The sequence below is a fragment of the Ranitomeya variabilis genome, chromosome 7 (assembly GCF_051348905.1).
Source record: "Ranitomeya variabilis isolate aRanVar5 chromosome 7, aRanVar5.hap1, whole genome shotgun sequence".
Lineage (NCBI taxonomy): Eukaryota > Metazoa > Chordata > Amphibia > Anura > Dendrobatidae > Ranitomeya > Ranitomeya variabilis.
In genome coordinates, this window is record NC_135238.1 from 235,985,275 (window position 1) to 236,057,363 (window position 72,089).

A 72,089-nucleotide genomic window follows, 5' to 3' on the forward strand; every position below is an offset into this window, starting at 1 on the left:
GGCATTGTTCACTCTCACACCTTGGTCGGCCAATGTTTACTTTACACATCGGTGATTTAATTAAACTGTACTAATCCTAAACTGCAGTTCTCAGGTGAGCAGACCAAGACATTATGGTGTAAACTTGGGAAAATCACAAAAACAAATGGGCTTCACATCCTGCTGTACCTGCTTTTTTTCACTAAAAATGCAGCAAAACCAAATACCTGCATCTTTTACTTTATTTTTCCACTCACCCATTGCTTTTTCTCAGTGTAAAAATGATGCAAAATGCTGAAAGAAAAGACGTGCTGCAGTTTTAAAAAATGCAGCAGTTTTTCAGTTCATTCATGAAAAAAACCAATGTGTGTGCATGAGATCTCATAGCTTCTGATGCTACTGTAACACGCAGCATTTAATTTCCATTAAAAAAAATACAGCAAAAACGCAATGTGTGAACATAGCCTACGGCTGACATATAGATATAAATGTCTCTGGAGGTTATACCAGTTCAGGAGCGTTATAAGGGCTGATATCAGTCACATATGTCTATGGAGACTTGCAGTGACTCATTGATGAGCTTGATCTTAATCTGATTGATCATTTATTGGATGTGTCTGATTCTCAGAGGCCACAGCTCACAGGACTCAAAAAATCTGCTAAGAAACTGCAGGGCACTGACACAAGTCTTGATCATATATATTTTTATATGTACGTCATGGTCCTTCTCATCCGCACTGATATCAGCAACTCTCATAGTGCTCCTGAGGACATCACAGCCCGATCATTGTGTACGTCTCTCCTTCCTACGTATATATACACTGCTCAAAATAATAAAGGGAGCACTAAAATCCCACATCCTAGATATCACTGAATGTAATATTCCAGTTGTAAGTCTTTATTCATTACATAGTTAAATGTGTTGAGAACAATAAAACCTAAAAATGGTCAATGTAAATCATAGCTAATATCCCACGGAGGTCTGGAGTTGGAATGATGCTCAAAATCAAAGTGGAAAATTAAGTTACAGGCTGATCCAACTTCAGTGGAAATGCCTCAAGGCAAGGAAATGATGCTCAGTAGTGTGTGTGGCCTCCACGTGCCTGTGACCTCCCTACAACGCCTGGGCATGCTCCTGATGAGGCGGCGTATGACCTCCCTACAATGCCTGGGCATGCTCCTGAGGTGGCGGATGGTCTCCTGACTATCCGCCGACCTGGACTAAAGCATCCGCCAACTCCTGGACAGTTTGCAGTGCAGCATGACGTTGGTGGATGGAGCGAGACATGATGTCCCAGATGTGCTCAATCGGATTCAGGTCTGGGGAACGGGGGGCCAGTCTATAGCTTCAATGCCTTCATCTTGCAGGAACTGCTGACACACTCCAGCCACATGAGGTCTGGCATTGTCCTGCATTAGGAGGAACCCAGGGCCAACCGCACCAGCATATGGTCTCACAAGGGGTCTGAGCATCTCATCTCAGTATCTAATGGCAGTCAGGCTACCTCTGGCGAGCACATGGAGGGCTGTGCGGCCCTCCAAATAAATGCCACCCCACACCATTACTGACCCACTGCGAAACCGGTCATGCTGAAGGATGTTGCAGGAAGCAGATCGCTCTCCATGGTGTCTCCAGACTCTGTCACATCTGTCACATGTGCTCACTGTGAACCTGCTTTCATCTGTGAAGAGCACAGGGCGCCAGGGGCGAATTTGCCAATCCTGGTGATCTGTGGCAAATGCCAAGTGTCCTGCACAGTGTTGGGCTGTGAGCACAACCCCCATCTGTGGACGTCGGGCACTCAGACCATCCTCATGGAGACGGTATCTAACCGTTTGTGCAGACACATGCACATTTGTGGCCTGCTGGAGGTCATTTTGCAGGGCTCTGGCAGTGCTCCTCCTGTTGCTCCTTGCACAAAGGCTGAGGTAGCAGTCCTGCTGCTCGGTTGTTGCCCTCCTACGGCCCCCTCCACGTCTCCTGGTGTACTGCCCTGTCTCATGGTAGCTCCTCCAGCCTCTGGACACTACGCTGACAGACAGACACAGAAAACCTTCTTGCCACAGCTCGCATTGATGTGCCATCCTGGATGAGCTGCACTACCTGAGCCACTTGTGTGGGTTGTAGAGTCCGTCTCATTCTACCACGAGTGTGAAAGCACAACCAACATTCAAAAGTGACCAAAACATCAGCCAGAAAGCATTGGTACTGAGATGTGGTCTGTGGTCCCCACCTGCAGAACCACTCCTTTATTGAGGGGGTCTTGATAATTGCCAATAATTTCCATCTGTTGTCTATTCCATTTGCTCAACAGCAAGTGAAATTGATTGTCAATCAGTGTTGCTTCCTAAGTGGACAGTTTGATTTCACAGAAGTTTGACTTACTTGGAGTTAGATTCTGTTGTTTAAGTGCTCCCTTTATTTTTTTGAGCAGTCTATCTATCTATCTATCTATCTATCTATCTATCTATCTATCTATCTATCTATCTATAAACACACGTGGTCAAAATTGTTAGTCCCCCTCGTTTAATGACAGAAAACCCGCAATGGTCACAGAAATAACTTGAATCTGACAAAAGTAATAAATAAAAGATCTATGAAAATGAGCAAATGAAAGTCAGACATTGCTTTTCCACCATGCTTCCACAGAATTTAAAAAAAAATAAAACTCATGAAATCGGCCTGGACAGAAATGATGGTACGCCTGAAAATAATGTGACATGTTAGATCGCGGTGTGTCCACTAACTATCATCACAGGGGTCTACAATCCTGGAATCAGTGAGTGGCCGGTATATAGGGCTACAGATCCTCACTGTGCTGTGTGGTGACATGGTGGTATCAGTATCACAGGGGTCTACAATCCTGGAATCAGTGAGTGGCCGGTATATAGGGCTACAGATCCTCACTGTGCTGTGTGGTGACATGGTGGTATCAGTATCACAGGTGTCTACAGTCCTGGAATCAGTGAGTGGCCGGTATATAGGGCTACAGATCCTCACTGTGCTGTGTGGTGACATGGTGGGTATCACACTAAACATGGATGAGAGGAAGTGAAGGAAAGAGTTGTCTCAGGAGATTAGAAAGAACATTATAGACAAACATGTTACAGGTAAAGGTTATAAGACATCTCCAAGCAGCTTGATGATCCTGTGACTACAGCTGCACATATTATTCAGAGATGTAAGATCCATGGACTGTAGCCGACCTCCCTGGACGTAGCCGCAGGAGGAACATTGATGATAAATCAAAGAGACGGATAATACGAATGGTAACAAAAGAGCCAGAAAAACTTCTAAACAGATTAAAGGTGAACTCCAAGCTCAAGGAACATCAGTGTCAGATCGCACCATCCGTTGTTGTATGAGCCAAAGTGGACTTCATGGGAGACGACCAAGGAGGACACCATTGTTGAAAAAAAATCATAAAAAAGCCAGACTGGAATTTGCCAAACTACATGTTGACAAACACTAAAGCTTCTGGTAGAATGTCCTATGGACAGATGTGAATAAAATGGAACTTTTTGGTAAGGCACATCAGCTCTATATTCACAGACGGAAAAATGAAGCGTATCAAGAAAATAACACTGTCCCTACTGTGAAACATGGAGGAGGCTCTGTTATGTTCTGGGGCTGCTTTGCTGCATCTGGCACAGGGTGTCTAGAATCTGTGGAAGCATGGTTGAAAAGCAATGTCTGACTTTCATTTGTTAATTTTCATAGATCTTTTATTTATTATTACTTTTGTCAGATTCAAGTTATTTCTGTGACCATTGTGGGTTTTTCTGTCATTAAACGAGGGGTACCAACAATTTTGACCATGTGTGTATACTCCAGTACCTGCACTGCACTTATGTGTCAGCAAAGAGAAAGGTGTCCGGATATACTGAGCATCGCAGATATGATAGAAAGTCAGGAAAAACAGAGCATCGCAGCCATCATAGAAAGGTATCATGACTTGCACAGCATTGCAGCTATGATAGAAAGGTGTCAGATCACACACAGCATTGCAGCTATGATAGAAAGGTGTCAGATCACGCACAGCATTGCAGCTATGATAGAAAGGTGTCAGATCACACACAGCATTGCAGCTATGATAGAAAGGTGTCAGATCACGCAGAGCATCACAGCTATGATAGAAAGGTGTCAGATCACGCAGAGCATCACAGCTATGATAGAAAGGTGTCAGATCACGCACAGCATTGCAGCTATGATAGAAAGGTATCAGATCACACACAACAATGCAGCTATGATAGAAAGGTGTCAGATCACGCACAGCATTGCAGCTATGATAGAAAGGTATCAGATCACACACAACAATGCAGCTATTATAGAAAGGTTTCAGATCACACACAACATTGCAGCTATTATAGAAAGGTGTCAGATCACGCAGAGCATCACAGCTATGATAGAAAGGTGTCAGATCACGCACAGCATTGCAGCTATGATAGAAAGGTGTCAGATCACACACAACATTGCAGCTATTATAGAAAGGTGTCAGATCACGCACAGCATTGCAGCTATGATAGAAAGGTGTCAGATCACACACAACATTGCAGCTATTATAGAAAGGTGTCAGATCACGCAGAGCATCACAGCTATGATAGAAAGGTGTCAGATCACGCACAGCATCACAGCTATGATAGAAAGGTGTCAGATCACACACAACATTGCAGCTATTATAGAAAGGTGTCAGATCACGCAGAGCATCACAGCTATGATAGAAAGGTGTCAGATCACACACAGCATTGCAGCTATGATAGAAAGGTGTCAGATCATGCAGAGCATCACAGCTATGACAGAAAGGTGTCAGATCACGCAGAGCATCACAGCTATGATAGAAAGGTGTCAAATCACACAGAGCATCACAGCTATGATAGAAAGGTGTCAGATCACGCAGAGCATCATAGCTATGATAGAAAGGTGTCAGATCATGCAGAGCATCACAGCTATGATAGAAAGGTGTCAGATCACGCAGAGCATCACAGCTATGATAGAAAGGTGTCAGGATACGCAGAGCATCACAGCTATGATAGAAAAGTGTCGGATCACGCAGAGCATCACAGCTATGATAGAAAGGTGTCAGATCACGCAGAGCATCACAGCTATGATAGAAAGGTGTCAGATCACGCACAGCATTGCAGCTATGATAGAAAGGTGTCAGATCATGCAGAGCATCACAGCTATGATAGAACGGTGTCAGATCACGCACAGCATTGCAGCTATGATAGAAAGGTGTCAGATCACGCAGAGCATCACAGCTATGATAGAACGGTGTCAGATCACGCACAGCATTGCAGCTATGATAGAAAGGTGTCAGATCACACACAGCATTGCAGCTATGATAGAAAGGTGTCAGATCATGCAGAGCATCACAGCTATGATAGAAAAGTGTCGGATCACGCAGAGCATCACAGCTATGATAGAAAGGTGTCAGATCACGCACAGCATTGCAGCTATGATAGAAAGGTGTCAGATCACACACAGCATTGCAGCTATGATAGAAAGGTGTCAGATCATGCAGAGCATCACAGCTATGATAGAACGGTGTCAGATCACGCAGAGCATCACAGCTATGATAGAAAGGTGTCAGATCACGAAGAGCATCACAGCTATGATAGAAAGGTGTCAGATCACGCACAGCATTGCAGCTATGATAGAAAGGTGTCAGATCATGCAGAGCATCACAGCTATGATACAAAAGTATCATGATATGCAGATGTGAGAACAAACAAAACATGACAGGAGTCAAGAAACAGAGCATCGCATCTTTGTATGGAATCTACATCTATACATTAAATATTTGGAATATTGCTATCGTATAAATTGGATGATTACTTTTTGAATCATTTTCCCCCATGTGACTCCGCAGGCCCCCTCGCTTAGGGACCCTGTGACTTTGAATAAGTCCCACCGCTGGGTTTATGAGTCAGCTCGCTCTCAGCTCCGTCTCCCCGCTGTTGCTCCTGGCTGTTTGCTCCCCAAGACTATATGGAGGATTATGCAGATTCAGACTTGCTGGAGGGATAAGGGGGCAACCTGTCAGCTCGGAGAACATCAGACAGCGAGACACCGCGCTCGGCCTCCATGTGCCGAGTCCTCCTGATCCAGAGTGATGGCGGCTCCGTGATTGTGCACAATTTCTGACTATAGGATTTCTGCCGCATTCTGTATCCACTGTTTTTTCGCTCCTTCCATAAGATCAGTGCCTCCAGTATTGTCTATTGGACACTGGGAAATTCTAAATCCTTCTTCTGTGAAGCTGCTGCTCTGTCCCCCATGCTTTACACTGCAGCTCTGCTAGCTCAGCAGGAGCTCACTGCAGACAGGGGATTTCTATTACAGCAAGGACAGGATGATTATCAGGAAACCTCTGAAGAGAGAGGACCCAGACGAGCTGCTTTATATCACCAGTTATTTCTATGAAGAATGAAAAATGGTCCTCACATGCAGAGTGGTGGTCCGAGGTCCTAGTCCTTGTGACCCATTATGGCATCAGAAGGCAGCAAGATGGAGTCCAATGATCAGGTGACCCTCTGTCCTCTAGAATGGGGGCCTCTGTATCTGTGGAGGACCCAGCCCATCTGTGAGATCCCTCCGTCCTCCATAGACATCAGTCATCCTGAGCACACATGATTACCTACAGATCGCCATGGCTGATAACAGAGAATTGTGCAGGGCTGCTGCAGCCAAAGAATCGTCTATGATCAAACGACATTACTCATGACGGCTTGAAATGCCCCTTTAGAAACTGAATGGTGGTATAAAATGCATTATAGGGCATTGTTTTATGGGAACGATATAACAGTGTTATATAGGACAGTATTAAGCAGGGGATTTATGATAGATTTTTATGGGAACTACATGGCAGTATTATATGTGAGCTATATGACTGTATTTTATGGGAACTATATGGCGGTTCTATGTGTGAACTGTATAACTGTATTTTAGGGAACAATATGGCGGTTTTATATGTGAGCTATATGACTGTATTTTAGGGAACAATATGGCGGTTTTATATGGACTCTTTAAATGGTCGCTGTTGTTACAACAAACTACATAAATGTATTTTACAAGTGAATAAATAACTTTGTAATAAATCTTATCAGGGAAATTGGCTTCTTTCTTCTCATTTTCCTGCCTCTTAAACTCTTCATGTATTCCTCAGACAAGGCAAACTTCCAGCTCACTGAGGGATCAGATTGCTGCTGCTTGTTAAGGTTTATGAAGATGAGAAGAGGAAGGAGCAGAATGAAAGAGAGGTGCACAGAGATCCCTGCTGCTTTCTAGTAGGGGTCTTGTCTCTTCACAGGGCTGGATTCACATCTACAATGCTTAGTGCTGCTGTATAATGTCCTCCATTCTGCTGATTTCTAGTAAACGTGATTTCACCCCAGTGCTTGATTAACTGCTGTGCTTAGTATTGCTGTATAATGCCCCCATGTTAATACTTTATATTAAGTGTTTTCTCTCAACCGAGAGCTGGATTCATAGCTACAATGCTCAGGACTGCTGCATAATGTCCTCCATGCTGCAGCTCTCTATTCAGTGTTTTATCAATCCCCAGTGCAGGATTCACACATAGTATTCCTGTATAATGTCCTCCATGCTGCTGCTTTCTAGTCAGTGTTTTATCAAACCCCAGAGCTGGATTCACACATAGTACTCCTGTATAATGTCCTCCATGCTGCTGCTTTCTAGTCAGTGTTTTATCAATCCCCAGTGCTGGATTCACACATAGTATTCCTGTATAATGTCCTCCATGCTGCAGCTTTCTAGTCAGTGTTTTATCAATCCCCAGTGCTGGATTCACACATAGTATTCCTGTATAATGTCCTCCATGCTGCAGCTTTCTAGTCAGTGTTTTATCAAACCCCAGAGCTGGATTCACACATAGTATTCCTGTATAATGTCCTCCATGCTGCTGCTTTCTAGTCAGTGTTTTATCAAACCCCAGAGCTGGATTCACACATAGTACTCCTGTATAATGTCCTCCATGCTGCTACTTTCTAGTCAGTGTTTTATCAATCCCCAGTGCTGGATTCACACATAGTATTCCTGTATAATGTCCTCCATGCTGCAGCTTTCTAGTCGTATAATGGCCAGAAATAGTTATTCCTCTTGTACACACAGGAGCATATTCTGAAATTACAGGAGTGCTTATGTGGACATTTTACTACAATTTTACCTAATAAAAATTATCATGATGTTAAAAAACGTTCAATTAAATTGAATGACTACAACAACCAACTTGTGAAAACGTTTATTTCATGACCTTATAAGTGCAGGGAGCCACATATTCTCCAGTAATAATAATCATTAAACTTTATCAACATGCAAAGATTTCATCAAATGTTTACAATTACAGATCGCTACAGAGATCTCTCCAGAACTGCAAGTAAAAAAACAGGGCTGTAAGCGCCCCCTGGGACTGTACATGGGGAATTAAGAGACGCCACCTTGTGGTCAATGTTTAGACTGCACCTACAATTATAGTAGGCAATTCCAAACTTTATGGAGGGTTGATGGATTTGAGAAAACACTATTTACTAGGCTTATCATGGAGGAGGGAACACTACAGGAAGCAACCTAAACATTGAAAGGATACCGGAAAAATCAACGAGTGTCCCTTCTGAACTTCCCAGTATGCATTAGCATGCAGTGCAGATTGCACACACTCTCTACTCCCAGAGGGGCTTTTCTTTGCTCAATGTTGCCCCCTGCTGGTTAACTTGCAAGAGTCTTGGAAGGGAAGTGACAATTGGTCAGAGCACAGTTCTGCTGTCACTTTCTATACAAGTCAGCCTTTGAGTAGTACAAACATAGTGGACTGTCTTTCCTCCACACCACAGCCTGCTATAGTGCCCCCTACAGATAAGAATGTGGATCCGAACTGGTCGGACTATTTTTCGTTTCTGGATGAATTTGCACTTTAAGGTCCACTAGATACAAGAATACGAATAAAGCATAATATATAACATAAGACAAACCATTAACTGAAGCAGGAACGAGAAAAGATCTGCACAGACACGAGTTCCTGCAAATACGGTGATTGTCTGGAAGTAATGAGAATGGGCTGGGTCCATATCACATAATCTCCCCCTAGGGGACTGTACAAATACATTTTATTAAAAAGATGCACATGGGACAAGCAAACATCGCACTCAAGAATAAGAATACGTTTTCATTGCAAAGTAGAAGATCTTTGGAACAATCGTCAAGAAGCAGCATTTATTTAATCAACACCACATTACAAATCGCAAACGTTTCAGGAGTTCTTAGGAATAGATCTAAGGATGCAAACGCCAACAGTTAAGGTGGAAGACTTTCCCTGTAACTATGGGTTATGTATGAGTTTGTGGGAAAACACAGAAGGGAGCACAGACTTAAGAGAAAAGTGATAAAAATCTGCCAGCAGCCAACATCAGAGGGAGCTCAGGAGCTTAATGCATACAGTGAACTGTCCAGAATAACCTAATGAGCTCCCCCTAGTGGTGACTGTAGACAGAATATTATCATGTATCTCTGTATACAGGGAGCTCCCCCTAGTGGTGGCTGCAGACAGGATCTTATCATGTATCTCTGTATACAGGGAGCTCCCCCTAGTGGTGGCTGCAGACAGGAGCTTATCATGTATCTCTGTATACAGGGAGCTCCCCCTAGTGGTGGCTGCAGACAGGATCTTATCATGTATCTCTGTATACAGGGAGCTCCCCCTAGTGGTGGCTGCAGACAGGATGTTATCATGTATCTCTGTATACAGGGAGCTCCCCCTAGTGGTGACTGCAGACAGGATCTTATCATGTATCTCGGTATACAGGGAGCTCCCCCTAGTGATGGCTGCAGACAGGATCTTATCATGTATCTCTGTATACAGGGAGCTCCCCCTAGTGGTGACTGCAGACAGGATCTTATCATGTATCTCTGTATACAGGGAGCTCCCCCTAGTGGTGGCTACAGACAGGATCTTATCATGTATCTCTGTATACAGGGAGCTCCCCCTAGTGGTGACTGCAGACAGGATCTTATCATGTATCTCTGCATACAGGGAGCTCCCCCTAGTGGTGACTGCAGACAGGATCTTATCATGTATCTCTGTATACAGGGAGCTCCCCCTAGTGGTGACTGCAGACAGGATCTTATTATGTATCTCTGTATACAGGGAGCTCCCCCTAGTGGTGACTGCAGACAGGATCTTATCATGTACCTCTGTATACAGGGAGCTCCCCCTAGTGGTGGCTGCAGACAGAATTGTATTATGTATTTCTCTACATAGAGAGTCTATATAAGTCTATTGAGGGGTTGATCATCTGCATCAGAAAAACACAGATTTGGGCACTAAAAAGATGCACGGTTTGTTGAACATATGATATCTAATCGTGGAGATTCACTTTTGGCTATTTACTACAAAAAAACACCATCCAGCAATTTTTGCTTAAAGAATAAGAGGTATATAGGTTTGTATCTAATGACATACATGCATGCATTAAATATGTCTTATCATAAAGCCTAAACCATACGGTGTTACATAGTATCTTACTATGACGATATATTATGAGGTCACTTTGTGGACAGGTTGTTCCATCTCATCAGGATAAACGTCTCTGCATTTCTCTTTGTACCCATTATATATAATATATACTGAGAGCCAAAAGCAGTTGCTATGAGAGCTGATAAAAGTGTGGGAAAGAAGCAGTTAGTTAACCTCTTCTCTGCCACACTGGGCTTCCCCGTTCATAGACCTCACAATTGTGGCAGTTACAGAATGGTAGGGTGGACACACAGCTGAAGGGGGTCTCCTCATGTTTCTGTCCCCTGATACTAATAAATCATCAAGAAGTAACTACAAATGTAATGTATTAATGTATTTCAGCTGGATGTTACGGAGCGGTGAGGTTCTCGCTTGAGACTATGTATCAGTTTAAGGCTAATGCATCCTTTTCTACATCACTGATACATTAAGAGTTACAATCTTATGGCCAGGGATTCTTCTCCTGGTATCATTAGTAATAATGGAAATAATGAGCAAACCTCTGAGCTTTTCTGCATGCGATATTGTTTGAGAGGACCAAACGCGGCAGTGTGCGTTGTGTTGCCATAATAAATCATTAAATCGAATGGTCGCACCTCAGGGGTCACAATGAGATTGTTAATCTCTTGCGTTCGGTTTTAGCAATCAGTGATCCCTGAATGTGACAGTGTCTACAGCAGCGGACCCCAACTAGTGTAGTGCAGCCCTCTGGTTCCCACACAGGAAAGTATCACACCCCAGCATGTTGTTAAGACTCCTGCCCTTTGCTTGAAGATGGTTCTGCTGGAAGTGTCTTTGAGGTCGCAGTTAACTAGAGTCTTAGGACTGACAGTTGGAAAAATAATTTCTGAACCCCTGACCCATGATTTCCCAAATACACCGACGGCAACTATAGAAAGTAACGTCCACAATCTGTAATGAATCTCACAGAATCCAACATTTCCAATGATATAATATACAGCAAACAAGAAGGACACATTGTTTCATATCTATGATTGACAGGTCGCACATGTCATGGCTGTCTTCCACTACTGGTTATGTACCGGGCTCGGACACCGTCGGCCCTAGAGATGCTGAATCTGACTGAACGGCCTTTGGAAACGTAGATCCGATGCTGGGAAGCCTATTCTGCCGTTCTCCCAGGTCACTGGTGTAAGGTGCTGATTTGGGTGTGAACCTGTGCTGTTTGTCATTTAGGGTCATGTGGGTCGAGTTTTGGAACTGGGATGGTTGTAAGAAATATGGCACAAGACTTGGCCAAGAGCTCAGACATGAACCAGCCCACTTACAAAACTGTCAGTGACCCTATGGTATAAATGGGGACATTGAGAGTAGCTGGCAGAGTGCGGGGGATTGCCTGGAGAGCTAATTACTGGGCGCGCTGCTTGCGGTCCTCCTCGGAGTTTGTGTAATACAGGTGACATTCTGGGTCGCCTCGAATCGTAGGAGCTCCAGAAATGATCTTTCCAGTATTGGGGTTCACACACCAGCATTCTCCTCGCTGACCATTCAGGGACATCTTACACTATGACGGGAGACAAGGGAAGAGTTGTCAGTAAAGTATAAACCACATAACTTTTATATACATATTGCTACATACTTAAAGTGAACTATATGGCTTAAGAAAAAACAAAAATTAAGACTTTGGAGTGGCCTAGTCAAAGTCCTGGCCTTAATCCGATTGAGATGCTGTAATGACCTTAAAAAGGCGGTTCATGCTCAGAAAGCTCAAATGTGGCTGAATTACAACAATTCTGCAAAGATGAGCGGACAAAATTCCTCCACAGTTTGGTAAAAGACTCATTGTCAGTTATCGCAAACACTTGATTGCAGTTGTTGCTGCTAAGAGTGGTCCGACCAGTTATTAGGTTTAGGGGGCAATCACTTTTTCACACAGGCTCCTGTAGGTTTGGATTTCTTTTTCCCTTAATAATAAAGACCTTCATTTATAAACTGCATTTTGTGTTACTTGTGTTATCTTTATCTAATATTTACATTTGTTTGGTGATTGAAACATTTAAGTGTAACAAACATGCAAAAGAATAGGAAATCAGGAAGGGGGTGAACACTTTTTCACACAACTGTATGTATTTGAATATTCACTGGAAGATTCCAAGAAATTATTTTACATCTGCCTTATATTTCCCAGCTCTGTGCAGCACAGCTGCTTGCATGCTGTGGATGGGTTCCCTTTATTCTTCTGCACTCTTACAAGTATTGTCTCCATTTCCCGCTGTCTGCACCCGGCCTCCTCTATTACAAATTAGTCACTGTCTAATAGATCATTGCTCTGGTGTCAGTGACTGCAATATTTGCCGCCCAGCACGCGAAACATGTCTATGTGAAAACTATCCAGGGAGACAGAAAGCACCAATGTGATGTGGAGGCGTCAGAGAGAAAAGAGGCAAGTGAAGTACGACATCTCGTTCTTCATGGAGGAAGGGAGGGAGATGTAGGAGACATGAATGTGAGAATGGCTGACAGTGGACTAAATGATACATCACACCGCAGTGAAATGATCTGGACAATCTTTAAATATTGGAAAATCCTTTGATCAGTAAAGTTCTGCAATTTTCCCAATAGTTTATGTGTAATGTCAATATCTGTTCTTGCTCTCAGAGGTAAAACACCCATATGATGGCAAAGAGAAGTAACAGTGTACACAGCACTATCTAGTCAAGCGTTGCGAACTCCATGCTGATACATTTTACCAGCAGCCATACATTGTAGCAAACAATCAGCAGAGGAATCTGTGCAGCAGATGTGGTTACCTCTCACAGAGCATTGTCTAATCTGGATGCAACTGTAGCAAACCTCCAGCTGTGAGAAGCAGTTCTTCTGAGCGCTTTAACCTCTAAAGGTACCTTCACACGAAGCGACGCTGCAGCGATAGCGACAACGATGTCGATCGCTGCAGCGTCGCTGTTTGGTCGCTGGAGAGCTGTCACACAGACCGCTCTCCAGCGATCAACTATGCCGAGGTCCCCTGGTAACCAGGGTAAACATCGGGTAACTAAGCGCAGGGCCGCGCTTAGTAACCCGATGTTTACCCTGGTTACCAGCGTAAAATCTAAAAAAAACAAACAGCACATACTTACATTCACGTCCCCCAGCGTCCACTTCCTGACTGACTGAGCGCCGTACAGTGAGAGCAGAGCGGTGACGTCACCGCTGTGCTGCTTTCACTTTCACTTTGCGGCGCTGAGTCAGAGGAGGAAGCAGACTGCAGGGGACGCAATGTGAGTATGTGCTGTTTGTTTTTTTTACATTTTACGCTAGTAACCAGGGTAAACATCGGGTAACTAAGCGCGGCCCTGCGCTTAGTAACCCGATGTTTACCCTGGTTACCAGTGTAAAATATCGCTGGTATCGTTGCTTTTGCTTTCAAACACAACGATACACAGCGATCGGACGACCAAATAAAGTTCTGGACTTTATTCAGCGACCAGCGACATCACAGCAGGATCCTGATCGCTGCTGCGTGTCAAACGAAACGATATCGCTAGCGAGGACGCTGCAACGTCACTGATCGCTAGCGATGTCGTTACAAAGTCGTTTCGTGTGAAGGTACCTTAAGTGTAAGCAGGCATGTTCCCATTCACTGGCAGCAAGCAGAGGTCATGTGGAAGATAATGAACTGAACACGTATAGTCATGCTGCAGACACTCCCATTATATAATCATGAAGCTTTCTTACATAACAGGACGGGAGTCGGGCGATTCAGCAAGTACGCACCTGTTTGAGGTTGAAGAGACCGTTCTTGTCGCAGTTCGGGATGTGAATGGAGTAGAGATGTTCCAGCGGCGCTCGCTCATCAGGGAGATTCATGGAGGAAATCCGCTCCAAAACCTGATCCAACTGCTGCTGACACAGACTCTGAAAACGGGGAGAAGGCTGTAAGATCTGTGCAACATTGTAGCAATCACTGGCGAAACATCATACGGCCTTATCTACACTGATACATTGTAACGAGCCCATCAACTGTGCTTCCTTTTATCTGTTCCCTCATTTATCTCACTTTGTATCTTGTATTACGGTAACTATGTTCTCAGGATTTATCCCCGTCTTCCTCTGGTTACTATGTTGCAGGGGTCGTTCACCTTTGGGGACGTTCTTTTTGTTTGTTTTTTTACTTAAATGCATGTAATGGGGGCTAAAAATCATTTTTGTGACTGGGTTTCATTAAAGTTTATACACTGGCTCTCTGTTTCACTGCACATACTACTTTGATGTGGCATAAATCATTCCGCAGCCAGAAATAAACAGTGCAATATAAAGGCCATAGGAGGCAAATGCTGTAAAATATTTCATGAATCCATTTTCAAAAAAGATTTCTACCCGAAAAAAATGCATTTAAGGGCTGTCCCACACGTCCAGATAATTCCGGTACTGGAAACAATCGGTACCGGAATTATCCGTGTCCGTGTGCCCCTACGTTTCTTGTGTACATCAGTGTGTCACACTTGCGGCACACGTGTGCCACCTGTGTTCCTACTGGGTACCACATGCACCGTGCTGGGTACCACACGTAGGAGCATCTGGTGCTGAAGCTGCGATTCATATGTTCCCTGCAGCAGCGTTTGCTGCAGAGAAGATATAAATAATAGTGTTTAAAATAAAGATCTATGTGTCCGCCGCCCTCCCACCCCCTGTGCGCCCCCCCGCTGGTCAGAAAATACTTACCCGCCTCCCTCGCTGCTTCCTGGTCTGGCCGCGGCTTCTAGTGTATGCGGTCACGTGGGGCCGATCATTTACACTCATGAATAGGCGGCTCCACCCCTATGGGAGGTGGAGCCACATATTCATGAGTGTAATCGGCGGCCCCACGTGACCGCATACAGTAGAGAAGCCGCGGCCAGACCAGGAAGAAGCTACAGCCAACGAGGGAGCGGGTGAGTATTTTCAGGACAGCGAGGGGGCGCACAGGGGGTGGGAGGGCGGCAGACACATAGATCTTTCTTTTAAACACTATTATTCATATCTTCTCTGCAGCAAACGCTGCTGCAGGGAACATATGAATCGCGGCTTCAGCACCATGTGGGGGGGACAGCGCTTACTGTAGCGCTGTCTCCTGCACGCACACGGACCCCAGACGGAGAACGTCCGTGTGAGGTCCGTGTTTTACACGGACCCATTGACTCTATTGGGTCCGTGTAATCCGTGCGCTCCCACGAACACTGACATGTCTCCGTGTTTGGCACACGGAGACACGGTCCGCAAAAAATCAATGACATCTGTACAGATGCATTGATTTTAATGTGTCTATGTGTGTCAGTGTCTCCGGTACGTGAGGAAACTGTCACCTCACGTACCGGAGCCACTGACGTGTGAAACCGGCCTAAGTAAAAAAAAAGTCCCCAAACGTGGGCAGAAAATCCCCTTCCAAATAAGCCACATCCCATGAAACGGAAGCCACACCCATTTGTTTTTTTATGACGCCAATAGCTTTTTAAAAACATAATAAATAGGTATAACATTTGAAGACAATTGGCCCAAATCAATTTGTTCTGATCTTTGTCTATTTTTTTGGTCTTTTTTAAGTTTTTCCTTTGTGCTTAATTCTTCTTTTAATTTGCTCCATTTTAGAGTCTATCTTACGTGTTCACCTGGTTTTTTTTTTGTTTTTCAATATTCACCACTGGACAATAAAAGAAAATGTCAATGAATAAAAGACAGAAAAAAAAGGAAGAGATTAAAAAAAAAAAAAAATGCAAATGATGAATCAAGGCCGAAGCATCGCATATTGATCATAGACTCGCTAGGAGCTGACAACCATCCTGACCATGCTCCATTCTTTTGGTATCGGTTGTCAGTCCACATCTGCTTTGCATTTTGTAGTCTACTGCTAATGGCAGTGACGGGGCCCTTGGCTGCGGGCCCTCCATGCGCTGCTGTTGGGCATCTCACCCTTTGTGCTGACTGCCTCTGGTTCTTCTTCTCATCATTAGGTTTGTTGACTTTTGATCGGTGATGTTCGCTCGCTCTCCTGCGGTTTAAAGCATCTTCCTTTGGATTTTTTGCAGGAGGTTTTGGCTGATTATCGGTCACCATCGTTCCTGCTTCCAAGTTGTTATCCATGAGCATGCCGTCCGAGCGCTCCTCCAGAATATCTGGCGAAAGAATATGTAATAAGGCTCAACCAATGGGCACAGTGATCATCAACCAATCACAACACAGCTTTCATTTTATCAGAGCTACCAATCAGCTCAGTGTTCATTTCCCCTCAGCAGTGTGAGCAATGACGGAGACCATCGTCTCATTCCCGCAGTCTGTGTTTCTCTGCAAGGGGGCGATAACAATACGTGAGTACAACATGGTTGTATAATTATGTCTGTAGTGAGCTCCCTCTAGTGGTGTCTGTATAAATCTGTATGTAGTGAGCTCCATATAGTGGTGGGTGTATAAATCTGTATGTAGTGAGCTCCCCCTAGTGGTGGCTGTATAAATCTGTATGTAGTGAACTCTTTTATTATAAAAATACAAAACTTACAATCAATAAATAGCAAAAATCAAAACCCTAGCAAAAGCAACTGTCCGAGTCCAACATTACCCCCCCCAGTCCAAAGCAAAGTCCGAGTCCAGCATAACTGCCCCCAGTCAAACCAACCCCGCAAAAATCTGTATGTAGTGAGCTCCCCCTAGTGGTACATGTATAAATCTGTATGTAGTGAGCTCCCCCTAGTGGTGGCTGTATAAATCTGTATGTAGTGAGCTCCCCCTAGTGGTGGCTGTATAATCTGTATGTAGTGAGCTCCCTCTAGTGGTGACTGTATAAATCTGTATGTAGTGAGCTCCCCCTAGTGGTGACTGTATAATTCTGCATGTAGTGAGCTCCTTCTAGTGGTGGCTGTATAAATCTTTATGTAGTGAGCTCCCTCTAGTGGTGGCTGTCTAAATCTGTATGTATATTTTAATCAATTACTTTCTAAATGGAAGCATATCCTATTATAGGGAACCTGTCAGTAGATTCATGGGCTGCACGAATCATTATTAGTGATGAGCGAATATACTCGTTACTCGAGAGCACGCTCGGGTGTCCTCCGAGTATTTTTTACTAGCAACCAGGCAACCCCCACATGTACTTATGCTGGCTAACAGATGTAAATCATTCAGCTGAGGTGAGGAAAACAAAATCTCCGAGCACTAAAAAATACTCGGAGGTCACCCGAGCATGCTCGAGAAATCTCGAGTAACGAGTATATTCACTCATCACTATTCATTATTGCAGCCAGTTATGTTTTATTCTGAAACAATGCGGCATTTCAGAGTAAATTTACTTTGAAAATCTGACCGGGGACTGAGTGTCTCAGCGGAGCAGTCAGATGGGCTCCAAGCTGAATTCTTCTCTCCTCAATCCCTGTAACTGACAATCATGGGAGGAGACCTGTCAGTCAAGTGGAGCGACGCAGGAAGGCGATCACATTGGACTAATCAGCTGAGACCTATAGTGCTCGGCCGGCATTTCATAGTAAAATATAACTGGCTGCATCATTGTATCCAGGGTCTGGTTCATGCTGCCATAGTAAGAATCTGATGATAGCGCCCCATTAACTCCATGTAGATGAAACTGTATTTTGTTTTGGACTTAAACAGTAAAAGCTCTGACATTTCACATTGTGATACTTGAACTGTGTTGTGGTGCAAAGCATCAGGGTCTATGGACCAGGCGCCTGGAGAGAGGAGCTCAGGAAACGCAGATATTTTGCAAAGCTTCAGACTCCACACCCCCTATGATACACTGTCTCAGCTGAGCCAAGTGAGAAAAGAATCTTATTAGTTGTTATGTAAAGCACACTCTTCCTTTTTCACAAGTTGGGTGGTTAGGAAGAACATACTATATAAAATAGTCAACAAATAACTACAATATACAATGTATCACTAAGGGCCCCTTCACACTGTGCAATCAAAGTCTGAACGAGCGTTCGATTTGTGACGTTTATCCGTCCTCGTTCCGAGGTTGCAAAGTGTGACATGGCGTTACGATTTGCGACGCAGCCCAGCATCGTACGATGTGAAAGAAAGAGCAGAACTTTCTTTCGTCGTAAATGTCTCGCTGTGGCGGTCGAAATCGTAGTATGTGACGGCGGTCATACGAGCTCGTAATGCGACTACGTGGGTTGGGCTTCCGCATACCTGTCTCCTGATTGGGCGTGACGTTTTAGCACGCCCATGCTGGTAATACGTCACGCTCGGAGTCGTAGGACTATGGCGGTGTGAAGGGTAGCGTACGATTGCGACGCGTGACGTTCACATCGCAACTACGTCAGAAAAAGCGTTAACATCGTAGAGTGTGACCGCTGGCTACGAGCTCGTACTGCGATGTCGAATATGACGCAAATGCGTCGTAATCGTAGCAGAATCGACCAGTGTGAAGGGGCCCTTAGTCTATAAGAAGATGTTTAGCAATAGATCATGAGATCGACTCCTAAAAATGATCAAGTATCTGTCAGTTACTGTTCCCCGGTCACATGAGGTTAAATACATTGTTTCACAGAGTCTCAGTGGCCACAAAGTCTCCCAGGTCGCAGCGGCTTGTTATCACCTTCTGACCCAGATTCCGCTAAGCGATGCTGAAATAGTCCGGACCATGAGTCCCCTATGTTACTGGGGTCTGTGCGCTTCTATAACCTGCGGCTGCCCACAGAATCTTCGCTCCAGATCGTCACCCTTGTATTAAACACTAATATCGTGCATTTGGAAAGTGTCCGCATGCTGCTGCTGGGAGTTAGTGATGGTGTCCTGCTGTCAGTCTCTTTGCATGATGCCAAAAGCCCCATGTATTACTGCATTTGCACCTATGAGGAGGACCGCCCACTTGACTATAAAGCCCACAATGTGCAGGAGTTTAAATGAATAAAGCGCGGGTTATTCAGAATGTTTTCCATCGATACAAGTCTTCAGTCTGCGCGGCCTCTCGTGCTCCATGCAGCACTTTCTGCAGATTAGATTGCACTTTCAGCCGACAGGTTCCCTATAGTATCCAATTAGAACAGTCGGCAGCAGCCACCAACCTACTTGCTGACATTTTCCAGCTTGATGGAATATGTCACTTGGATTGCACAGAAGAATGTACTGATGTAGCCGGGAATCCAGACTGGAGCCATGTTGGAATCCTGCGTCCAGCGCCGGTCAGCCGAGGTGCACACAGAGCTTTTTTTGCTGAGTTTTCGAAGCGGAAAGTGAGCGGAAACACAAGGTATTTAAGGAGTTTTCAGATTTGTAAAGTTTTCACTCAAGTTACTTTCAGTTTTGACTTCAAAGACTCCTGGAAGAACTCAGTGAGCGCACCGCTTCAGGAAAGCAAAACTCATTTTTGAGATTTGGAGGAGGATTTTGTGAGTTTCGGCTCAAAGATTCCTAAAATCCCCAGGAGTGCTCATAGCCGGATGGATGTGTGTGGTGACAGGTCTACAGGCGGTGATGAAGACCAGCCAGGAGGCTACAGGAGACAAGGACCTCCACAGACTTTAGTGCGGAGGCCAGTGGCCTTCACCGGTGAGGGGGCATTTCACGGGCACTAGAGTCTGTGCGGGGTCTGTGTTGAGGAGGGGGCATTCTTTAGGGTACGTTTCTATAGGGGAGAAGCCTGCAGGAACCTGCTCACTGTCATCTCTATACATCTCGTGAGGGTCTGAAAGAACAGTTAATCGGCGCTCAGTGGCAGCACAATCCGCGGATTATCCAGTGTTTACCCAGCAATTACAGAATATGGCAAGACTCCATCGCCACCGGCACATCGAGAACATTCCTGTGCAGCACTGACACCTCCCCGCCCCCCAAGATCCCAAAAAAGCACCAAGAAAGACATCACACATGTGACTTGTTTACAATAGCATTAAGATGCTGGGATGAAAAGTATGTGCACCCTCTGAAACTAGAGGCTGTATATTCCCAGTAGATTTCCCTGTATCCTAAATGCTCACAGCAACTAGTGAGTGCAGCTCTGGAGTATATAATACAGGATGTAACTCCGGATCAGTAATGTAATGTATGTACACAGTGACTGCACCAGCAGAATAGTGAGTGCAGCTCTGGAGTATAATACAGGAGGTAACTCAGGATCAGTAATGTAATGTATGTACACAGTGACTGCACCAGCAGAATAGTGAGTGCAGCTCTGGAGTATAATACAGGCTGTAACTCAGGATCAGTAATGTAATGTATGTACACAGTGACTGCACCAGCAGAATAGTGAGTGCGGCTCTGGGGTATAATACAGGATGTAACTCAGGATCAGTAATGTAATGTATGTACACAGAGACTGCACCAGCAGAATAGTGAGTGCAGCTCTGGGGTATAATACAGGATGTAACTCAGGATCAGTAATGTAATGTATGTACACAGTGACTGCACCAGCAGAATAGTGAGTGCAGCTCTGGGGTATAATACAGGAGGTAACTCAGGATCAGTAATGTAATGTATGTACACAGTGACTGCACCAGCAGAATAGTGAGTGCAGCTCTGGGGTATAATACAGGATGTAACTCAGGATCTGTAATGTAATGTATGTATACAGTGACTGCACCAGCAGAATAGTGAGTGCAGCTCTGGGGTATAATACAGGATGTAACTCAGGATCAGTAATGTAATGTATGTACATAGTGATTGCACCAGCAGAATAGAGAGTGCAGCTCTGGAGTATAATACAGGAGATAACTCAGGATCAGTAATGTAATGTACGTACACAGTGACTGCACCAGCAGAATAGTGAGTGCAGCTCTGGTGTATAATACAGGATGTAACTCAGGATCAGTAATGTAATGTATGTACACAGTGACTGCACCAGCAGAATAGTGAGTGCAGCTCTGGGGTATAATACAGGATGTAACTCAGGATCAGTAATGTAATGTATGTACACAGTGACTGCACCAGCAGAATAGTGAGTGCAGCTCTGGAGTATAATACAGGATGTAACTCAGGATCAGTAATGTAATGTATGTACACAGTGACTGCACCAGCAGAATAGTGAGTGCAGCTCTGGAGTATAATACAGGAGGTAACTCAGGATCAGTAATGTAATGTATGTACACAGTGACTGCCCAGCAGAATAGTGAGTGCGGCTCTGGGGTATAATACAGGATGTAACTCCGGATCAGTAATGTAATGTATGTACACAGTGAATGCACCAGCAGAATAGAGAGTGCAGCTCTGGAGTATAATACAGGAGATAACTCAGGATCAGTAATGTAATGTACGTACACAGTGACTGCACCAGCAGAATAGTGAGTGCAGCTCTGGAGTATAATACAGGATGTAACTCAGGATCAGTAATGTAATGTATGTACACAGTGACTGCACCAGCAGAATAGTGAGTGCAGCTCTGGGGTATAATACAGGATGTAACTCAGGATCAGTAATGTAATGTATGTACACAGTGACTGCACCAGCAGAATAGTGAGTGCAGCTCTGGAGTATAATACAGGAGGTAACTCAGGATCAGTAATGTAATGTATGTACACAGTGACTGCATCAGCAGAATAGTGAGTGCAGCTCTGGGGTATAATACAGGATGTAACTCAGGATCAGTAATGTAATGTATGTACACAGTGACTGCACCAGCAGAATAGTGAGTGCAGCTCTGGGGTATAATGCAGGATGTAACTCAGGATCAGTAATGTAATGTATGTACACAGTGACTACACCAGCAGAATAGTGAGTGCAGCTCTGGAGTATAATACAAGAGGTAACTCAGGATCAGTAATGTAATGTATGTACACAGTGACTGCATCAGCAGAATAGTGAGTGCAGCTCTGGAGTATAATACAGGATGTAATTCAGGATCAGTAATGTAATGTATGTACACAGTGACTGCACCAGCAGAATAGTGAGTGCAGCTCTGGGGTATAATACAGGATGTAACTCAGGATCAGTAATGTAATGTATGTACACAGTGACTGCACCAGCAGAATAGTGAGTGCAGCTCTGGAGGATAATACAGGATGTAACTCAGGATCAGTAATGTAATGTATGTACACAGTGACTGCACCAGCAGAATAGTGAGTGCAGCTCTGGGGTATAATACAGGATGTAACTCAGGATCAGTAATGTAATGTATGTACACAGTGACTGCACCAGCAGAATAGTGAGTGCAGCTCTGGAGTATAATACAGGATGTAACTCAGGATCAGTAATGTAATGTATGTACACAGTGACTGCACCAGCAGAATAGTGAGTGCAGCTCTAGAGTATAATACAGGATGTAACTCAGGATCAGTAATGTAATGTATGTACACAGTGACTGCACCAGCAGAATAGTGAGTGCAGCTCTGGGGTATAATACAGGATATAACTCAGGATCAGTAATGTAATGTATGTACACAGTGACTGCACCAGCAGAATAGTGAGTGCAGCTCTGGGGTATAATACAGGATGTAACTCAGGATCAGTAATGTAATGTATGTACACAGTGACTGCACCAGCAGAATAGTGAGTGCAGCTCTGGAGTATAATACAGGATGTAACTCAGGATCAGTAATGTATGTACACAGTGACTGCACCAGCAGAATAGTGAGTGCAGCTCTGGAGTATAATACAGGATGTAAATCAGGATCAGTAATGTAATGTATGTACACAGTGACTGCACCAGCAGAATAGTGAGTGCAGCTCTGGGGTATAATACAGGATGTAACTCAGGATCAGTAATGTAATGTATGTACACAGTGACTGCACCAGCAGAATAGTGAGTGCAGCTCTGGGGTATAATACAGGATGTAATTCAGGATCAGTAATGTAATGTATGTACACAGTGACTGCACCAGCAGAATAGTGAGTGCAGCTCTGGAGGATAATACAGGATGTAACTCAGGATCAGTAATGTAATGTATGTACACAGTGACTGCACCAGCAGAATAGTGAGTGCAGCTCTGGGGTATAATACAGGATGTAACTCAGGATCAGTAATGTAATGTATGTACACAGTGACTGCACCAGCAGAATAGTGAGTGCAGCTCTGGAGGATAATACAGGATGTAACTCAGGATCAGTAATGTAATGTATGTACACAGTGACTGCACCAGCAGAATAGTGAGTGCAGCTCTGGGGTATAATACAGGATGTAACTCAGGATCAGTAATGTAATGTATGTACACAGTGACTGCACCAGCAGAATAGTGAGTGCAGCTCTGGAGTATAATACAGGATGTAACTCAGGATCAGTAATGTAATGTATGTACACAGTGACTGCACCAGCAGAATAGTGAGTGCAGCTCTGGGGTATAATACAGGATGTAACTCAGGATCAGTAATGTAATGTATGTACACAGTGACTGCACCAGCAGAATAGTGAGTGCAGCTCTGGGGTATAATACAGGATGTAACTCAGGATCAGTAATGTAATGTATGTACACAGTGACTGCACCAGCAGAATAGTGAGTGCAGCTTTGGAGTATAATACAGGATGTAACTCAGGATCAGTACACAGTTGACAGAGAGTAAGTTTTCTGTCCTTTGCTCATTTGCATATTTTTCCCATGGAGCCAATAAGTCTCCTTACACAACTGATCCCTTTAATATGACCCAATACCCCCAATACAGGTTAGCATATAATAGAGCATTGGGGGGGCTCAGAGGAAAGATATCAGTCAGGCAACAAGTCTGACACAGGCAGAGTGGAGCTATGATATCTATTTCTAAGAGCAATACACTGTATTTTAAATGCAGCTCTGGATGTGACTGGAGTATATAAAAGTAATTGAACTTTTTTGTGAAACCTTTAAGAACTAGAGTCACTCTTTAAAGGGACTGACTCATTTTTATACAGGGGAATATTGCTCTTCATGCTTGAGTGACAGTTCAGACTATCAAGACTCACACAAAGCTGGCCCGAACTGCGCCAGTCCAAAATGTGCCAGCCTAAACATTGCTGGTTAAAACTGTGCTGGTCCCAACTGCACCAGTCCAAACTGCGTCAGTCCAAAGTGTGTCAGCCTGAACTGCGCTGGTTAAAATTGTGCCGGTCCAAAGTGTACTAGTCCTAACAGGATCGGTCCAAATTGCGCCAGCCTGAATTGCAGCGCTAGAAACCGTGTAAGTCCAAATTGCGCCAGCTCAAACTGCGCCAGTCTAAACTGTGGCAGCCAAAACTGCACCAGTCCAAATTGCGCCAGCCTGAACTGTGGCGGCCAGACCCGTACCGGCCCAATGCCGCAGAGGCAGCTTCATCTCTTCACCATTGGAGAAACGCAGGGGGCTGAAGCTGGCTGGACTGGGAGCTGACAGTGTGCTCCAGCGACCCTGCCAGCTTCAGTGCAGCGCTTACAAGCTCTATTGGAAACAGACTGCAAGCGCTGCGCATGATCTGCCAGCACGTGTTTGGTTGCAGGTCGCAGATGTGATGAATACAATCACAGTGAGGTAAATACTCATTAATCCCATTTTCTAGGACGGCAGATTCCAATGTACAAGTTCCTTCAAGGCGCATCTGTCAGTGTGGAGAAAGCTGAAAGCGGCGCACTAATTTCAGGCGTTACCACTTTTTCGGCTTTCGCTGTTAGGACACGTTGGACGTCTCCAGGGCTGGAATCCCTTTGGCAAGTGAAGCAAAATATTATTTTTGTGTTTCATTGAACCATCACCCTGATCAGTACGATAAGTAAGTACGCCCTGCGGGCACACAGCGGGCTGTCAGAGCAATGACTATTACTGGGGAGTTTCCCGACCTCATAACAAACCAAGTGAACCGAAACTGCCTCTTATTCCAATCCCAAATGGAGAAAGGCCCCAAACCTCCCCGATTCAACCTCTCCAGGGGGGCAGGTAAAACCCCTCCAAACAGAAGCCTCGTCGCTCTGAAATATCCTCATCCGACAACGAATAAAGGCCAAACATTACAGTGTGTGTCTGGGTTGTCACCCTCCTGTGCACAGACCCTGCTTTTCCCAAAATCCCGCTCTCATTCTGCTTCTCTAAAGTGTCAGTCTTTACTGAAATTCTGGAATTCCATTTCTGAAGGTTCATATAGAACAGGTCTAGGGGTCCCGTCTATTGCATGGCGCATAAGGAGAATGTTACTGATGTACTTACTGACATTTACTTTATATATTTAGCTCCCGTGTAATTTGGACTGCTCCAAAAGGATGGATTGATAGGTTGGCAGGTAGACGGATAGAAACAGTGACATGTAAAAGTTTGAGCACCCCTGGTGAAAATTACTGTTATTGTAAACAGGTAAGCAAGTTGAAGATGAAATGATCTCTAAAAGGCCTAAAGTTACAGAGGACACATTTCCTTTATATTTTAGGCAATATATATATATATGTTGTAATTTTTAACAAATTACAAAAGCTTATTAACGAGTCTTTCAGTTCTTGTTTGAGGGATTTTCCTCCATTCCTCCTTGGAGAATTCCTCCCGTTCTGTGAGATTCCTGGGGCGTCTTGCTTTCTCTGCTATTTTGAGGTCTCGCCACAGATTATCAATGATGTTCAGATCAGGGGACTGTGAGGGCCATTGTAAAACCTTCATCTTGTGCTTTTGAGGTCGTCTACTGTGGATTGTGACGTGTGTTTAGGATCAGTCTCCATTTGCAGCAGCCATCCTCTTCCTCTTCTCACTTTCAGATACCGTATACAGTCGAGTGTAAGCCGAGATTTTCAGCCCATTTTTGGGGGGCTGAAAGTGCCCCTCTCGGCTTATACTCGATTCACTGTCCCAGGGGGTTGGCGGGGGAGGGGGAGCGGCGGCTGTCACATACTCACCTGCTCCTGATGCGGTCCCTACATCTCCGATGGTCTCCGGGCAGCTCTTCCTGTGTTCAGCGGTCACGTGGTACCGATCATTAAAGTAATGAATATGGACGCATATTCATTATTTTAATGAGCTATACGTGACCGCTGAACATAGGAAGATGCTGCCGGCTCCCAGAGACCATCTGTCAGTGAGACGCTGCCAGGGACCGTGCCGGGAGCAGGTGAGTATAACGGGGGAGGGTGAGCATTCCGATATTCACCTGTCCCCGTTCCACCACTGGGTGCCACCCGTCTTCCGCATCCTCTGCCTGTGACTGCTCAGGTCAGAGGGTGCGATGATGTAGTTAGTGTGCGCCCTCTGCCTGAACAGTCACTGCAGAGAGACAGAAGACAGAGCGGCGCGCAGAGGTGGAACGGGGACAGGTGAATACAGTGCCTACAAGTAGTATTCAACCCCCTGCAGATTTAGCAGGTTTACACATTTGGAATTAACTTGGCATTGTGACATTTGGACTGTAGATCAGCCTGGAAGTGTGAAATGCACTGCAGCAAAAAAGAATGTTATTTCTTTGTTTATTTTTTTTTTTAAATTGGGAAAAGTTTTTTCAGAGGGTCATTTATTATTCAACCCCTCAACCCACCAGAATTCTGTTTGGTTCCCCTAAAGTATTAAGAAGTAGTTCAGGCACAAAGAACAATGAGCTTCACATGTTTGGATTAATTATCTCTTTTTCCAGCCTTTTCTGACTATTTAAGACCCTCCCCAAACTTGTGAACAGCACTCAAGCATGGTCAACATGGGAAAGACAAAGGAGCATTCCAAGGCCATCAGAGACAAGATCGTGGAGGGTCACAAGGCTGGCAAGGGGTACAAAACCCTTTCCAAGGAGTTGGGCCTACCTGTCTCCACTGTTAGGAGCATCATCCGGAAGTGGAAGGCTTATGGAACTACTGTTAGCCTTCCACGGCCTGGACAGCCTTTGAAAGTTTCCTCCCGTGCCGAGGCCAGGCTTGTCCGAAGAGTCAAGGCTAACCCAAGGACAACAAGGAAGGAGCTCCGGGAAGATCTCATGGCAGTGGGGACATTGGTTTCAGTCAATACCATAAGTAACATACTCCACCGCAATGGTCTCTGTTCCAGACGAGCCCGTAAGGTACCTTTACTTTCAAAGCGTCATGTCAAGGCTCGTCTACAGTTTGCTCATGATCACTTGGAGGACTCTGAGACTGACTGGTTCAAGGTTCTCTGGTCTGATGAGACCAAGATCGAGATCTTTGGTGCCAACCACACACGTGACGTTTGGAGACTGGATGGCACTGCATACGACCCCAAGAATACCATCCCTACAGTCAAGCATGGTGGTGGCAGCATCATGCTGTGTTTCTCAGCCAAGGGGCCTGGCCATCTGGTCCGCATAAATGGGAAGATGGGTAGTACGGCCTACCTGGAGATTTTGGCCAAGAACCTCCGCTCCTCCATCAAGGATCTTAAGATGGGTTGTCATTTCAGCTTCCAACAAGACAACGACCCAAAGCACACAGCCAAGAAAACCAAGGCCTGGTTCAAGAGGCAAAAAATCAAGGTGTTGCAGTGGCCTAGTCAGTCTCCTGACCTTAACCCAATTGAAAACTTGTGGAAGGAGCTCAAGATTAAAGTCCACATGAGACTCCCAAAGAACCTAGATAACTTGGGGGAAGATCTGCATGGAGGAGTGGGCCAAGATAACTCCAGAGACCTGTGCCGGCCTGATCAGGTCTTATAAAAGACGATTATTAGCTGTAATTGCAAACAAAGGTTATTCCACAAAATATTAAACCTAGGGGTTGAAGAATAATTGACCCACACTTTTATGTTTAAAATTTATAAAAATTTAACTGAGCAACAAAACTTTTTGGTTTGTAAGATTTATGCATCTGTTAATAAATCCTGCTCTTGTTTGAAGTTTGAAGGCTCTAACTTATTTGCATCTTATTAAACCTGCTAAATCTGCAGGGGGTTGAATACTACTTGTAGGCACTGTATCTATGAAGCATGTTATGGGGCATAATCTATGGAGCATGTTATGGGGCCATAATCAACCTTTATACAGCATTGTATGGGGCAAATGTTTCTATGGAGCATCTTATGGGGCCACTATTAACCTTTGTGCAGCATTATATGGGGCATATTTTAATATGGAACATCTTATGGGGCCCATCATGAACTGTATGGAGCATTATATGGGGCTCCTGATTCAATATGGATATTCAAAAACACTTAACCTACTGATGTCTCAATTAATTTTACTTTTATTGGTATCTATTTTTATTTTTGAAATTTACCGGTAGCTGCTGCATTTCCCAACCTAGGCTTATACTCGAGTCATTACGTTTTCCCATTTTTTTGTGGCAAAATTAGGGGGGGTCGGCTTATACTCGGGTTGGCTTTTACTCGAGTATATACGGTATTTTATGTTTGCATCAAGAATTTGTTGAAATTTCCTTGAATCCATTCTTCTCTCTCCGTGTGAAATGTTCCCCGTGCCATTGGCTGCAACACAACCCCAAAGCGCGATTGATCTCCCCCATGCTTAATGGTTGGTGAGTTGTTCTTTTCCTGAAATTCTGTGCCTTTTTTTCTCCACACATACCTTTGATCATTGTGGACACAGAGATCTATTTTATCCTCATCGGTCCAAGGACTTGTTTTCAAAATGCATCAGGCTTGTTTAGATGTTCTTTTCCCACTTCTGCTGCTGAATTTTATGATGAGGACACAGGAGAGGTTTTCTTCTGATGACTCTTCCATGAAGGCCATATTAGTGCATGTGTCTCTGAACAGTAGAACAATGTACCACAACTCTAGAGTCTGCTAAATCTTTCTGAAGACCTTCTGTAGTCAAGTGGGGATTCTGATTTGCCTCTCTAGCAATCCTACGAGCAGCTCTCACAAAAATTTAGCTTGGTTTTCCAGACCTTATCTTGACCTCCACTGTTCCTAGTAAGTGACATTTCATAATGACATTTCGAACTGAGAAAAGTGCAACTTTGAAACGCTTTGCTATCTTCTTATTTCTTATAACCTTCTCCTGCCTTATGGGTCTCCACCATTTTCATTTTCAGAGTGCTTGGCAGCTTCTTAGAAGAACCCATGGCTGCTGTTTTTTGGCACAAGATTAGAGGAGGCTGGGTTTTTGTAAAGCTGGGAAAATTGCATCACCTGGCCTTTCCTAACGATGATAGTGAGCGAGCCAGAACCCTAACAGGCTAATTAAGGGCTGAAAGCTTGGTCAAAGTTATCTGAGCACATAAATCTCCCCAAGGGTGCTCAAACATTTGCATCAGCCCATTTTCCTTTTTGTAATTTTTAAAATGTAAAAAATGACAATTTTTTGCCTAAAATACAAAGGAAATGTATCATCTGTAACATAACCAGAGGTGCACAGACTTTTATATGCCACTGAAGATGTTTAGATGAATGAAGCAAGAGTCTTCACTACAAGCGGTCAATGTCCAGCAGTCAGTGCTCAGCCGAGTCGTGCAGGTCACCAATAGCTGAACATATAATGTCAAAAAAGGTAAAGCGCAGCTCCATAGAGCAGTACAGTATCAGCCGTGTCGTGAAAGGTGAGCGGCTGTTCGTTTGTTTTACTCTTTTTCCCACTGTTAGAACTGCAAGTCCTGTGAACACAACAGGCAGAATGACCGAGTGGCCACAAAATCACAGATCCGTACGATATCAAATGTGAACTGTCATAAATAATTTACAGGGTTTTAAAGAGCCCTATGACAATACTGCCTGACTGATGTTCTGCTACTTACAGAAACCAGGCTGAACAGTCACTTTCTGACTTTTTCACATGGCCCTACAGCATCAAACATTAAGTGTAGAGGGGTAAAATGAGAATATTGCCATACTACAGATATTTCTTATGAATGATACTATTACAATATTACAATAAGTAGTAGCTAATTTTCTAGATAAATTACTACTTTGAGTTTTTGATATTAAAAACTAAATACACTCGCCCTGTACTGGCATCCTCATGGGGTTAGAGGCTGGTGTGATGTTTTTATTTATTGTTTGCTGTTACATTTATTATTTGCGTCATTTTACTTCGTATGTACTAGATAGGCTCATGACAAACTAGAGTCAAGTAGAAGAAATCGCCCCCTGATTGAACGTATTTGTAACTTGGACGTATTGAATAACACAGGTAGAGAAACAGAACTCAAGCTGATGGGGCAAGGGGCAGCTCAATTTACTTATCAAAAATACAACTCCCAACATGCATTGCCAATCACATACAATAAGGACATGTTTTGCAACAACTGAGTCGCCACAGATTGGAGACCACAGATCCAGAAAAATTAAAATGTAGGAGGTGGCAGAGGCTTAGAGTTATCACATTCAGAGCAGATAAGTAACAGAACTGGGGCAGGGAAGATGAGGGCACGTTGTGCTCAGGTCAGTGTGACATTAATGAAGCCGGCACGCGACAACAGCGCTATTCTATGACAGAGCTGAAACCCTTTGCAGAATTTTTTGTGATTGTCTTAAATAATGGCATCCCGCAACAAAACAATGTGGAGACACAGGGGTCAGTGGGTGCTCTCGTCCGGTGGCCCAAGACTGCATGGACCAGGGATCATCCCACCGAAAGCCAGCTCTCATTTCCCATGGGTAATCAGTGTGGCAATACTTTATTGAACCACCAACAGACAATAACAAAAAGAACAGTCCCAGCAAAATACCCAAGATGGTGCAAAATTACAGCATCTCACCCTTCTGCTGACTTGCCGGGATAAGAGCAGCTGAGACTTTGGGGCCTCCACAGCTGACTACCCCCACCAGTTTGTTCCCCGTTTTTGGTGGACACACACAGAGACCAGGTAACGACAAGCTTAGGAAGCTGATAGTCCATTGAGGCACGTGGCCAGGTAACCGGAGGGTCACAACATGGCTTCTCCAAACATATCCATGGGGAACAGGTGACTGGAGGGTCCCAACCTGGTTTCCCCAAACATTTCCAGGGGTTCAGTGATGGTCAATGGAGACAGATCTCTATTTTTCCAGCCAAGGCCATGGTTCCTTAAGTTGACATCTTGTAGAATCGACAAACCCGTGTCACTCTTGATGGAGCCATGGTGCCCTGGCAGCTGTCCTGTGTTCCAGGCTGTGGTTTTGTAAAAAGTTCCCTTGATACAGAGGCACATCCCCCTATTATATTTCATAGCTCTTATTCAGGCATTTTCACACAGGATTGGGGGAAGGAGGTAAAGGCTCATCTCTCATTGTTTGAGTATTTAATCAATCTGCATAGTTTGTCTTCCTCTGTTTTGCAAGTCCACAAGCTACATGGACTCACACTATCGATAATCAACAAATAGCAAACATCGATTGTACATTCACCCTGAGTCCCTATACTGTAAAGATAGCAGAGAATAACCTGTAGGAGCTGATATAAGAGGCAAGCAACTGTCATCCATCAATTCAGAAACAACAATTCAATAGTCAGACGTTCAAACAATAGCCTATGATTCTTGACCTACCAGAAGAAAAACACACAAATTAATCAGTCAAAATTCAGACTTATGAATGTCTATGTCTCTTGGCCTACGGAAAACAGACTTCTGAATAATTAAGATTAAATGTGATGGCAGCCATACTGGTTGTCACAATGAGGTGGATGTCAAGAAAAGTCTGACTGATGATCCAAATGGCAAAGTAAAATCTGTGTTGCCTTAAACAGCCACTCATCATCAGCAGCTCCACAATCATAAGCTCAGCGTATCTCCAGTTCTTGGCAATCATCAGCCCTGGAGCCTCAGTGGAGGAACGCACAGTGACAGCTCTCATCCTGCTGAGAAATGCCCTACAATCATATGATGGGTGATATCAGACACAAGGGCGGCCATGCTTAACGGCACAGGGATAATCCAGGTACTGAAGCAGAAAGAGGCTTTTAATATTCACATCTTATTAGAAAGGTCCAAAAACAATCACAGAGTCTGCTGCAGGGAGGAGCAGGAAAATATGATAGAGCTGGGAGAGACAGCCAGAGAAATGAAGAATTACACAGCGAAATCAATAGCACAGATGCATAATACACAGCGAGCAATCAGTTGTTATCAACAAGGATAAGTAATGTAATGTATGTACACAGTGACTGCACCAGCCGAATAGTGAGTGCAGCCCTGGAGTATAATACAGGAGGTTACTCAGGATCAGTAATGTAATGTATGTACACAGTGACTGCACCAGCAGAATAATGAGTGCAGCTCTGGAGTATAATGCAGGATGTAACTCAGGATCAGTAATGTAATGTATGTACACAGTGACTGCACCAGCAGAATAATGAGTGCAGCTCTGGGGTATAATACAGGATGTAACTCAGGATCAGTAATGTAATGTATGTACACAGTGACTGCACCAGCAGAATAGTGAGTGCAGCTCTGGAGTATAATACAGGATGTAACTCAGGATCAGTAATGTAATGTATGTACACAGTGACAGCACCAGCAGAATAGTGAGTGCAGCTCTGGGGTATAATACAGGAGGTAACTCATTATCAGTAATGTAATGTATGTACACAGTGACTGCACCAGCAGAATAGGGAGTGCAGCTCTGGGGTATAATACAGGATGTAACTCAGGATCAGTAATGTATGTACACAGTGACTGCACCAGCAGAATAGTGAGTGCAGCTCTGGAGTATAATACAGGATGTAACTCAGGATCAGTAATGTAATGTATGTACACAGTGACTGCACCAGCAGAATAGGGAGTGCAGCTCTGGGGTATAATACAGGATGTAACTCAGGATCAGTAATGTATGTACACAGTGACTGCACCAGCAGAATAGTGAGTGCAGCTCTGGAGTATAATACAGGGTGTAACTCAGGATCAGTAATGTATGTACACAGTGACTGCACCAGCAGAATAGTGAGTGCAGCTCTGGAGTATAATACAGGATGTAACTCAGGATCAGTAATGTAATGTATGTACACAGTGACTGCACCAGCAGAATAGTGAGTGCAGCTCTGGAGTATAATACAGGATGTAACTCAGGATCAGTAATATAATGTATGTACACAGTGACTGCACCAGCAGAATAGTGAGTGCAGCTCTGATATTTGATATATAAAATAACTGTTTTAGAGACATCTATGTCACACTTCACTATGTAAAGGTGTCTTTCCTGTGAAACCATAATTAAAAATATATGAACCTTCAAAGAGAACAACATATTTATCCCAATCTTATTTATACTGGTTGTTGTATGTTTACAGATGAGCACAAATATCTTTTCCTTCTTATGGCGGCAGTGCCCAAAACCTACTGATTGGATATAATCTCATAATATGTTGAAATCACCCAGAGCATCATGCTTTTACTAATATTCATATAAAAATTACTTTCACAAAATTAAATAAAAACAATATATAAATGAGGTACAGATCCTGCATCAGGCCTCTCTACATCGCCACCTCGTGGTGTCACCCAGCACAGCACTTTATGTGATTTATAAATGTTTCTAGTTGTATTATTATTATTATTATTATAATACTTTTGCTTATATAGCGCGAATCTTATTCCGCAGCGCTTTACATACATTATCATGCAAGTAAAGTCTAATCTGCGACTTTCTTTTATTCCTTTGATTTGAATATCTCATCGTTTCCAAAATCTCTGTTTGCTGTCAGTGATTTTAAAAAGTCTTTATCACAACAAACTGAAAACCATTACAAATCTATGTAAATCTGAGCACAAATCCCTCTCCTGAGCTGGTAGTTTATTACAGTGTAGCAATATAAATTGTATCAGCTGGGAATTTAGGATGTTGGGCTCCTGGAGACTTGAATAGACAGGGTACAATTGTAGCAAAATCTCAGCTGTGAGAAGATTTTAGGTCAGAATGATTTTTAGGTTCCAGATGTACCATTAAATATTCCCAATAGCTTCCAAACAGTAGGATCATGAACTACAAAGTATATTATAAAGTGTCGCTGTAATAACATTTCAGTATTTCTTTCTGGCACCAGATGAGCAATTATACAAAACTGCTAAAAGAACGTTTTACATCAGACCACCCCATGTAATCCCCAGATTGTGTGCACCTGTAATTACAGGGCCATAAGTACTGATATATAGGATTATGACGGTGTATAATGGTGTTCTGTAGCAGCTGAGATGTGTGTTAGGCCGGCGTCACACATGCGTGTTTTACGGACGTAAGAGCGCAAAAACTACGTCCGTAAAACTCGCATTACATACGGCACAATGATTCTCAATGGGTCTAGTCCTATCAGCCGTATATTACGGATCCGTAATATACGGCTTTCTATGGCCGTACAAAATCGCAGCATGCTGCGTTTGTCAGCGTATTGCGCAAATAAATCGCCAATGAAAGTCTATGGGGGCGAGAAAAATACGGATTCCACACGGACCAGCAGTGTGACTTGCGAGAAATACGCAGCGGTGTTAGTGAAAAGTCGGTAATTCGATTGCCGGCTTTTCATTTCTCCTGCACAAACCCGACAGGATATGAGACATGATTACATATAGTAAACCATCTCATATCCCCTTTTTTTTGCATATTCCACACTACTAATGTTAGTAGTGTGTATGTGCAAAATTTCAGCGCTGTAGCTGCTAAAATAAAGGGTTAAATGGCGGAAAAAATTGGCGTGGGCTCCCGCGCAATTTTCTCCGCCAGAGTGGTAAAGCCAGTGACTGAGGGCAGATATTAATAGCCAGGAGAGGGTCCATGGTTATTGGCCCCCCCTGGCTAAAAACATCTGCCCCCAGCCACCCCAGAAAAGGCACATCTGGAAGATGCTCCTATTCTGGCACTTGGCCACTCTCTTCCCACTCCCTGTAGCGGTGGGATATGGGGTAATGAAGGGTTAATGCCACCTTGCTATTGTAAGGTGACATTAAGCCAGATTGATAATGGAGAGGTGTCAATTATGTCACCTATCCATTATTAATCCAATTGTCTGAAAGGGTTAAAAAACACACTATATGTAAACCATGTCTCATATCCTGTCGGGTTTGGGAAGGAGAAATTAAAAGCCGGCAATTGAATTACCGGCTGTTCACAGATATCGCGCTGAATGAAATCTAAATACAGAATATATATATATGTGTCTCAATTACATATATATATATATATATATATATATATATATATATATATACTGTATATATGTTTTCCCGAACATTTGAGCACATAAATCCATTAGATGTCGGTTTTGCAAGCCTGCGAGAAAATATCGCAGTACGGATGCCATACGGATTACATACGGAGGATGCCATGCGCAAAATACGCTGACACACCCTGCCTACGGATCAATATTTTGGGAACATTTCTCCGTATTACAGCCGTAGTACGGACGTATAATACGTTCCGTATTGTCTTACGCCAAGTGTGACGCCGGCCTTAAGGTACCGTCACATTAAGCGACGCTGCAGCGATCTAGACAACGATGCCGATCGCTGCAGCGTCGCTGTTTCGTCGTTGTGTGGTCGCTGGAGAGCTGTCACACAGACAGCTCTCCAGCGACCAACGATGCCGAGGTCCCCGGGTAACCAGGGTAAACATCGGGTTACTAAGCGCAGGGCCGCGCTTAGTAACCCGATATTTACCCTGGTTACCATTGTAAATGTAAAAAAAACCAAACACTACATACTTACATTCCGGTGTCTGTCGGGTCCCCCGGCGTTCTGCTTCCCTGCACTGTGTAAGCGCCGGCCGTAAAGCAGAGCGGTGACGTCACCGCTGTGCTCTGCTTTACGGCCGGCGCTGACACAGTGCAGGGAAGCAGAACGCCGGGGGACGCGACAGACACCGGAATGTAAGTATGTAGTGTTTGTTTTTTTTTACATTTACAATGGTAACCAGGGTAAATATCGGGTTACTAAGTGCGGCCCTGCGCTTAGTAACCCGATGTTTACCCTGGTTACCAGTGAAGACATCGCTGGATCGGTGTCACACACACCGATTCAGCGATGTCAACGGGAGATCCAGTGACGAAATAAAGTTCTGGACTTTCTGCTCCGACCAACGATGTCACAGCAGGATCCTGATCGCTGCTGCGTGTCAAACACAACGATATCGCTATCCAGGATGCTGCAACGTCACGGATCGCTGTCGTTATCGTTGTTAAGTTGTTCAGTGTGACGGTACCTTTATGAGGTTCTGTAGCAGCTGAGATGTGTGTCATGAGGTTCTGCAGCAGCTGAACTGTGTATCATGAGGTTCTGCAGCAGTTGCAGTGTGTATAATGAGGTTCTGCAGCAGTTGAACTGTGTATCATGAGATTCTGCAGCAGCTGAACTGGGTATCATGAGGTTCTGCAGTAGCTGAAGTGTACCTGTGAGGCTCCGCAACAGTTGACATGTGTATAATGATGTTCTGCAGCAGGTGAGGTGTATATAATGTTCTACAGCAGCTGAGGTCTGTGTAATGAGGTTCTGCAGCAGTTAAATTGTATATAATGGTGTTCTGTAGCAGCTGAGGTGTGTGTTATGATATTCTGCAGCAGTTGATGTGTGTTTGATGATGTTGTGCTGCAGCGGAGTTGCATATAATGATGATCTGCAGCAGCTTAGTTGTGTATCATAAGATTCTGCAGCAGCGGAGGTGTGTAATATGATCTTCTGCAGCAGCTGAAAAGTGTCTTGTGAGATTCTACAGCAGCGATGGTCTATATTATATGATTCTCTTGCAGTTGTGTGTATGATGATGTTTTGCAGCAGCTGAGATGCGTATTGTAAGGTTCTGCAGCAGCTGAGGCTTGCATTATACACTTCTGGAGCAGATGAATTATATATATATATATATATATATATATATATATATATATATATATATATATATATATATATAATCAGGTTCTGCAGCAGTTTAGCTGAGTGCTGTGAGGTTCTGTAGCAGATATGAGGTGAATTATGTATCACTGAGCCACAGCTGCTGCAGAACCTCATATAGAAGCAATGGTGGGCCTTTATGTCTCTTATAAATGGCTGTAAACAGAAGCAGTGCAGGAATACACACCGTACATCATTATAATGTATCCCATACATAATAACGACATGTCACTGTATATAATCGTGGATCTCACACTCCTGATTACAATCTATACCCGACCTGTGTCTGCAGACCCTCAGTGTCTGATCTGTCTGCTCATCGTCTATTATAAGCGATTACCTAATCCGGGGCCAGAGGGGACGAAGATTAATAAGATTCACCTTTCAGTTTATGAGCTACATAATGAGGCCATGACATGAGGGAGAAAAAAGAAATACACCAGTAATGCTCCACAAGAAAAGAGAAATAAGCAAACAACCAGGGATCACCGAAATTGATAAGTATTAATACATGATGTCACAAAAAGGAGATCCACAATAAAGAGTAAAATACTCACAGACCTACAAGCCATTACAAATGCATCATAACCTGCAGAAAAACCTTTAGGGTATGTGCACCCTTTGCGGATTCTTCTACGGATTTTTCCGCTGCGGATTTGGAAAATCCGCAGTGCAAAACCGCAGCGGTTTTCACTGCGGATTTTCCTGCGGTCTCTTCTGCGGATTCCTCTGCGGGTTTTCAACAGCACTTTCCTATTGGTGCTTGTTGAAAACCGCTGCGGAATCCGCAGAAAGAAGTGACATGCTCCTTCTTTTTTTTCTGCAGCGGTTCCGCAATGAATTTTCCGCATCGTGGGCACAGCGGTTTTTGTTTTCCATAGGGTAAGATTGTACTGTACCCTGCATGGAAAACTCCTGCGGATCCGCAGCGTCAAATCTGCTGCGGATCCGCAGCAAAAACCGCAAAGTGTGCACGAGCCCTTAACTAGAAGGTATATATCAATTTCAATCAGACTTACAATGAGCTCTCCAATATACTCATGCTGTTATCACTTGTACACATAGTAAGTGAATCAATAAATCCATAAATCAATAACATGAAATTGTGCAAATGAAAACCAAAAAATAAATAAACATGAGATAACAAGAGTTACCTCGAGAAAGACACAGTAATGTGTCGATACGCGTGGGTCCATGTACCTACATAACCTGACTGCTTGCTTTTAGGGGGGTGACTATCCGATTGTGTTAGGGTTAAATATCTGCTTTACCTTTCACCTTGCCTCCCCTCTTTCATTTCAGACCTGTTATCTCATGTTTATTTATTTTAGACTGGAGATCTAAACCAACCATAGGTCACCAGAGACTGAAGATCTAAACCATCCACAGTTCACTAGAGACTGGAGATCTAAACCATCCACAGTTCACTAGAGACTGGAGATCTAAACCATCCGCAGATCACCAGAGACTGGAGCTCTAGACCGTCCACAGGTCACCAGAGACTGGAGATCTAAACCATCCACAGTTTACTAGAGACTGGAGCTCTAGACCGTCCACAGGTCACCAGAGACTGGAGATCTAAACCATCCACAGTTCACTAGAGACTGGAGATCTAAACCATCCACAGGTCACCAGAGACTGAACATCTAAACCGTCCACAGGTCACCAGAGACTGAACATCTAAACCGTCCACAGGTCACCAGAGACTGGAGATCTAAACCATCCACAGTTTACTAGAGACTGGAGCTCTAGACCGTCCACAGGTCACCAGAGACTGGAGATCTAAACCATCCACAGGTCACCAGAGAATGGAGATCTAAACCATCCAGAGTTCACTAGAGACTGGAGATCTAAACCATCCGCAGATCACCAGAGACTGGAGCTCTAGACCGTCCACAGGTCACCAGAGACTGGAGATCTAAACCATCCACAGTTTACTAGAGACTGGAGCTCTAGACCGTCCACAGGTCACCAGAGACTGGAGATCTAAACCATCCACAGTTCACTAGAGACTGGAGATCTAAACCATCCACAGGTCACCAGAGACTGAACATCTAAACCGTCCACAGGTCACCAGAGACTGAACATCTAAACCGTCCACAGGTCACCAGAGACTGGAGATCTAAACCATCCACAGTTTACTAGAGACTGGAGCTCTAGACCGTCCACAGGTCACCAGAGACTGGAGATCTAAACCATCCACAGGTCACCAGAGAATGGAGATCTAAACCATCCAGAGTTCACTAGAGACTGAAGATCTAAACCATCCACAGTTCACTAGAGACTGGAGATCTAAACCATCCACAGTTCACTAGAGACTGGAGATCTAAACCATCCACAGGTCACCAGAGACTGGAGATCTAAACCATCCGCAGATCACCAGAGACTGGAGCTCTAGACCGTCCACAGGTCACCAGAGACTGGAGATCTAAACCATCCACAGTTCACTAGAGGCTGGAAATCTAAACCATCCACAGGTCACCAGAGACTGAACATCTAAACCGTCCACAGGTCACCAGAGACTGAACATCTAAACCGTCCACAGGTCACCAGAGACTGGAGATCTAAACCATCCACAGTTTACTAGAGACTGGAGCTCTAGACCGTCCACAGGTCACCAGAGACTGGAGATCTAAACCATCCACAGTTCACTAGAGACTGGAGATCTAAACCATAAACACAGGTCACCAGAGAATGGAGCTCTAGACCGTCCACAGGTCACCAGAGAATGGAGATCTAAACCATCCACAGGTCACCAGAGAATGGAGATCTAAACCATCCAGAGTTCACTAGAGACTGAAGATCTAAACCATCCACAGGTCACTAGAAACTGGAGCTGTAGACTGTCCACAAGTCACCAGAGACTGGAGATCTAGACCGTCCACAGGTTACCAGAGACTGGAGCGCTAAACTGTCCACAGATCACCAGAGAATGGAGCTCTAAACCATCCACAGGACACCAGAGACTGGAGCTCTAAACCATGCACAGGTCACTAAAGACTGGAGCTCTAAACCGTCCACAGGTCACCAGAGACTGGAGCTCTAAAACATCCACAGGTCACCAGAGACTGGAGCTCTAATCTACCCAGAGGTCACTAGAGACTGGACCTCTAGTCTAAACCGTCCACATGTCACCAGGGACTGGAGCTCTAAACTGTCCACAGGTCACCAGAGACTGGAGCTCTAAACCGTCCACAGGTCACCAGAGACTGGAGCTATAATCTACCCACAGGTCACTAGAGACTGGAGCTCTAAACTGTCCACAGGTCACCAGAGACTGGAGATCTAAACCGTCCACAGGTCACCAGAGACTGGAGATCTAAACCGTCCAGAGATTATCAGAGGTCTGGAGCTCTAATCTACCCACAGGTCACTAGAGAGTGGAGCTCCAAACCGTCCACAGGTCACTAGAGACTGGAGCTCTAAACCGTCCACCGGACACCAGAGACTGGAGCTCTAAACCGTCCATAGGTCAACAGAGACTGGAGCTCTAATCTACCCACAGATCACTAGAGACTGGAGCTCTAAACCGTTCACAGGTCACTAGAGACTGGAGCTCTAAACCGTCCACAGGTCACTAGAGACTGGAGCTCTAAACCGTCCACAGGTCACAAGAGACTGGAGCTTCAAACCGTCCACAGGTCACTAGAGACTGGAGCTCTAAACTGTCCACAGGTCACCAGAGACTGGAGCTCTAAACCGTCCACAGGTCACCAGAGACTGGAGCTATAATCTACCCACAGGTCACTAGAGATTGGAGCTCTAAACCGTCCACAGGTCACTAGAGACTGGAGCTCTAAACCGTCCACAGGTCACCAGAGACTGGAGATCTAAACCGTCCACAGATTGTCAGAGGTCTGGAGCTCTAATCTACCCACAGGTCACTAGAGAGTGGAGCTACAAACCATCCACAGGTCACTAGAGACTGGAGCTCTAAACTGTCCACCGGACACCAGAGACTGGAGCTCTAAACCGTCCATAGGTCAACAGAGACTGAAGCTCTAATCTACCCACAGATCACTAGAGACTGGAGCTCTAAACCGTCCACAGGTCACTAGAGACTGGAGCTCTAAACCGTCCACAGGTCACTAGAGACTGGAGCTCTAAACTGTCCACAGATCACTAGAGACTGGAGCTCTAAACCGTCCACAGATCACTAGAGACTGGAGCTCTAAATCGTCCACAGGTCACTAGAGACTGGAGCTCTAAACAGTCCACAGGTCACAAGAGACTGGAGCTTCAAACCGTCCACAGGTCACTAGAGACTGGAGCTCTAAACAGTCCACAGGTCACAAGAGACTGGAGCTTCAAACCGTCCACACGTCATCAGAGACTGGAGCTCTAAACTATCTACAGGTCACCAGAGACTGGAGTTCTAAACCGTCCACAGGTCACTAGAGACTGGAGCTCAAATCTATCCACAGGTCAACAGAGACCAGAGATCTAAACCGTCTATAGGTCACTAGAGACTGGAGATCTAAACCGTCTACAGGTCACCAGAGACTGGAGATCTAAACCATCCACAGGTCACTAGAGACTTGGTCATTAAACTATCAGATACCAAGAGCTAAAGCCTGGAGGTCCCGAACCAGCTCATGGTCCTTCCCCAAAACTCCGACATTTACTATAGGTTATTTTTGTTACAGGTTTCCAGGATCTACAGCTTTCTCTGAAGTGATAATGATACTATTTGGAGACATAGATTAAGGCTTGATTTTGTTACAAGTTTTCCCAGAATTATTTTGTCCACATCTCTGCATTTTGCTACAATTCGAACTATGTGAATCACGTAACAAAACAGAGCAAAGAAACAGTAATGACTGCATTGCCCAGTCTGTATCTGTCGTGGGCTCCGTCCAGGGGCTGCATGGGGCGGGCGCCTGGCACCATTCTGTACAGTAATTTGCAGACACCTTATAAATCACCTCACATTGCTCCAGACACTATAAAGAAAGCCAGACAGTCTAAGGAGTGAAACAAAGGAAGCCTGGAGTAAGACTGTGCTGCAGCCCTCCACTGCTGCAATGCCAGATTATATGCGGAGCAGACACATGTATGCCCCCCATATGCCACTGTAAGGACACATTACAGCAATGACGGCTGGACGACCATCCCATGTCCAGCTCTTGTCCCAATCATCTGTCCTCTGATCTCTCCAGGTCATGTCACTGATGATGAGGTCAGCCCCGGGTTTGGACTTTTGTGCTGTTTACCTTGTTTAAAGGTAAATGTCCCGTGCAAGTCAATGGCACGAATAATAGCTGGCAGAACGTTGTTCTATAAGGCCATCAGGTCTCCGCACTGCTTATTAAGGTGCTAATGTCCACATGGGGCCCAAAGTTCTCCTACAGGCACCAACATTCAGGAGGAACTTCAGTCTGCACCTCCAGGTATCCGGGCAGAGGTGCTGCTAAAGTTTTGTTTCTGGGAGGAAAAGGAAAATGATTCTCCCTCCTTCCCCAGCAAAGATAAGAAAGTGAAGTGATGGACTGTAGGCCTCCTAAACTGCTGCCCCGGTCAAGTGCTCCGGGAGATAGCCCAAGTGCTAAAGAAGGGATGACCATGTGGAAGGATGTATCTACCCTACAAAGAAGACCCTGATGGGAGCGCTGCATGCACCTGAGCTGCACAGGAACACAAGGGTCTTCATCCCTTACCCCATTACTCAGCACGTTCCCATTACCCTTAGGTCCTGCTCACACTTTGCACTTCGGGGCAGTTTATCTCATTCCGTTTCTTCACCCTTACGATGCTCATTTTTGGGGAAATACTGTCAGTGCCGTCACCGGTCTGATGTTTTGTGGAGCTATTTCCTTATTGACTTTAATGCGACTGCAACCTACATAAAGATAAGATGGGACCCCATAGTGAAAAGGTGGTCCCCATTATGGTGGAGGGGCTGGTGCCGGTCATTGTAGACCCTCTGCGGAGGGGAATCCTGCACCCAATATCCGAGGGGATCAGGACGCAAACCCTACACAGTACACAATGAAGCCACGTTCCCACGATCAGCTTTGGATGTTGCAGATTTCTGAACCCATTAAGGAAAATCAGTTATTTGCATTTTTTCAAAAATACGCAGCAAAAGAATAAAAAAGGCACCAAAGTAGGAAAATGAGGGCACATCAGTGGGCACAGGCTGCAGCGCTGCCTCCCGGGGCAGACGGTCACCGATAGAAAAATCCAGAATGAAACACATAGACAAGTGGGAATCCACCCCGAAACCCCCCGCCATCATTACATGATACCCCAATAATGTCCTATAGGCAGGCAGAGCAGGGGGTACAGCTGGATTAGTGTGATGCCCCCTAATTCTATAGAATAACACAATACCCACTATTATTATTAATAATTCACCCCATTCCATCCTGTTCATTAATTAATAAACCTAACAGCATTGTGCATGTTGGGATACATGACCTGCAGTATTGGGGGAGGGGTACAGCTGCTCCCCAATATCTACAGCTGCAATGCGACCCCAGAACAGCCAGCACCCTCAGTCAGGAGGTCACCGGTGCAGCCATATCTGGGTATGTGGAGCCCTGAGCCCCAATGTTCTCACAGCGACAGAAAGACCCCAAAGTGCTCTCATGCCCCAGAGCAGACAGCGCCCCTCCCCCTCCCCGGAGACCCCGTGTGACGATGCTGCTCCATTGGGGGATTCCCCACCCCGGACCCCCGTACCTGAGAGCCGCTCCTGGCTGGCCCCGGACTCCGCCGCGTCCCTCCTCTTGCCGCACGTCCCCTGCCCCTGCACCAGCGCCTGCAGGGGGAGCTCCGCGCCGGGGTTGGGGTAGCAGCGCAGTCCGGCGCCGCAGCGCGCAGTGTACACCCCGCAGGACTCGCCCTCCAGCCGGGCGCACACGGAGCAGCAGCCGCAGCCCGGAGCCCGCACCAGCTCCACACAGGCGGGGCGGGAGGAGGCAGCGGCGGGGCAGGCGGCCAGGCGCTCCGGGGTGCACTGCGGGCAGCGGAACAGGAGCTCCGAGGAGCATGGGGCGCCCACCGAGGCCAAGAAGAGCAGCAGGTGCGCGGGGAGATACATCCTGCAGCTGCCCCTCACCTGCCTCTTACCCCTCACCTGCCTCTTACCCCTCACCTGCCTCTTACCCCTCACCTGCCTCTTACCCCTCACCTGCCTCTTACCCCTCACCTGCCTCTTACCCCTCACCGGACTCTTACCCCTCACCGGACTCTTACCCCTCACCTGCCTCTTACCCCTCACCTGCCTCTTACCCCTCACCTGCCTCTTACCCCTCACCTGCCTTGTTCCTCTCTACCTTCTGCTATCTCTGCTCCTTCTTGATTCTGCAGTTTACCACTGTCTCCCCTCTGCCTGCAGTCTGCACTTCACGGCCCCTTTATATCTGCAGCTTGGTGCCCCCCTGTCTGTTGCTGCACTCTGTTGCCCTTGCCTCCTCTGTGTTGCCCCTGCCTGTTCTTTTTTTTTGTCCCTGCCAGCTCTCTTGCCCCTTGCTGCTCTCTCTTGTCCCTGCCTCCTCTCTCTTGCCCCTGCCTGCTCTCTTGCCCCTTGCTGCTCTCTCTTGCCCCTGCCTGCTCTCTTGCCCCTTGCTGCTCTCTCTTGCCCCTGCCTGCTCTCTCTTGCCCCTGCTTGCTCTCTCGGGCAGTCAGACACTAGTTTGCAGCTGGAGCTGGTTCAGCACTTTGCTCCTGTCTCTCCCACTTCTCCCTGCACCTTTCATCTGCTTTTATTCCTCCTCTGCTCCCTCCTGCCTCTCCTCCTCCTCCTCCTCCTCCTCCCAGCCTCTGCCTCTTTCCTCTAACTGTAGGGAAACTCTTCATTATTGCCCCCAGCAGACCCTCGATGCTCTCTGCCGTGTGTCTGGGGAATGGTGGTGCTGACACCCAGATCCACATTGATTACCGGAGATTTTATTGCTCCATATTAATATGACAGGTCCTGGATTTTATTGCTCCATATTAATATGACAGGTCCTGGATTTTATTGCTCCATATTAATATGACAGGTCCTGGATTTCCGTCCCCCTCAGCCCCGGCGCGTTATCACCAGACACAATGAGAAATGTGCAATTACTAGAAAACTCTCATTCATCACTGTTGTCCAGGCTACAATCAAATCAACTTTACTAGACGGACCCTGATACCCGAGATCTTATACCCCGATCATGGACGATCCCTCAACCCCAAACCAACAATTAGACATTAATAGAATCAGACTAATTACTGCATTAATGATTAATCAGACCCAATAGACTCCATTATAGTCAATAGCATGCATGTAGTGCGCACAGCTCCAAAACTGCTTTTATTGTTGATTTTCAGCTACTATGAGGCAACAGAAAACCAGAAATGGTACAGGTTCCTGAAAACTGCTTAGAAGTTCTGTAACAATGATTATATTGAGCACTAATTCTGGACACATTATTCCTAGAGAGTTCAGAGTCATGACTATCCAGACTCCGATCACACAGACCGCACGGACTACACCAAAGTCACTGGCAGGGCTCCTATCTGAGGACAAAATATGCAATAAAAAATATATTCACTGTTCATATTGCTAGGAATTATAGTGCACACATTAAAAAATGACTATTACTAATGCACTACACTCAGAGTTGGACTGGCCTGGCGGGGTAACTGGGAAATGCCCAGTGGGCCTGAGAGAGAGAAGAAGGAAAAAAAGGTTTTAGGTGCACGACCCCTTTAAAAGCACAGGCAGGGATGCACACATGCAGACCAGACCTCCGGAACGATCAGGGCCGGCATCACCAACCAGCGCACCAGGGTAAGTGACGGGGCCCTTGGACAAACGGGGGGACCCACTCACTGTCAGAGACACTGGCATGCTATGGTGCCCATGAGTCGAGGGAGCCCGATGCCAGTGTCTGTGTCTTCAGCATCTGTGACGTCTCAGGGCAGAGGGTGCGATGACGTCACTGCACTTATGGCCGAGCAGGAACCTAATCCCTGCCTGACCTTGGCTATAAGCCCTGCTTTAGGGAATTACGCGCACTAGTCAATCCCCACTACCACTAAAGACAACTGGGATAAACAAACAAGGGGAACACTTAGCTTGAGCAGACTCAGAGATGTAACAAAGGCATCCTCCAGCAACACCAAAAAGGAAGATAGCCGACTGCTATAGCTCCAAGCCTCAAAGGGGGAAATGGAAATATCACCAGAAACTCCCAGCAGCTGGCTGGGAGTCTATAAACACCCAGGTCCAGGTGTGTCAGTTAGAGCCGGAGAAGGTTGCCACTGGGTCAAAGAGTCAGAAGGGTTAAGAAGGTGTCTGCAAGGCCAAATACAGAGACCTTCTGCAGCTAGATGCAGTGTGACTGTCTGCAGCCTCTGACACACCAGTGACAGAATCCCCCTTCTACGAGTGTCTTCCGGACACTCAGGACCAGGTTTCTTAGGATAAGAGGTGTGAAATGAATGAACCAGCCTGGGGGCATTCACCTCTGATACTGACGCCCACATCCTTTCCTCTGGGCCATAACCCCTCGAGTGCACCAAGTATTGTGGTGAATGACATCGTAGGTGAGAATCTACAATCCTTGAAATCTGAAACTCAAGATTTCTATCAATTATTATTAGGGGCGGCGGTAGGGGTGACAGCTCAAGAGGTTCCACATACTTCTTGAGCAAAGACCTATGGAAGACCTTGTGGATCTTAAGAACTGGAGGTAGCTCAAGACGAAACACTGCTGGATTAATGACGGTGGTTATTTTATAGGGGCCAATAATTCTAGGACCCAACTTCCAGGGAGGGACCCTCAACCTGCTATTCATGGTCGACAACTACACAAAGTTATTCACATTCAGGTCCAGACCTGGCACACGCTTTGTGCCAGCCATACGTTCATACGTGATAGTCAAATTACTCAGAACCCCCCTTCGCGCCATACTCAGAAGAACGACTTAGCAACAATATATTCCTCTTCCGGAACTCCCGAAGCCCCTCCCCCTGATAAAAGTACCAAACTGTGGATAGTTACCGTTACGCACCAGAGAACGTTGACCTGCTGATAGATTCTTGACGGTGATTATTAATAGCAAATTCTGTCAGGCCCAATCCTCCTGAATTTCTGAGACAAAACACCTGAGGTAGGTCTCCAAATTCTGTGCTCAGTCTGTCCATTCAGCTGGGGATGGAATGCAGAGGAAAATGACAGCTGCACCCCTGGTCGAGAACAGAAAGACCTCCAGAACTTGGAAACAATCTGGGTCCTCCGATCTGACACCACATCGGAGGAAACCTTCACAATCTCATTTATAAACACCTGAGCAAGAGTATTGGCATTCCGAAGTGACGGCAACGTGACGAAATGGAGCATTTTACTGATCCTATCTACAACCACCAAAACCACAGTCTTGCCTGCAGATATCGGTAGGTCAGTAATAAAATCCATGGACAAATGTGTCCATGGTCTACTAGAAATAGGTAGTGGAAGAAGGATACCAGACGGACGGGTATGCGATTCTTTAGAACACAATCAGATACTTGTCATGTTCCCAATGGCAGGGAATTAAACACATAACACGGACAAAAACAGGACGAGCTCTAGGGTGATGGAACCTGAGCTGACCGCGATCCTGAACCTCAACACTCAACTAACAGCAGCCGGGGAACGTTCCTGGGGGGACTCTAGACGTCTCGTGCCAGCCGGAGATCTAGCTACCCCTATCAGGAGAATCACAGACCTATCTTGCCTCCAGAGAAATATTCCCACAGAAATAGCAGCCCCCCACATATAATGACGGTGAAATGAGAGGAAGGCACAAACGTAGTTATGAAAACAGATTCAGCAAAATGAGGCCCGCTTAAGCTAGATAGCAGAGGATACAAAAGGTGAACTGCGCGGTCAGCTTAAAACCCTTCAAAATACCATCCTGAAATTACTTGAACTCATGTGCCAACTCATGGTACATGAGTGGTAATTTCAGCCCACTAGAGCAACCAGCAGCAGAGAATTACATATCTGCAAGCTGGACTAAAAACATGAAAGCAAACATGAAACAGGGAAATCCAGACTTAGCTTGTCTTGAAGGCCTAGGAGCAGGTAGCAAAGGTAACAGAGACACACTGATACATTGATAGCCGGCAAGGGAATGACAGGAAAGCCAGGTTAAATAGGAAACACCCAGCCTCTGATGGACAGGTGGAAACCAGAGACCGCAACCCACCAAAGTCACCCAGTACCAGCTGTAACCACCAGAGGGAGCCCAAAAACAGAATCCACAACAGTACCCCCACCTTGAGGAGGGGTCACCGAACCCTCACGAGAACCCCCAGGGCGATCAGGATGAGCTCTATGGAAGGCGCGGACCAAATCAGTCGCATGAACATCAGAGGCGACCACCCAGGAATTATCCTCCTGACCATAACCCTTCCACTTAACCAAATACTGGAGTTTACGTCTGGAAACACGAGAATCCAAGATCTTCTCAACAACATACTCCAATTCTCCCTCCACCAGCACCGGAGCAGGAGGCTCAACCGAAGGAACAACGGGCACCTCATACCTCCGCAATAACGACCGATGGAACACATTATGAATAGCAAACGATGCTGGGAGATCCAAACGAAAAGATACAGGGTTAAGAATCTCCAAGATCTTATAAGGACCGATGAACCGAGGCTTGAACTTAGGAGAAGAGACCTTCATAGGGACAAAACGAGAAGACAACCACACCAAGTCCCCAACAAGAAGTCGGGGACCCACGCGGCGACGGCGATTAGCAAACTGCTGAGTCTTCTCCTGAGACAACTTCAAATTGTCCACCACCTGATTCCAAATCTGATGTAGCCTGTCCACCACCACGTCCACTCCAGGACAATCCGAAGGCTCCACCTGACCAGAGGAAAAACGAGGATGAAACCCCGAATTACAAAAGAAAGGAGAAACCAAAGTAGCAGAACTAGCCCGATTATTAAGGGCAAATTCGGCCAGTGGCAAAAAGGCAACCCAGTCATCTTGATCAGCAGAAACAAAACACCTTAAATAAGTTTCCAAGGTCTGATTAGTTCGCTCCGTCTGGCCATTCGTCTGAGGATGAAATGCAGACGAGAAAGACAAATCAATGCCCATCTTAGCACAAAACGTCCGCCAAAATCTAGACACAAACTGGGATCCCCTGTCAGAAACGATATTCTCCGGAATCCCATGCAAACGAACCACGTTCTGAAAAAATAAAGGGACCAACTCAGAGGAGGAAGGCAACTTAGGCAAGGGTACCAAATGAACCATCTTAGAAAAGCGGTCACACACAACCCAGATAACGGACATTTTCTGTGAGACAGGGAGATCTGAAATAAAATCCATGGAAATGTGCGTCCAAGGCCTCTTCGAGATAGGCAAGGATAACAACAACCCACTGGCCCGAGAACAGCAAGGCTTAGCCCGAGCACACACTTCACAAGACTGCACAAAGGTGCGCACATCCCTTGACAAGGAAGGCCACCAAAAATAACTGGCCACCAAGTCTCTAGTACCAAATATTCCAGGATGACCAGCCAACACAGAAGAATGGACCTCGGAGATGACTCTACTGGTCCAATCATCCGGAACAAACAGTCTTTCTGGTGGACAACGATCAGGTTTATCCGCCTGAAACTCCTGCAATGCACGTCGCAAGTCTGGGGAGACGGTGGACAATATTACCCCATCCCTAAGGATACCAGTAGGCCCAGAGTCTCCAGGAGAGTCAGGCACAAAACTCCTGGAAAGAGCATCTGCCTTCACATTCTTTGAACCTGGCAGGTATGAAACCACAAAATTGAAACGAGAAAAAAACAACGACCAACGAGCCTGTCTAGGATTCAGACGCCTGGCAGACTCAAGGTAAATCAGATTTTTGTGATCAGTCAAGACCACCACACGATGTCTAGCACCCTCAAGCCAATGACGCCACTCCTCAAATGCCCACTTCATGGCCAAAAGCTCCCGATTACCCACATCATAATTGCGCTCGGCAGGCGAGAATTTTCTAGAAAAGAACGCACATGGCTTCATCACCGAGCCATCGGAACTTCTCTGTGACAAAACCGCCCCCGCTCCAATCTCGGAAGCATCAACCTCAACCTGAAAAGGAAGTGAAACATCTGGTTGACATAACACAGGAGCAGAAGAAAACCGGCGCTTAAGTTCCTGAAAGGCCTCCACAGCCGTAGGAGACCAATTAGCAACATCAGCACCCTTTTTAGTCAAATCAGTCAAAGGTTTAACAACACTGGAAAAATTAGTAATTAACCGACGATAAAAATTAGCAAAACCCAAGAACTTCTGAAGACTCTTAACAGATGTAGGTTGTGTCCAGTCACAGATCGCCTGAACCTTGACGGGATCCATCTCAATAGTAGAAGGAGAAAAAATGTACCCCAAAAAAGAAATCTTCTGGACTCCGAAGAGACATTTTGAGCCCTTCACAAACAGAGAATTGGCCCGCAGGACTTGAAACACCTTCCTGACCTGTAGAACATGAGACTCCCAGTCATCAGAAAACACCAAAATATCATCCAAATACACAATCATAAACTTATCCAGATATTTACGGAAAATATTGTGCATAAAGGACTGAAAGACTGAAGGAGCATTAGAAAGTCCAAAAGGCATTACCAAATACTCAAAATGGCCCTCAGGCGTATTAAATGCGGTTTTCCACTCATCACCTTGTTTTATCCGCACCAGATTATACGCACCGCGAAGATCTATCTTAGTGAACCACCTAGCCCCCTTAATGCGAGCAAACAAATCAGTCAATAATGGCAATGGATACTGATACTTGACTGTAATCTTATTCAGAAGGCGATAATCTATACAAGGCCTCAGGGAACCATCTTTTTTTGCCACGAAAAAAAAACCTGCTCCCAGAGGGGACGAAGATGGACGAATATGTCCCTTTTCCAAGGACTCCTTAATATAATTCCGCATAGCAGTATGCTCTGGCACTGACAGATTAAATAAACGACCCTTAGGGAACTTACTGCCAGGAATTAATTCTATAGCACAGTCACAATCCCTATGAGGAGGGAGCGAATTGAGCTTAGGCTCCTCAAAAACATCCCGATAGTCAGACAAAAACGCAGGGACCTCAGAAGGAGTAGATGAAGCAATTGAAATCAGAGGTGCATCATCATGAACCCCCTGACATCCCCAGCTTAACACAGACATTGTTTTCCAATCCAGGACTGGATTATGAGTTTGTAACCATGGCAGACCAAGCACTAGTACATCATGTAAATTATACAGTACAAGGAAGCGAATCACCTCCTGATGAACGGGAGTCATGCGCATGGTCACTTGTGTCCAGTACTGCGGTTTATTCATAGCCAATGGTGTAGAGTCAATTCCCTTCAAAGGAATAGGAACTTCCAGAGGCTCCAGACTAAAACCGCAGCGTTTGGCAAATGACCAATCCATAAGACTCAGGGCAGCGCCCGAATCCACATAGGCATCGACGGAAATGGATGACAGTGAACAAATCAGAGTTACAGACAAAATGAACTTAGACTGCAGAGTACTAATGGCAAAAGATTTATCAACCTTTTTTGTGCGTTTAGAGCATGCTGATATAACATGAGCTGAATCACCACAATAAAAACACAATCCATTTTTCCGCCTATAATTTTGCCGTTCACTTCTGGACTGAATTCTATCACATTGCATAGTCTCAGGTGCCTGTTCAGAAGACACCGCCAACTGGTGCACAGGTTTGCGCTCCCGTAAACGCCGATCAATCTGAATGGCCATAGCCATAGACTCATTCAGACCTGTAGGCGCAGGGAACCCCACCATAATATCCTTAATGGCCTCAGAAAGACCATCTCTGAAGTTTGCAGCCAGGGCGCACTCATTCCACTGAGTAAGCACCGACCATTTCCGAAATTTTTGACAATATACTTCCGCTTCATCATGCCCCTGAGAGAGGGCCAATAAAGCCTTTTCAGCCTGAATCTCCAGGTTAGGTTCCTCATAGAGCAATCCCAGTGCCAGAAAAAACGCATCCACACTGAGCAATGCAGGATCCCCTGGTGCCAATGCAAATGCCCAATTCTGAGGGTCGCCCCGCAGGAAAGATATTACAATCTTGACCTGCTGAGCAGGGTCTCCAGAGGAGCGAGATTTCAAACAAAGAAACAATTTGCAATTGTTCCTGAAATTCAGGAAGGTAGATCTATCTCCAGAAAAAAACTCTGGAATAGGAATTCTAGGTTCAGACATAGGAGTGTGAACAACAAAATCCTGTATGTTTTGAACTTTTGCAGCAAGATTATTCAGGCTGGAAGCCAAACTCTGGACATCCATGTTAAACAGCTAAGGTCAGAGCCATTCAAGGGTTAAGAGGAGGTAAGAAGCAGCTAGACAGCAATTAAGGGCTAGGCAGCAAAACTCTGAGGGGGAAAAAAAAAAAAATTTCCCTACAACACTTCTTTTTCTCCTGCTTCAGCCCAAACAATTAACACTTTGTGGGCCGGCTATACTGTCATGTTCCCAATGGCAGGGAATTTAGCAACATAACACGGGCAAAAACAGGACGAGCTCTAGGGTGATGGAACCTGAGCTGACCGCGATCCTGAACCTCAACACTCAACTAACAGCAGCCGGGGAACGTTCCTGGGGGGACTCTAGACGTCTCGCGCCAGCCGGAGATCTAGCTACCCCTATCAGGAGAATCACAGACCTATCTTGCCTCCAGAGAAATATTCCCACAGAAATAGCAGCCCCCCACATATAATGACGGTGAAATGAGAGGAAGGCACAAACGTAGTTATGAAAACAGATTCAGCAAAATGAGGCCCGCTTAAGCTAGATAGCAGAGGATACAAAAGGTGAACTGCGCGGTCAGCTTAAAACCCTTCAAAATACCATCCTGAAATTACTTGAACTCATGTGCCAACTCATGGTACATGAGTGGTAATTTCAGCCCACTAGAGCAACCAGCAGCAGAGAATTACATATCTGCAAGCTGGACTAAAAACATGAAAGCAAACATGAAACAGGGAAATCCAGACTTAGCTTGTCTTGAAGGCCTAGGAGCAGGTAGCAAAGGTAACAGAGACACACTGATACATTGATAGCCGGCAAGGGAATGACAGGAAAGCCAGGTTAAATAGGAAACACCCAGCCTCTGATGGACAGGTGGAAACCAGAGACCGCAACCCACCAAAGTCACCCAGTACCAGCTGTAACCACCAGAGGGAGCCCAAAAACAGAATCCACAACAGATACTACAAGCAGCTAGATGCAGTGCGACTGTCTGGAGCCTCTGACACACCCGTCACCATAATACTGTAAGGAGGACTATGTGATGTCCATGATACTGTAAGGAGGACTATGTTTCCCATAATACTGTAAGGAGGACTATGTGGTGCCCGTAATTCTGTATGGAGGACTATGTGGTGCCCATAATACTGTATGGAGGACTATGTGGTGCCCGTAATTCTGTATGGAGGACTATGTGATGTCCATGATACTGTATGGAGGACTATGTGGTGCCCATAATACTGCAAGGAGGACTATGTGGTGCCAATAATTCTGTATGGAGGAATATGTGGTGCCCATAATACTGCAAGGAGGACTATGTGGTGCCAATAATTCTGTATGGAGGAATATGTGGTGCCCGTAATATTGTATGGTGGACTATGTGGTGCCCGTAATTCTGTATGGAGGACTATGTGGTGCCCGTAATTCTGTATTGAGGACTATGTGATGTCCATGATACTGTATGGAGGACTATGCTGTCTGGTCCATATTGATATGTCTGCAGTCGCTCTATGCGCTGCAAGGATTCGCCGATTTCTGACCTATTGTAGTATTTAAAATAAATATCACTCATGTAAGAAGTGAAGTCTTTGGCATTGTACTATACCTATATTTGTCTGCCATAACTGTACATCATGAAATGTGGTATGGGTTAAAGGGGCCCACTGAGAGTCTTGCACCTGGGGTCCATGAAAACCTGGAGCCTTATTAAAGTTGACCTAAGGTCTAGGATGGGAGTAACATAAAGGGGCTCAAGATGGGGACATAAAAGGGGCCAGGATCTGGGACCTTACTAAATAAAGGGGTGAGATAATTACTGTATTGGGGTCAGGATGAGGAACATACATTAGGTTATGGTGGCAAGTGGGGACATAATTACTGTAGGGGCCAATCGGGACATTATTACTACTGAAATTTAATTTATTTTTGAGGATACTGTCTTCCATGTGGGGAACGAAAAGAGGGGTCTTGTTACTGTTCAGGACGGCACTATGTCACTTTTTTTTTTCATCTGACGCAGTGTAGACTTCTGGGAAAAAGTGGGGAATGTGCTCTGGAAGCGATCAGTTTAGATAACTGTTATTTTCTGCAGAGAGGAGTCCTGCCTGGACGAAGTGATGGCGGTCTGCACTGGATGAAGAAGAAAAGCAAAGATGAAGGACTTCAACTACAGATGTCACTGGTGAGTCAGTGTGTTACCTGTGCACTTACACTACATACTGTATACTATATACAGAACTCCTGTATATAATGTCACTGGTGATCACTAGGGTTGAGCATTCCGATACCGCAAGTATCGGGTATCGGAATTCCGATACCGAGTTCCGATACTTTTGTGATATCGGAAATCGGATCCATATTCATGTAAAAAATAAAGAATTAAAATAAAAAATATGGATATACTCACCTCTCCGGCGGCCCCTGGACCTTACCGCTGTAACCGGCAGCCTCCGTTCCTAAGAATGAGCACGTGAAGGGCCTTCGATGACGTCGCGGCTTCTGATTGGTCGTGTGCCGCTCATGTGACCGCTCACGCGACCAATCACAGGCCGCGACGTCATCGCAGGTCCTAAACTCCTCATTGAGGAGTTTAGGGCCTACGATGACGTCGCGGCCTGTGATTGGTCGCGTTAGCGGCACGCGACCAATCACAAGCCGCGACGTCATCGAAGGTCTTAAACTGCCCATTCTTAGGAACGGAGGCTGCCGGTTACAATCGGTAAGGTCCAGGGGCCCCTGGACGGGTGAGTATATCCATATTTTTTATTTTAATTTATTTTTTACATGAATATGGATCCCAGGGCCTGAAGGAGAGTTTCCTCTCCTTCAGACCCTGGGAACCATCCAGGATACCTTCCGATACTTGAGTCCCATTGACTTGTATTGGTATCGGGTATCGGCGATATCCGATATTTTTCGGGTATCGGCCGATACTATCCGATACCGATACTTTCAAGTATCGGAAGGTATCGCTCAACATTAGTGATCACTTTATTACCTGTACACTGACACTATAACAAAGAGCTCCTGTGTATAATGTCACTGATGTCCCTGTATTACCTGTACACTATATACACTGCTCCTGTGTATAATATCACTGGTGATCTCTGTATTATCTATACACTATATACAGAGCTCCTGTGTATAATTTCACTGATGATCACTATTATCTGTACACTATACACTATATACAGAGCTCCTGTGTATAATGCCACTGGTGATCTCTGTATTACCTGTACCTTATACTATATACAGAGCTCCTGTGTATAATGTCACCGGTGATCACTGTATTACCTGTACACTATATACAGAGCTCCTGTGTATAATTTCACTGGTGATCTCTATTTGTACACTATATACAGAGCTCCTGTGTATAATGTCACTGGTGATCACTGTATTACCTGTATCTTATACTATATAGAGAGCTCCTGTGTATAATGTCACCGGTGATCACTGTATTACCTGTACACTATATACAGAGCTCCTGTGTATAATTTCACTGGTGATCTCTATTTGTACACTATATACAGAGCTCCTGTGTATAATGTCACTGGTGATCACTGTATTACCTGTATCTTATACTATATAGAGAGCTCCTGTGTATAATGTCACCGGTGATCACTGTATTACCTGTACACTATATACAGAGCTCCTGTGTATAATGTTACTGGTGATCACTGCACTATGTACACTATATACAGTGCTCCTGTGTATAATGTCACTGGTGATCACTGTATTACCCGTACCTTATACGATATGCAGAGCTCCTGTGTATAATGTCACTGGTGATCACTGTATTACCTGTACCTTACACTATATACAAAGCTCCTGTGTATAATTTCACTGGTGATCTCTATTTGTACACTATATACAGAGCTCCTGTGTATAATGTCACTGGTGATCACTGTATTACCTGTATCTTATACTATATAGAGAGCTCCTGTGTATAATGTCACCGGTGATCACTGTATTACCTGTACACTATATACAGAGCTCCTGTGTATAATGTCACTGGTGATCACTGTACTACATATACACTATATACAGAGCTTTTGTGTATAATGTCACTGGTGATCACTGTATTACCTGTACACTATACACAGAGCTCCTGTGTATAATGTCACTGGTGATCACTGTATTACATGTACACTATTTACAGAGCTGTATATGTCACTGGTGATCCCTGTATTACCTGTACACAATACACTATATACAGAGCTCCTGTGTATAATGTCACTGGTGATTCCTGTATTAACTGTACACTATATACTATATACAGAGCTACACACTATATACAAAGTAGTAAATGTAGGAGTAGTAGTAAATGGAGTAGTATAAGTATTAGTTGTAAATGTAGTAGTAGATGTAGTAGTTATAAATGTAGTATTATATGTACTAGTAAATGTAGTTAATGTAATGTATTAATAAATATAGTATAGTAAATATAGTAGTTGTAAATGTAGTAGTAGAGAATATATTAGTAAATGTAGTAGTATAAGTAGTAGTAAATGTAGTAGTATTATAAGTACTAGTAGTGAATGTAGTAGGTAATGTAGGAAATGTAGGCGTATAAGTAGTAATAGTAAATGTAGTATTATAAGTAGTAGTAAATGTAGTAGTTGTAAATATAGTGGTATAAGTAGTAGTAGTAAATCACGTAGTAGTTATCACCAGTTATTGCAATATATCTGAATTATTCTGTCTTCTACAACATATTAATGTTTCTCACCAAGTTTATTTCCAAATGTTTTATTAACAGCAGAAATAATCAATCTCATTGTTTACAAATTAGCATAATTCAAAATTAAAAGCAAATAAATGAAACTGTAATATATCTTATCAGCGAACTGTTATCCACTCATGAGCTTCTTCTTCTCTGCCATCTGAGTTCATCTTTTAGACTGGTGTCTCACTTGCAACTGCAATGCTAGAAACTCGCGCGAGTCTCTCACATCAATACCCGGCACTGCCGCCGGCGGTTCGGACCGGAGCGTTCAGCTGCATAAAAAAACAGCCGCACAGTCTGGTCCCATGTGCCGGGTATTGATGCAAGAGTGACCCCGGCCTAACAAACAAGACAGACTACCAGCTCACTGAGAGATCACATTACAGCCGTCTATGGAGGGGCAGAGTGTCGTGAGTCGCAGATTGAAAGATAGCAGCCTTTTTTCTGCAAATTCACCTGGTTCGAATAGCCTGAAAGCAGTCTATTGTACGGTATCCCCATCCCCTGAGGAAGTGACAGAACCTATACTGCTGGGCATACAATCGATAGATATTAATGGATGCGTTCCCTATTATGTATATGGCGTGCTTACTGCCTGCACCTTTCTGGGCCAGTACTCCAAAATAAAGACTATATTGGGCCCCTTAGGGAAGCCATGTGTCTCCCCTTGCACATTCCGCGAGTGCATTTTGCTGACAGGAGCCTCCATGACAACTTACTGATGGTTTTGACACCTGCAAGATGGACCACGACCATGTGAATTCCACAGAGCGGTCCGTCACTCCTCATTACCGTCTTCTCTGTGGATGATGATTATTATTATGAAGATCTTGATCTCCAATGTTGCACATTTGATTATTTTTATTTTTCAGCAGGAGGGAGCCCATGAAAATGTTCATATTCCAAGGAAAATTCTCCTGCGATTGCTATTCCTGAGATGATTGGTGTCAGGACATGGTGACTAAGGTATCATGCAATTTTGCAATTCAGGTTTTTGTCTGCCTGCAAACTGGTGCGGTGAAATTGACTCTTGCAGCTAAAGTTTTTTAGGAAAACCACCATAATCCCACAATGAACCCCATTCAGGAAACCATCAATGTTACAAATAACCATCCATTGTTCTGGGGCATAACTACAGTGGGTGCAGAAGCTGCTTTATCCTCAGGCTCTCATGATTGAGGGGGACACGGGACCCTTGGTCAGCAAATATAAAATCAGTACATTGATCATAGATTTCATTAACCTTTTACTCCTGCTTCAGTTCATAGGCATCGGCTGGCGCTTTTGTTGATACCCAGAACCCATCAGTAGCTGCTTTTATGCACCTGTTAATATCTGAATATGTTTCCTTTTGTGCAATATACCGTCCTGCTGTTAAAAGAAGCGTTGTCCCCAATAAGTCAGGAGCCATAAACAGCAGCCTGTAATTTCTCAGTAAAAATCACAGTTTGCAACATTACACAGGGTAAAATAAAAGTAAGACGAAAGAAAGAGGAAGCTGTAAGAAGAGATGCTACATTTTATTTAAAAGGAAACTGCTGTGTGAAAAAACTCTGTTAACCTGCCGATATGGGGTTAACCTTAAAGATAATAGCTTTCTAAAGCCATGGAGCCGCTGCACTGAAAGCTCGACTGCAGGGAGGAAATTAATTTTATTCCTCCCAGCAGCCGCCAGCTTTCAGTCATAGAGGCACAGAAGGTGCGGCTTCAGTCACCGCTGAGTGTGTAGTGAGCAGCGGCTGTAACCACCCCCGGCACTGACTGACACCCGCCCTGCCGTGCGTGGTCTTCTTCTTTCAGGACCACACTGTACCCAGCCTCCTGGACTCATGCTGGCTGCACTCTTGATTGATTGACAGTTCAGACCACAAGAATGGTGCCACGAGCCCGAACTGTGCGTGTTCCGATGCTGCAAGCAGAGGCAGCTATGTCTGTGCACCACTGAAGGCACGCTACGCCACTGATGATGTCCGGATCCAGTGATCTCTTTAGCTTCAGTGGAGTGTTTACTGGCTCTATAGAAGAGAGCTTGCAAGCCCTGCGCTCCCTGCCAAGGAGGCCGGCCACCACTGACACACTGTAGCAGTGGTCGGTAACCTAAGCAACAAACTTTAAACAATAAAATTAAAGAATTAAAATTATTCTTGAGAACGGAGAGGATTTTTAATAACATGTAAATTGAGGAGTTGTTTTGCTTTTCCAAACACTTTTTCAATTCTAGTTAACATAATGAGAATAACCCTTTAATAGCCGGACCTTTAAAATGTGAGTCTTAGGCCACATTCACACGCTCAGTATTTGGTCAGTATTTTACATCAGTATTTGTAAGGCAAAACCAGGAGAGGAACAATCAGAGGAAAAGTATAATAGAAACATCTGCACCACTTCTGTATTTATCACCCACTCCTGATTTTGGCTACAAATACTGATGTGAAATACTGACCAAATACTGAACGTGTGAATGTGGACTAAAAATGGTTTTCTGTGATATTAAAATGATGTCTATAGCTAGAGAGGTTAAGATAATAAAAAAAGATTTGTACTTTTATTATTTTGTTAGTCTTATTGACACTAGGCACAATTGTTTCGGAAAACCACTTTAATGTTTTGCAAAGTTTGTCATGGAAATGACTCTTCCATACATCTCCGTGCCCCTAGAGAGGGTCAGGTTCTTCCATGAATTTCCGTTTTGATAATTCGGGTTCTGGTCCGGCTTCCTAGGTCGCCGTGAGACGGTTCGGAGTCCAGTGACCGTTCCCAGTGTAGATGTGCCGCTCTTCTATCGATGCAATAACCTCTAATCCTCCCACATTGTAAGATACAGCTCGGAGGTCTCCTTAGGGCTCGTTCACACGAGTGAAAAAATTGGACGTGTGCAATAAAAAATATCGGATTGATCTCAGCCCAGTGTTCCTCTATGGGGCGGTCACTTCTGTGATATTTTCTCACTCGAGTGCAGTGTGATTCCCACAGACGCCGGCAATGGAGGAAATGGAGAAATTACTTTGTCCGACTCCTCCGCACCTGATGCGAGATAACGGAGCACAGCGCACCGACACTCGGGTCACGATCGCAGCAGAGCCAGAGGTCCATGACCCGCTAAGGCTACGTTCACATTTGCGTTGTGCGCCGCAGCGTCGGCACCGCAGCGCACAACGCAAACAAAAACGCAGCAAAACACATGCACAACGCTGCGTTTTGCGCCGCATGCGTCCTTTTTTTAATTGCTTTTGGACGCAGCAAAAATGCAACTTGCTGCGTCCTCTGCGCCCGGACGCGGGCGCCGCAGCGACGCATGCGGCGCAAAACGCAAGTGCGACGCATGTCCATGCGCCCCCATGTTAAATATAGGGGCGCATGATGCATGCGGCGCCGCTGCGGCGCCCGCCGCTAATGTGAACGTAGCCTAACCTCATCTGATCACAGGATCCTCTGCAAAATGCAGAATATTGGCGAGGAGCAAGTGAGTGACACATGCCACGTCCGATCATACACAGGGACTGTAAGTATGGGTCAGGGCCAGCATTAACCCAGTGCACGTAGTTCTGTACAACTGAATGCACAAAACAATCAAAGACTTTTATTGAGGATTATATGTAAAATTGCAGCATTTTTTCTTTGAAGGCTATGTGTCCACGTTGCAGAAATGCTGCGGAAATGTCCACAGCATTTCCGCAACTCCCTGCCACGGTTAAAACCCATGTGGAATTCGCATGCGTTTTTAGCTTGCAGAATGCAAGCGTTTTGAAGCATCGCTTGGAAAAGTGATTGACAGGTTGGTCACACTTGTCAAGCATAGTGTTTGACAAGTGTGACCAACTTTTTACTATTGATGCTGCCTATGCAGCATCAATAGTAGAAGATAGAATGTTAAAAATAATAAAACAATAAAAAATATGGTTATTCTCACCTTCCGACGGCCCCCAATCTCAGCGGCAAACCCAGTATGTTCTGTTCCACTCGATGCTTTGTGCAAATGACCTTTGTGACGTCACGGCTGCCGCGTGCACCGCTGAGAGCCGGGAGGACTCCGGGGGCCAGCGGAAGGTAAGTATATCCCTATTTTTTATTTTTTTTTACAGGAAGGGCCTGGAGGAGAGCCTCCTATCCTCCAGACCCGGGTACCATCCGCACATGACGCGCTCACTTGACGCATGGTGGGCATAGCCACATGCGTAAAGTGAGCGTTTAAATGCAATCCTATGACGTCGGAATCGCCATGATTCCGCAGAAATAGTGAACATGCTGTGGATGTTACCGCTATGCGATTCCACAGAAATAGTGAACATGCTGTGGATTTTACCGCTATGCGATTCCGCAGCGTGAAAATCCGCAGCATGGGCACAGCAACTGCAGAATCCCATAGGATTGCATGGGAATGCGTTTAAGTTGAGGCAAAAAATGAGGCACAAAAGCAAAAAAAACGCAACGTGGGCACACAGCCTTAATCTTGTCTGCAAGGTGCACCGCCTTCCAGAAGGGAAGTTGTTCAAATGACAAAACCAAGTTGCCAGGGTGCACGCTGCTATGTATCATCGCACGTTCACAAATGTGCCCACTTAGGCCACGTTCACACAATGAGTTTTTGGTGAATATTTCACGCTTATTTTTTAAAAAAATTAAACTTACTTATTTTATTTAATGGTGCAGAAGTGATGGAGAAAATCTGCAACATGAAAAACTCACCAGAAGCTCATCGTGGGAACGGAGCCTTAAAAAACAATCCTGCGTTCTTGAACTTTTAGACTGAAGTTATTCTGCAATTTCCTGGTCCTGTGTGCCCAGACAAGGTGTGCGATAACAGGATCCTTGGGCCACATACTTTATGGTATCCGGTGTTACTCGGAGCCATCCAGGCTCCTTCTCTCTCACCTACGACTTTATTTTTAACATTCATTCTCAGTCCCACCCATTACAATTTCCTCTGTTGGTTTTTCATCTTTCTCTTTTCATCACACCGTCACCGTCCACTTTCCAGTCTGCGCAGTTTTCTCACCTTCTACTTTTCCCTCTTATTTTTCTGCCCTTATTTTCTCAGCTGCCTCCGTCCACAGATTCATTATCGTCCCTCATTCGTTACATACTGGCTTGATTGGTTCTCTTAGTATCCAGTCCATGGGCCGGTGACTGATAGTGAGAGATCACACCTGGATCTGGCAAAAGCGAAAAGCCGACACAGCCGAGATGTGCGGAGCCGGATATTCTGCCTCTCCACAGCGGCGGTGTAAGGCGGAACAAGGACGGATGGACCATGACCCTGTCACTTGTCTTTACCAACGAATCAAATCCAACAGTCTCATTACCTGAAGAACGAAGTTTCCTTTGATTAAAAAATCTTCTTAACCCCCTCTGCTTAACCCCTTAAGCCCCGAGGGTGGTTTGCACGTTAATGACCGGGCCAATTTTTACAATTCTGACCACTGTCCCTTTATGAGGCTATAACTCTGGAACGCTTTGACGGATCTTGGCGATTCTGACATTGTTTTCTCGTGACTTATTGTACTTCATGTTAGTGGTAAAACTTATTCGATATAACTTGCGTTTATTTGTGAAAAAAATTGAAATTTGGCGAAAATTTTGAAAATTTTGCAATTTTCCAACTTTGAATTTTTATGCCCTTAAATCACAGACATATGTCATGCAAAATACTTAATAAGTAACATTTCCCACATGTCTACTTTACATCAGTACAATTTTGGAACCAAAATTTTTTTTTGTGACGGAGTTATAAGGGTTAAAAGTTGACCAGCAATTTCCCATTTTTACAACACCATTTTTTTTTAGGGACCACATCTCATTTGAAGTCATTTTGAGGGGTCTATATGATAGAAAATACTCAAGTGTGACACCATTCTAAAAACTGCACCCCTCAAGGTGCTCAAAACCACATTCAAGAAGTTTATTAACCCTTCAGGTGTTTCACAGGAATTTTTGGAATGTTTAAATAAAAATGAACATTTAACTTTTTTTCACACAAAATTTATTTCAGCTCCAATTTGTTTTATTTTACCAAGGGTAACAGGAGAAAATGGACCCCCAAAGTTGTTGTACAATTTGTCCTGAGTACGCTGATACCCCATATGTGGGTGTAAACCATTGTTTGGGCGCATGGCAGAGCTTGGAAGGGAAGGAGCGCCATTTTACTTTTCAATGCAAAATTGACTGGAATTGAGATGGGACGCCATGTTGCGTTTGGAGAGCCCCTGATGTGCCTAAACATTGAAACTCCCTACAAGTGACACCATTTTGGAAAGTAGACCCCCTAAGGAACTTATCTAGATGTGTGGTGAGCACTTTGACCCACCAAGTGCTTCACAGAAGTTTATAATGCAGAGCCGTAAAAATAAAAAATCATATTTTTTCACAAAAATGATCTTTTCGCCCCAATTTTTTATTTTCCCAAGGGTAAGAGAAGAAATTGGACCCCAAAAAATGTTGTGCAATTTGTCCTGAGTACGCTGATACCCCATATGTGGGTGTAAACCATTGTTTGGGCGCATGGCAGAGCTTGGAAGGGAAGGAGCGCCATTTGACTTTTCAATGCAAAATTGACTGGAATTGAGATGGGACGCCATGTTGCGTTTGAAGAGCCCCTGATGTGCCTAAACATTGAAACCCCCCACAAGTGACACCATTTTGGAAAGTAGACCCCCTAAGGAACTTATCTAGATGTGTTTTGAGAGCTTTGAACCCCCAAGTGTTTCACTACAGATTATAACGCAGAGCCGTGAAAATATATATATTTTTTTCTCAAAAATGATTTTTTAGCCCCCAGCTTTGTATTTTTACAAGGGTAACAGAATAAATTGGACCCCAAAATTTGTTTTCCAATTTGTCCTGAGTACGCTGATACCCCATATGTGGGGGGGAACGACTGTTTGGGCGCATGGGAGAGCTCGGAAGGGAAGGAGCGCCATTTGGAATGCAGACTTAAATGGATTGGTCTGCAGGCGTCACGTTGCATTTGCAGAGCCCCTGATGTACCCAAACAGTACAAACCCCCCACAAGTGACCCCATATTGGAAACTAGACCTCCCAAGGAACTTATCTAGATGTGTTTTGAGAACTTTGAACCCCCAAGTGTTTCACTAAAGTTTATAGCGCAAAGCCGTGAAAATAAAAATTCTTTTTTTTTTTCACAAAAATGATTTTTTAGCCCCCAGTTTTGTATTTTCACAAGGGTAACAGGATAAATTAGACCCCAAAAGTTGTTTTCCAATTTGTCCCGAGTACGCTGATAACACATATGTTGGGGTAAACCCCTTTTTGGGCGCACGGGAGAGCTCGGAAGGGAAGGAGCACTGTTTACTTTTTCAACGCAGAATTGGCTGGAATTGAGATTGGACGCCATGTCGCGCTTGGAGAGCCCCTGATGTGCCTGAACAGTGGAAACCCCCCAATTCTACCTGAAACCCTAACCCAAACACACCCCTAACCCTAATCCCAATGGTAACCCTAACCACACCCCTAGCCCTGACACACCCATAATTCTAATCCCAACCCTAATCCAAACCGTAAATGTAATCCAAACCCCAACCCTAACTTTAGCCCCAACCCTAACTTTAGCCCCAACCCTAACTTTACCTCCAACCCTAGCCCTAACCCTACCCCTAACCCTAAACGTGACTGAAATACGTGGCACTGAAATACGTGGCACTGAAATACGTGGCACTGAAATACGTGGCACTGAAATACGTGGCACTGAAACACGTGGCACTGAAACACGTGGCACTGAAATACGTGATACGTGGCACTGAAATACGTGGCACTGAAATACGTGGCACTGAAATACGTGGCACTGAAATGCGTGATACGTGGCACTTAAATACGTGGCACTGAAACATGTGGCACTGAAATACGTGATACGTGGCACTGAAATACGTGGCACTGAAATACGTGGCACTGAAATACGTGCAACTGAAATACGTGGTACTAAAATATGTGGCACTGAAATACGTGATACGTGGCACTGAAATACGTGATACGTGGCACTTAAATACGTGGCACTGAAACACGTGGCACTGAAACACGTGGCACTGAAATACGTGGCACTGAAATACGTGGCACTTAAATACGTGGCACTATGACTGTCAGAAAATGTTCATTAAACGGTTAGGGGTGAGGTTAGGGGTAGAGTTAGGGTTAGGGTTTGGATCCATTTATCACCTTGATGGTGGTGGGTGGCTTTTCAGTGTGTTTTCTGTTTTTTTTCGATAGAAACGCATGCGTTTTTAACGCAAACAAACGCATGTGCTTAAAAACGCAAGAAAATACTGCAGGTTGTATTTCTGAAAATGAACGCATGCAGAAAAAAAAGCATGCGTTTGAAAACGCGACCAAACGCGTACAAAAAAACGCATGCGTTTTCAATGTTAAATATAGGGAAAAAACACATGCGTTTTTTTTGTGCAAAAAACGCTGCAGACAAAAACGCAAGTGTGAAACCAGCGACGCTTTTTATAGCAAAAAAGTTTTTGCGTCTCCACATTTTGAGACCTATAAATTTTCCATATTTGAGTCCACAGAGTGATGTGAGGTCTTGTTTTTTTGCGGGACGAGCTGACGTTTTTATTGGTAACATTTTCGGACACGTGACCGTTTTTGATCACTTTTTATTCCGATTTTTGTGAGGCAGAATGACCAAAAACCTGCTATTCATGAATTTCTTTTGGGAGAGGCGTTTATACCGTTCCGCGTTTGGTAAAATTGATAAAGCAGTTTTATTCGTCGGGTCAGTACGATTACAGCGATATCTCATTTATATCATTTTTTTATGTTTTGGCGCTTTTATACGATAAAAACTATTTTATAGAAAAAATAATTATTTTGGCATCGCTTTATTCTCAGGACTATAATTTTTTTATTTTTTTGCTGATGATGCTGTATGGCGGCTTGTTTTTTGCGGAACAAGATGACGTTTTCAGCGGTACCATGGATATTTATATCAGTCTTTTTGATTGCGTGTTATTCCACTTTTTGTTCGGCGGTATGGTAATAAAGCGTTGTTTTCTGCCTCGTTTTTTTTTTTTTTTTCTTACGGTGTTTACTGAAGGGGTTAACTAGTGGGGCAGTTTTATAGGTTGGGTCGTTACGGACGCGGCTATACTAAATATGTGTACTTTTATTGTTTTGGTTTTTTTATTTAGATAAAGAAATGTATTTATGGGAATAATATATGTATTTTTTTTATTATTTATTTAGGAATTTTTTTTAAATTTTTTTTACACATGTGGAAAATTTTTTTTTTAACTTTTTTACTTTGTCCCAGGGGGGGACATCACAGATCGATGATCTGATAGTGTGCACAGCACTCTATCAGATCACCGATCTCACTTACATCGGTGCAGGCTTACCAAGTGTCTGCTCTGAGCAGACACTCGGTAAGCCACCTCCTTCCCTGCAGGACCCGGATGCCGCGGCCATCTTGGATCCGGGACCTGCAGCCAGGAAGGAGGTAGGAGACCCTCGCAGCAACGCGATCACATCGCGTTGCTTCGGGGGTCTCAGGGAAGCCCGCAGGGAGCCCCCTCCCTGCGCGATGCTTCCCTATACCGCCGGTACACCGCGATCATGTTTGATCGCGGTGTGCCGGGGGTTAATGTGCCGGGGGCGGTCTGTGACCGCTCCTGGCACATAGTGCCGGATGTCAGCTGCGATAGGCAGCTGACACCCGGCCGCGATCGGCCGCGCTCCCCCCGTGAGCGCGGCCGATCGCGTATGACGTACTATCCTGTCACCGGGAATGAAGTCCCAGGTCACCTTGACGGGATAGTACGTCATACGGGATTAAGGGGTTAAAACAAACAATTGCACCATTTTTCTTTTAAGACATAGAATGCCATAACCCGTAATTCTCCCATATTATTAATATACTATAATGTCTGTAAGGCGCTAAGGAATTGATGGCACTATCGAAGTGAGTAAAAAATAAAAAAAAATTATACTAGTAACTAGTAATACTAGTAATTCTCAACATCTTTCTGTCCCAAACACTTTACAAAACTTTTATTTCCCCAAAATTTACTTAGGCCCTATCTCACGAGTTAGACCTGAGTAATATCTTGTATTGTATTACAATCCAGAGCTGCACTCACTACTCTGCTGGTGCAGTCACTGTATACATACATTACATTACTGATCCTGAGTTACATCCTGTATTATCCTCCAGAGCTGCACTCACTATTCTGCTGGTGCAGTCACTGTATACATACATTACATTACTGATCCTGAGTTACATCCTGTATTATACCTCAGAGCTGCACTCACTATTCTGCTGGTGCAGTCACTGTGTACATACATTACATTACTGATCCTGAGTTACATCCTGTATTATACTCCAGAGCTGCACTCACTATTCTGCTGGTGCAGTCACTGTGTACATACATTACATTACTGATCCTGAGTTACATCCTGTATTATACTCCAGAGCTGCACTCACTATTCTGCTGGTGCAGTCACTGTATACATACATTACATTACTGATCCTGAGTTACATCCTGTATTATACCTCAGAGCTGCACTCACTATTCTGCTGGTGCAGTCACTGTGTACATACATTACATTACTGATCCTGAGTTACATCCTGTATTATACTCCAGAGCTGCACTCACTATTCTGCTGGTGCAGTCACTGTGTACATACATTACATTACTGATCCTGAGTTACATCCTGTATTATACTCCAGAGCTGCACTCACTATTCTGCTGGTGCAGTAACTGTGTACATATATTACATTAGCCTAAAATAACTACTATAATACTGCCCCTATGTACAAGAATATAACTACTATAATACTGCTCCCTATGTACAAGAATATAACTACTATAATTCTGCTCCTATGTACAAGAATATAACTACTATAATACTGCCCCTATGTACAAGAATATAACTACTATAATACTGCCCTCTATGTACAAGAATATAACTACTATAATACTGCCCATATGTACAAGAATATAACTACTATAATACTGTCCCCTGTGTACAAGAATATAACTACTATAATACTGCCCCTATGTACAAGAATATAACTACTATAATACTGCCCTCTATGTACAAGAATATAACTACTATAATACTGCCCATATGTACAAGAATATAACTACTATAATACTGTCCCCTGTGTACAAGAATATAACTACTATAATACTGCCCCTATGTGCAAGAATATAACTACTATAATACTGCCCCTTATATACAAGAATATAACTACTATAATACTGCCCCTATGTACAAGAATATAACTACTATAATACTGCTCCCTATGTACAAGAATATAACTACTATAATTCTGCTCCTATGTACAAGAATATAACTACTATAATACTGCCCCTATGTACAAGAATATAACTACTATAATACTGCCCTCTATGTACAAGAATATAACTACTATAATACTGCTCCTATGTACAAGAATGTAACTACTATAATACTGCCCTCTATGTACAAGAATATAACTACTATAATACTGCCCATATGTACAAGAATATAACTACTATAATACTGCCCTCTATGTACAAGAATATAACTACTATAATACTGCCCCTATGTACAAGAATATAACTACTATAATACTGCCCTCTATGTACAAGAATATAACTACTATAATACTGCCCATATGTACAAGAATATAACTACTATAATACTGCCCTCTATGTACAAGAATATAGCTACTATAATACTGCTCCTATGTACAAGAATATAACTACTATAATACTGCCCCTATGTACAAGAATATAACTACTATAATACTGCTCCTAAGTACAAGAATATAACTACTATAATACTGCCCATATGTACAAGAATATAACTACTATAATACTGCTCCTATGTACAAGAATATAACTACTATAATACTGCCCATATGTACAAGAATATAACTACTATAATACTGCCCCTAAGTACAAGAATATAACTACTATAATACTGCTCCTATGTACAAGAATATAACTACTATAATACTGCTCCTATGTACAAGAATATAACTACTATAATACTGCTCCTATGTACAAGAATATAACTACTATAATACTGCCCCTATGTACAATAATATAACTACTATAATACTGCCCCTATGTACAAGAATATAACTACTATAATACTGCCCCCTATGTAGAAGAATATAACTACTATAATACTGCCCATATGTACAAGAATATAACTACTATAATACTGCCCTCTATGTACAAGAATATAACTACTATAATACTGCCCATATGTACAAGAATATAACTACTATAATACTGCCCTCTATGTACAAGAATATAACTACTATAATACTGCTCCTATGTACAAGAATATAGCTACTATAATACTGCTCCTATGTACAAGAATATAACTACTATAATACTGCCCCTATGTACAAGAATATAACTACTATAATACTGCTCCTATGTACAAGAATATAACTACTATAATACTGCCCATATGTACAAGAATATAACTACTATAATACTGCTCCTATGTACAAGAATATAACTACTATAATACTGCCCATATGTACAAGAATATAACTACTATAATACTGCCCCTAAGTACAAGAATATAACTACTATAATACTGCTCCTATGTACAAGAATATAACTACTATAATACTGCTCCTATGTACAAGAATATAACTACTATAATACTGCTCCTATGTACAAGAATATAACTACTATAATACTGCCCCTATGTACAATAATATAACTACTATAATACTGCCCCTATGTACAAGAATATAACTACTATAATACTGCCCCCTATGTAGAAGAATATAACTACTATAATACTGTCCCTATATACAAGAATATAACTACTATAATACTGCCCCCTATGTAGAAGAATATACTATAATACTGCCCCCTGTGTACAAGAATATAACTACTATAATACTGCTCCTATGTAGAAGAATATAACTAATATAATAGTGCACTTAGATATGTTACTAAACATTGTATCCACTTCTTAATCACAGTTGTCAGCGGGTCGGACACTTTACAGCTGTTTGAGATCTGATGTGGAATAGTTATTATTTTTCCAGTGTCTTTAGTTCCTATAAAATATAATTTTCAGCTTCGGTATTTGTGTATAAAAAATGAAAAGTAAAATTGCGGAAACAGATTCCCCACCCTAAATAGCCTGCAGCTTGTGTGGATCCCTGGCCAGGATGTGTTGTAAAAAAAATAAACTCTTTGACCGGGGGCCACAGAAGTGTTAAATAAACCACAATATCCCAAACAGTCCAGAACCTCAGACATGATCCTCCTTTTATTGTGGATTCCAAGCAGTCGAATTAACCGGCAAATTCATTCTATGAAACTAAATCCCCCAAGTTGTGTCCGCAGCGTGCCCAGGAGACGTTGGCATGAAGAAGGGGATGTCTCCACCTAGAATAACACCCAGTGTCTATGGCATGGTGGAATGTGTATATGTAGCAGGCACGAGGACTTGGGAAGGTATTTTCTAGCCTAGACTCACACAGAGCCAGCGTCAGGTTTCAGGTGGGCTGCCAGACTCATCGCAGCGGGTCTACACCTTTCTATCTACGCTGAGGAGCGAGTCCATGATTTCCTGTCTTGCAATGGTTGGTGCCAGGGGCATTGCACAGGCCCTCACCCCTTCCCTATGCTCCGGAGCAGGTGTTTCGAATCATCTGAATTAACTTGGGCCTTCGTTGAATTCTTGTAAAATGTATCAGCTTAAAGAAGCTTTTATGAAGTGCAGCAATGTACACTTCCCTTCATGGTCGGAATGTCGGCTCCGCGGTTGGCATCCTGAGATGATACAATGTAACAAGGTGCCCAGGATTCTGCCAGCAACTATAATTAGTCCCAGAGCAGATTGCAGGAGGTGCGGACCGCCGCTGACTGCTGATACTTTATAACTTCCCCTCAGGGCTCTTCCGCTTGAAAATGTTCCTATTTTTCGGATTTAGACCTGGTCGTCAAGGAAGGGATTTTTGGGAGATTGTAAGCGTCCTCCTGGGTAATAACAATCATTGTCAGAGCTGGTGTTTCCTGCTGAAGTTGTTGCCTTTGGCGGTTTTATTGCACCGAGAGCTCCTGCTATGCGGTAATAGAAGTGAATGAATGACAGGGGCAAGAAATAAGACGTTTCTTCGTTTACTTGTAAAACACAAAATATTTAGGAGAAAAGCTAAAAGATGTATAAATATTATTAGGAACGGAAGACAAGGATAGATAGATGCAGTTGAAACTAGAAGTTTCCATCCACTATATATAAAGACACATCTGCAGGTTTCTCTCAATATCTGACATGAAATCAGAATAAACGTTTCCCATGTTAGGTCAATTAGGATTACCATATTTATTAATATTTGCCCAATGCCAGAATAACGAGAGAGAGAATGTTTTAAGGAATTTTTATTACTTACTGCAAAGTCAAAAGTTTCCATCCATTTCGTTAGTATTTTGTACTATTGCCCTAACACTGGATGACTTGGGTCAGACATTTGGGATCTCCAATAGTTGATCAGAATTTGGGCCCACTCCTCCTGACAAACCTGGTGTTACCTGGTTTGTAGGTCGCCTCGCTCCCACCGGCCTTTTCAGCTTTGCCGATAGATTTTCAATAGCATTGATATCAGGGCTTGGTGATGGCCGCTCCAAAACATTGACTTTGTTATCCTGAAGCCACTTTGTTACCATTTTGACAATATGCTTTGGCTCATTGTCCATGTGGAAGGCCCATTTCCACTCAAGCTTTAACTTCCTGGTTGATGTCTTGAGATGTTGCTTCATTATTGCCACATAATCTTCTTTTCTCATGATGCCATGTATTTTGTGAAGTGCACCAGTCCCTCCTGCAGCAAAACGACCCCACAAAATGACGCTGCTACCACCGTGTTTCACAGGAGGGATTGTGTTCTTAGGTTTCCAAGCTTCTCCCTTTTTCTTCCAAATGTAACAATGGTCATTATGCCCAAAAAGTTCAATTTTAGTTTCATCAGACCACAGGACGTCTCCAGAAATGAAGGTCTTTGTTCCCATGTGAATTTAAAGATGATGGATAGATAATAGATGATAGATAGATAATATTTAGATAACAGATGAGAGATAGATAG

At 44.3% G+C, this 72,089-nt stretch overlaps 1 protein-coding gene across 1 annotated transcript; it reads right to left on the minus strand.

The window, feature by feature from the left end:
* Positions 1–8,230: 8,230 nt before the first annotated feature.
* Positions 8,231–44,708, minus strand: IGFBP2 (insulin like growth factor binding protein 2). Its single transcript, XM_077273224.1, has 4 exons — positions 43,733–44,708; positions 16,416–16,618; positions 14,244–14,384; positions 8,231–12,033 (listed from the first exon to the last, which is right to left on the minus strand). The coding sequence occupies exons 1-4, from the start codon at positions 44,091–44,093 to the stop codon at positions 11,878–11,880; spliced, it is 861 nt and encodes a 286-aa protein (XP_077129339.1). The 5' UTR covers positions 44,094–44,708; the 3' UTR covers positions 8,231–11,877.
* Between the last annotated feature and the right edge of the window lie 27,381 nt (positions 44,709–72,089).

Excerpts from the sequence above, each read along its gene's own strand:
- IGFBP2 (XM_077273224.1), bottom strand. The coding sequence starts at position 44,093 with ATGTATCTCCCCGCGCACCTGCTGCTCTTCTTGGCCTCGGTGGGCGCC. Across the intron at positions 16,619-43,732 it reads CAGCCAGGAGCGGCTCTCAG|ATATTCTGGAGGAGCGCTCG; the intron begins GTACGGGGGTCC and ends TTCTTTCGCCAG. Across the intron at positions 14,385-16,415 it reads AGAGGCAGTCAGCACAAAGG|AGTCTGTGTCAGCAGCAGTT; the intron begins GTGAGATGCCCA and ends CCCCGTTTTCAG.